General features: G+C 42.6%; 1 protein-coding gene across 1 annotated transcript; it reads left to right on the forward strand.

Annotated features, from left to right (window-relative positions):
* The first annotated feature begins 12,528 nt into the window (after positions 1 to 12,528).
* SHOX (SHOX homeobox) lies at positions 12,529 to 23,522 on the forward strand. The gene is made up of 5 exons (XM_058852698.1): positions 12,529 to 12,931; positions 16,127 to 16,335; positions 20,839 to 20,896; positions 20,987 to 21,075; positions 22,582 to 23,522. The coding sequence occupies exons 1-5, from the start codon at positions 12,658 to 12,660 to the stop codon at positions 22,825 to 22,827; spliced, it is 876 nt and encodes a 291-aa protein (XP_058708681.1). The 5' UTR covers positions 12,529 to 12,657; the 3' UTR covers positions 22,828 to 23,522.
* The last annotated feature ends 48,567 nt before the right edge of the window (positions 23,523 to 72,089 follow it).

Consider the following 72,089-nt stretch of genomic DNA (forward strand, 5'->3'; position numbering starts at 1 on the left):
TAGTAGGAATTCTTCACAATTGTATTTGGCATTTCATCCAAATCTATTTGGCATTTCATCATCATCTATTATAAAAGAATGATGCATCTGAACAAGAAGGATCTTGAAGCATAGAAAAAGGTTGCCTAGTAATGCACAAATAGACCACTAAGGGATTTTTTTTCTCTCCCATTCACATTATAATTCTCTAAAGGAAAGTATCATTTTTATATCTCCTCTCTCAAGAAGCATGAAATCTGTGTCCACAGAGCCTGAATATTTGCCTTTGGAAAACAAAACAACAAAGTTATAAAAAATACTTTATAATATTTTAGAAAGTAAGGAACAGAAAACACAACGAACAACAACCATTTGCTGTTATTACTATTAAGTTGTGTTTGAAATTAATTGCATCTGTGGACTTCTGGGAAAATAATCACATGAGCTATTATATCAAACTTTAAATAGGGAAAATTATTCAGAATAATCCAATGAATTTTATTCACATATCCATAAAAAGTAGGGATTAGTAGTCCCAAACATTCACACATGCATTTGATGGTCCAAATTATTCATATAGTAGTCCTCAACACTTTTTCCCTGCACGTCTTGCAATGCAGGCAGAAGAAAGGAAAGCAAGACTGTTTTAAGGTGCTCACTCCTGCATATCAGTGGCTGAGGTCTATGCTCACACTGTTCTTTCTGCATGTGGGGGATGGAGGTAACCTCTGGCAGAGGAACAGCAATAAGCAGCTGGTGATGGTAACTTTTAAAACGGTTCCAGCTAGGTCTGCCAGATTTAATCTGATCATATCCTGTAATGGGGGAAAAAAACCCAACTAATTACTTAAACCTACCCTCTTGCATGCACTCTCTAATTTGAGGTGACTCACCTTTTGGTGATTTATGAGATATGAGGGACATGACTTTTTGAAGAGCACAGTATTTAACTTATTAGGGTTGAAGACAACAAGAATTGACTACACACACCACAGTTTGAAATCTGAACACATCTCAAATTAGAGAGGGAATGGAGACATATAAATGTCTAAGCCACTTTTAAAGGGGCTTTACTCTTCACAGCCACCCCACTGAAGGATTTGTGCATCTTCATTGTGCAAGAATGGAGTTTACATCCCACAAGGGTCCACATTTTGTGATTCATCCCTTTTAAAAATTGTAGGAACCTCTCTGTTTTTCAGAGCAGTCTTAAGAAGAGCAGCTATTTTTGGGTCACTGGTGGTCTGGACTCATCTGGCAAACAGAACAGATGTGATGGATCAGTCTATTGGACAGCTGCAATTACTAAGCATCATTTCCTTGTAATCTGGCAAGACGTTGTTCAGTGAGGAGCAGAGATCCCACAGAGATGCTCTGAAGACACTTTCCTGCATTTGGCTTATGAGAACAAGGTATGATGAGCTCTGTGGCCAAAGGCATAAAAAAAAAAAAAAAAAGAGAGAGAAAGAGAGTGAACCTGTTAAACTTATTATCTGTGTTATGGAAAATGCCTAAGGATCTCAAGGAACATGAAACTGCTGAACAGTAGACACAACAAAAATAGAAGCAATGTCCTAAGCTTCTTAGATTGTGTAGATAATACAGACAAATGAAGAGAAGACAAAATGTTCTGTAAAATTCCCACCCTCCTGGTGGGAAACTGAGGCAGGCAAAGATGAAGTGACTTAACCTCACACAAGAAGTCCCTGGCATGGTCACAGATCACAAATCCTGGATATTCCAGAACATCAGCAGCAGCATCACCAAACCCTCTTTTGTTCCCAGGTTTTTATGTGCACCAAGACTTTCATGTTACTGCCTCCTAATTTCTTTTTTTTCTGTACATAAGCTTATAAATATTAACTATATATTGCACTTCATGCCACACCTTAGATCAAAGTGTGCCTTCCATCAAAGGCAAGTGGTTAAACTTCAGGCGGGTTGAGCTGACCCTCCTCCTTGCCCAGCATGACCCTCGTGAACGCTTGGTCGAGTCATGGGAAGGACAGTGATGGCTCGGAGAAAGGCCATGATGACCTCTGCTAATATTAACAAGTTTCACTCCCCGTGAACGCAGCAAGGATTCATTAGCACAGGGAGGATCCAAAAATACATAGGATGAAGAAAATTAGGCAAATTAAAGATGCACTCAATTTTGCCTCTTCTAAAAGGGATTCCCAGAGGAATGCAGTCAGTTTAACTAGTTTAAAAAGCTGCAGTGTCTAGAGGCAATGTATTTAACTGTTCCCTTCCTCCTTGCACTTTTAGGACCCAACTCCTTGTCTTTCCCTAGCTGCCAGAAGGGCTTATGCAGTTGCGTGTTCCCACCCACCCCCCCCTTCCCTCGCCCAAGCCCAACATGGGCTTGTTGCATGTTTACCCAAAATCTTTGGCCCCCACACCTGGGCTTGACTCCACCAGCAGCCAGCCAGCTCTCACCAGGGTGGTGCAGCTGCAGCAAGCTGCTTTCTGGGTTACCCAAGCCTGGAAAGGCACTCAGGGTCTCCAAAACCTTTCATATCCCTCCAGTTTCTCCTTAATGCGTAAAGCAGGAGTGTTCCACCACAGTAATCAGTAGATGCTTTCCTTCAGCATGGTCTGCACGAGGGTTTCCTTGGAACCTCCCTGCAGCAGGAAAGCGAACCACCAAGAGCTGATAATCTTCTAATTAGTAACACGGAGTTAGTGAATAACTCATGCTTTACAAATAAGTCAGCACATGGAGGTCTCAAGACCCGAGTGTATCCAAAGGAAGCCCGAGAGAAACTAATTGACATCTGTGGGGGCTACAAGGTCTGTTGGCTAGCCTTGCAGCTCTCCACAGCTGCTCATGCATACCCAGAGGAACTAAGGGGAGGCTGCAGGCAGCCAATTTTTAAACAAAACCAGAAACCTCCACAGCCTTGTCAATGGGTGAATATTTGTGTGTGTGGACATGTAGCAAGGGCTGTAAACGGGAGCGCAAGCTGCAATTTCGGTGTGCAGTAGCCTAAGTCCTGCTTATTTAGCAATGTTGAGGACAGAATTCCCCTCTTTAAGGAAAAAAAAAAGAATAAATAGCCTTGTCTCCAAGAGTGACTTTCACGCCTTGCCCCAAACAGAGCAGCACTACTCTGCCATCAAACCTTTTGCCCCCCACAGTTTTTCTTCACTCAGCATTAAATTAGGACCCAGGGCAGCAGAGGGATCTGCAGATGTCAGCCCTGGGCCTCCATTTCCTTGGGGCTGATATTAGGAGACCCAGCTAGCTCTGAAAACCACATCTTTACTGCTGAGCCACTGAGCCCTTGTGAGCAAACCCTGGGCAACCACTGGCAGGGCTCTTCTTGCTTCAGGGGTGAAAGGAAAATTCAACTGAGAAAAAAAGACTATCATCTGGGAAAATAAGACACAAGGCTCCCCCATTTTGAACAGAGGAAGGAAAATATTTCACTTTTGCTCCACTGGTGCCAGCAGGCCCAGCAGCATCACTCTTTCCACTGGTGCCGGAGGTAGACCCCCACCACTTCCCAGTTACCTCAGGACCATCATCTCTAGGGGCTCCTTGGAAGTGAGCACCATTCCAGGGCCCTTTCCATCATCCAAGTTCTTGTGGTGATGGCTCCTCCAGGCTAGGCAAAAGCCTGAGTGCCTGCCTGCACCTTTGCTCTCTTTACAGCACAAGCAGCACTGCAGCGCTTAAATCCTTCATTTCAAAACTTGTAGATTTCACATGGCAAGCGTGGGGAAGCTTTGAAGTGGCCGTAAACCACATGGCAGAGTTTCAGTTTTCCCTGTGTTTCTAAGTCTAGTCAAATCTAGTCTTCAAGCATTTCTAAATCCAATTCATCCACGGAAAGCCTGCGCGCTTGTGGGTAATTAGCTTGGAAGATCTTTGTTGCCATAGCCTGTCTTTGTGTAATACACTCTGGTGAGTGGGAGAATCTAGTTCACTTAGAATGAGGTCATGTTAAGAAACAAGCTTGCAATCCTCAAATTGCTTTTGTCCTCAGAAAAAAATAAACCCCACTCATCCAAAGCCTGTTTAAAGCGGTACCACGTGAACCCCCATCAGCATAAATGTCATGACCCACCATGCATGGTAGGTGAAGCCAAGGGCTGTCCTGTCCCATTCACAGGCAGTTCCTGGCATTCAGAGGAACCAAAGGTGAAGCTCAGGCATAGCAGAAGTGTAAACCACAATGATGGAATAATGAAACAATAGGGAAATTAGGAGTGGGACGCATGTATCGGAGAGAGGTTTCGATGTGTAATTCAAGGGATGAGCATATTAAGTGACATTTGTAATATCACCTATCACACCGTTTCTCCTCTGCCAGAGTATGGCTTTTGGCTACTTCCACTCTCTTTCCTTAGTGCTGGACACAGGATTGTGTTGCGGTGAATGACACCTGAACTCAGGCAAAGGTGAAAATGTCTCATCTGTGTAAACATTTCACCCACTGGCAGATTTTCTGACATCATTTTGCTCTTTAGAAAGTTGAGGATATTTGTGGGGCAATGTCAGTCTTGCTGTGGAGCTGGTAACTCCAGAGAGCTGCACCCTGCCTTGCTGCCCCTCAGAGGGTTCGTTCCCCCACTGAGAGGGCTGGAGACAACAGTAGGATATTGGAAGCCTTTTCCTGAGATACTCCTGAGATAGAAAGCAAGTAACCCATTCTTCCCCAAGGAGGGGAAGGAAAAGTGGACAGGGGAAGGAGGAAACATCAGGTAATTTTCCTCACCAACCCCTTCGTAACTCATTTGGAAAGGACCTCAAAAGCACATCAGATTGCTGTCATATAATTTGTTTGCACTGCTTGCTCCTACCTAGAGCTACTGTTCCCCGGCTTCCCACCTCCCCAAGTCTCACCTACAATAATCCCTATCATAAGCACCTCTGCAGAACCCCCCTCTGTACAATGTGGGGAGAAGCCCTGCCTGCTGCCAGCCATAGAATGTCTCCATTGTGGCCTCGTGCAGGCGCTGTATATAATCTTTCTCTGCCAATATATGTCTTTGTGACCTGCCCCCCTGTCCCCCTCCTCAAAAATAAAACGACTATTCTTTTCTGTTTTAAGTAGATTTTGTGCAATAAAAAACATTTTATTGCTTCCAGTAATTGGTATTTAATTTGTAGGCCTTTACAACTTGCAAAGAACAGACTGCTTTAGCTGTAGAGCTGGTATGTGTGCGCACTTTGTGGATTTTATTCCACTGGCACTTGCTTAGTTGACTGGTGTAAAACGATACAGTTATGGTTTTGCAATCAGAAAGGCTGCAGATAAAGACCTGGAGAGACGTTATAAGGTCCTGGGTCCAATTTGAAGCAGCAGGCAAGACAATATAATTTTAGGGGGCGCTGCCAGCCTCAGACATCAAAACTTGACTCCTGTTAAGTGTTTTCCATTTTACTGTCAAAATATCAAAGGCTGCTATTTAAACCCAGAGTCTCTTAAAGTTGATTTTCTTTCTCTCTCCTTCTCCCTCACTTCTTTTATTCCCTTTAACTACCCCGATAAACGCGAGGTGAGGTAACCTGTGAAATGTTAGCCCCCTCGCTCCCCGCCTCGCCGTGTAGGGGCATTGAAGGCCGACACAGCCCTTAATTCCTTTTTTGGGGTAAAACCTCGCTCTGGTCGGCCCCATTTCTTCCAACGCCGGCCGGGCAGGGGGGTTCTCTGCCCGTCGAGGGCCGGGGCTGCCGGGGCCGGAACCAGCTCAGCGGGGACCGGGGGGACCCAGCCTGACCCTTCCTCGAGGAAGGTGCCTCGGCAGCACCCACCCATTCTCTCCGGGGGGGTCGAGGCACAGCTCAGGGGAAGGGACACGCCGGCCACCCGCAGGCTGTAGAACTGGGGACAGGGCACGAGGGCAGCGTCTGCTCTGCGCCTCTCCTGGGCACATCTACAGAGCCTCTGCCTCCTGCTCCGCTCCCCCGTCGGGCCGAGCCGGGCCGGGCCGGGCAGAATCCCCCCTGGCCTGACACAGGGGTAGCGGGGACCGGCGGAGCCTCGGCCGGGGCGGCGGGCGAGGGAGCGGGGGGGACATCCCGCTGCTGTGGCCGAGCCTCGCCGGGACGGCGGGGTGGGGGCGGCAGGACTCGCGGGTGTCTGTCTGTCCGTGTCCGCGCCCAGGCGGCGGTGTGCGCCCTGCCGGCCCCGCGGGGACCCGGCCCCCGCCGGAGCAGGCGGACACGCGTGGAGCTCTCGGAAGCCCCTGGCGGGCCGCGGCCCTGCGGTCCCGGCGGAGCTCAGGCCGCTCGGCCGGGGAGCCGCGCCTCCCCCCGGAGCGGCCCCGAGACCCGCGGGGGCTCCGGCGCCCACCGAGAGACAGCGCAGGGCCTCCCCCGAAAATCGAGCAGGCTCTCTCGGATGTACCTTATTTTTATCTTAAAGCATAGCTGAATTCACGAGCTTCTGCTCGCAATAAAGCGGCAAATAAATTATCCCTTCCCCTGAGTATTAAACCGTTATCTGGTTGAAGTTTATTCCGATGTTTCGACAATTTAGTTCTGTAAGGGAGAGGTGGGAGGAAAATAGTTGTGCCTTTAACAGAATAAGTAAATAAATAAATAAATAAAGCCCTAAATAGTCTTCTGTAGGGAAGAAGTTAATATACTCAATTATTTTCTGAAAAAAGATCATAACATCTGGAAATTGATATCAAATGGTGTACAATCCCTGAGAGACGATAAACTTCCACTGTATAATATTTCCACTAGAAATCTTAATAATCCCATAAATCTTCCTTGTGAATTGGGAAAATGTAACAGTTCATTGAAATACTCATTGGGAAATAATTGAAAAAATGTAATAGTTCACTGAAATATTCGTGGGGTTTTTTTTCTTTCTTTGGTGCTGTTGCTAACTCTGTGCATGTGTGTAAATATTCCTACTTCGTTTTAAAGACATACACGGAATATTCCCTTGAGCGCTGCATACCATAAAAGAAAAATATGCCCTTTTGACTTATTAATCATTATTACAGAGTTCAAAATTGCAGCGTCCCTCGCACATTACTAGAGAAGGCAAACAATTCTCTCTGTGTGTATTTCGTGTTGCTAAATTCAGTACAAACTTTACAGCTCTCAACTTTTTTTTTTTTTTTTTTTTTTTTTTTTCCCCTCACAGACTCTTCCTATTCTGCTCGAGTTATCCAGGGCAACTGAAAGCAAGGGGACCACTCGCCCATTATGCTGGCCCACTGCATCGTAATTAATTACACACAAAGGCAATTGCTTATTGTAATTCACCTCGTGAATGTTTAATTTTGCAGAAGTAAAAGTAGATGAGGATTTGAACACATCTAGGCTCCCTGTAATGAATATATGAGTAATTAATGTTGCTGGAAAGATACAGCTCTCTATATATGTAAAAAAATAGTAATGTGGTACAGAAGAGATGTGCGCGTGTGTTTGCTTGTACCTTCGTGTAGGAGAGAGGAGAGCATTTATGTGTTTTTGCACTGAATTAATGTATCCCTTTGGTTACGTTACTACGAGTCGGAATAAAGACAATTAAGCCCTTAGCATTTCTGTCACACTCCATTAATTACTGTAGCCGCTGCTGTCCCGACCACTTCGTAACATATTCATCAGGTACGATACCAGTCCGGCAGCATCAGCCGGTGAAGTAGGCTATTGTTAGTTTAAACTATAGCCTTTCAAATGTTCTTTATTTTACTTTTCATGCGAGATTGTTTTCCTCTCCTTTAAAAATGTTTTTCTAAAAATAAAACTCAACATAAATGTTTTAAGATTAGATTTGCGGGGCAAACAGTTTAATTTTCACCATATGTTCCCACAGCAGCTTGTAAATTAAAAAAAAAAAAAAAAAAGTCTTTCCACTAAAACCACCAAAAAAATATATCTAGTATAAAAATGTAGTCTTCCCAAAGGGTCTCCCTCCTGTGGGCTATTTTACAGCTCCCAAATAAATCTTTAGGGTTGCAAGGAAGGGGAAAAAGCAAAAGTACCCTGATGACGGAAAAGCAAATCCTGCTATGATAATGTCCTTTATTAATATTATAGATGTGTAGTGTGCTGGATGGATCAATCATATCCATTCACAATCAGGATTAAGAGAGCCTATTTTAATGAAAATCTATTAGTCTCTCGCTTGAGACACGGATGCTGCTTAAATCAATAAACAGCATAAAAGAGAATACAACGCAGGTTTCTAAATTAAAAAAAAAAATCCCATCTATGAAATGTGTTAAGACATCTGTAAAATCCTGAAACCCTCGATCGATACTTATAAATATTTAATTTTTTTTTTTAACACAAATTGAAAACCATTAACACTGCATCCATTCTTATTATTAAAACAAATTGTCCTTGGAATTATGTGCTGTGGAAATGGAGCCAGATTGAAAGGGCATCCTCTGAAATATGTTTACTCGCTTTCATGTAAACCAATAAAGATCTGCAGGAGTCTGTAGCGTGAGCAGAAAGGTTTGATGTACAATGTCCATGATTACAGTCCCTGAATTAATCACGAGAGAGAGAGAGAGGGAAGGATGGAAGAGATGGAGAGAGAGAGAGAGGACTCAGTTATCTACTCAACAAAATCTTTCTCTTTGGGTCGGCTCTTATTAAAATGTGGATTAAACCGATGATTTTTCTGTTTGCTTATTTGCCCCATTTCGACCAAAATAAACTGAAGGGGGAAGGGTGGGAGGAAATCAGTTTCGCCCTACGTCACACCATGAGTAAATGTACAAATGTAAATTTCTCCTAGAAATATGAAATTCCATACTTTGCCTCGGATATGCTTAAAGCTAATGCAACGTTTAAACTCATTCATGATTATTCCTCTCGTTTAACTCGGAGAAAAACCACAACGGTCAAGAGCTTCCTTTGAAAGAGGAATTAAAAAATAACGCATGGCTTGATACCAGGCTAAATAAGGTCGGGAATATGGGCTGCCAGGCTGCCCTGCTCGCAGATGCCCCCTCTCGCTCTGGGGAGGGGGTAGCCAGGGGGCGGGCTCGGGTCTGTGGGGAGGAATCAGCCCCGTAGGGGCGGCGATGGGGAAAGGAAGAGGGGAAGAACAAACTGGCCATCGTTTTTGTCCAGTTAGGATCCCCAGACGGGCGGAGGGTTCCTGTTCGTTGCCCCAGGGCAGTAGAGGGGGAAGAGGAGGAGGATTTGGGGGCATGGTGCCCTCAGGTGAGCGGGCAGGCCGGGCAGTCGGGACAGCCCTCAGTGTGACGCTGCTGGCCGGTTCTGCAAGGGGGGATCTGGTACCCAGGGTGCCGCGGTGAGCCGGGGGCAGAAAGAAGCTCCGAGGAGCGCTGGTGACTTTTTAGGTTTGCGACAAGGTCCCAAGAGTTCCGTTCCTGCAAGGGAATGCTCTTTGGGCAGCAGTTCCTTCTCTCTCTCTTTTTCCCTTTATCCCTCTCTGCATCCCTCCTCCCCAGCCCATTTTCAGGAGCAGCAATAAAGGTAATTCCTGCCTGAACCCGCCGTCAAAGTTCGCAGTGGAGTCAAAATTGCCCCCCAGTTTTGTTCCCACCTGCACCACCTTGTCCTAGGTGCCCCCAAAGCCGCGGGCTGCTCAGAGAGGGGGTGCCCGGGGGCTCTCCCCGCCTCCCTCCGCTCCCTGCCGCGCCGCTGGAGCAGGACGGGCCGGGCCCGGCATCCCTCGCAGAGATCCGCGGTGCGCAGTGGGGCCGTGCGCGCCCGGGGGGCTGCCCGAGCTCCTGCGCCCTCCGCCGCCTGCCCCCGCCAGGTTCCGCGGCGCGGGGTGGAGGCCGGATCCCCGGGAGAGTTGAGCTTTGCACTGGTCCTTTTTTTGTTTGTTTGTTTGTTTTTATTATTTCCCCTGTTTTCTCCCCTTCCCTTTCCGGTGCTTTGTTTCGCTTTTCTCTTTCGGAGTGAGTCTGAGGCAAGTTCCCCCGGCTGCAAGGCTCCCCCCCCGTGGCCTCCCGGCTGCCGTCGAGGGTTCCCGGTGGCGGTGGCCCGTGGGCTGTCGCACTCCTTGCGCTCCCGGTGGCTGCCCCGCTCCGAACTGCGCCCCGCGCCTTGCGGGGAGCGGGGGACAACCAACCTTCCCACCGGGCGCTGCTGGGAAGCAGGGAGGGAGGGATGTGGAACAGACAAGAGAGCTTTTTTCCCCCTCTATCTGAGGAGGCTTAGATTTGCCCTTGTCCTCGGGGGCAGGAGCCCCGGCAGTGGCAGGAGGCGCCCGGGGGGCTCCGGGGGGAGCGTGGCCCCTCTGGCGGGGGCTGCAGGCGTGGGGCTGGGCGCAGGGGGGAGCTGCAGGGAGGAGAGCGGGACGGGGGCGAGAGGGAGGAAAGAGGGGATACGGCGGACTTGCTGCAAACTCCGGCAGCTCGGAAAAGCCGACGCGCACCGTGCCTCTCCGGCGCTGGGGACGCGGAGTCAGTAAATGTTTATCCTTGATTGCTGCTTGCTGCGAGGGAGGCAGAGAGAGACTGGGCACGGTGGGGATAGGTGCCGTTCGAGCCGGGGGATGGGGAAAGTTTCCGCGGGGAAACTGGGGCGGGGGCCCAGCCCCGGTAGGGAGCCTTTCCCGAGGGGGAATGAGTGCCGGTGTCCCCGCGTGTCCGTGACACCCTCGCACCACGCACCAGCCTGCACAGCCATCCTCTACGAGCTCTTACACGCGCGAACTGCATGAGAGAGGCACAAGCAGCGTGTCGTGCCGGGATCTTTCCTCAGCCATACGTTACTTCCCCGTCTATCGTTTGCCTTTATTATTTATGTGGTGCCGTGTGATATACATTAGAGCCTCGGATTTGATTGGCGTTTGCGATGACAAGACCTGTTTGTTAAGTTGTAAGGCTTCCTCCGCTCCCTCACTTGTTAAACGAACACTGGAGGAAGGATGCCACCGAGACACGACAATATAATAAATGTCAGGGATATCCGCAGTGCCGAGATCAAATGATCAATCCTTGTCCCCCAGATAATCATTTTAAATTCGCACAGGGGGAGATTGATTTTTTTTTTTTAAGCCCTTTATTAATTGCTTCCTCGATTATTATTTTTTCCCCTCCTCCTGTGGAAGTGTTAACTCTGGTGCTGGGGGCACCTTTGGATTAATTAAACGAATTTTTAGTGTTTTAATGTTCTGCTAATTTTCACAACAGTCCCACACTCCCCCGGAAAAGAAACAATGGCCCCTTGCTCCAACAAGGAGCTTGCTTTGGTTGCGATTCAGAGCAGAGGGTGGCGTGATGATGGGCTCTGATTATCTCAAACTCGAGGCGAGGGAGCGAGAAGGACGTAAAAAGCCAAACGACCAGAAGACAAAATTCCTCCAAATACCGAATAACCCTTCACGTTAAAGCCCGAGGAGAAGAGACAGAAATAAATAGATGGGAAGTCGACTCCGCGTGGGGATCAAACGGTGCGGAGAGGCGCTGGAAATGCCGGCGCTGTTATCTGGAGACGAATTTCAGGCAGCTATTCAAGCGCACAGAATAATAATTATTCCAGGAGTACAACAAAAATAACTGCAGCCTACCAAGAACAAGACGGAAATTATTGGCAGTTCTATGTTAAATCCAGCAGGATAAAAAAAAAAAAAAAAAAAAAAAAAAAGAAAAAAAAAAAGAAAAAAGGTTTAATGCTCTATTTGTCGTGTACACACTCCCGTGTTAACAAGCTACCCCTCTGCTGCATGCAGCAGGATAGCTCGATATCCACAGAAACACTTTAGATTTTAATTTCCCCCTGCAGTACCTTCAGACAACATAATAACAATAAACAAGGAGACAGAACCTGCAATGTTCACACGCATCTGGAGAGACTCCTTACCATGGATACCCCCCAGCCAAACAACCCACTCTAAATCCTCCGAACACACCGACACGGATCTCCGAGGCACCTCGCAACTTGTTTAGCTGCAGCACACGTCCCCCTCCGTGCACCCACCCACCCACCGCCAGCCAGAACAGGCAACACTTTTAAAACAGCATTTTTGTTTTGCCGATTATTTTGACCGTTTAATTAAGAGAAATTAGCTAAACAGGAAATCAGGTAGAATTTCCAATGATTACAACAAATGCACATCTCCGGCTTTTTATTCATTACCTTTTTTATTGAACACTCATTTTCCTTTCCTCTTGACAGCGATACATTTAATTGCAGGAGCTCAGTTATTTGGTTAGCTGTGGGTCCGTTTTTACTCACAGTGTTGCCACGCACAGGATGTCCTTAAAATCAATTAAGTCTTCCTCGACTCGCATTTCTGCAACCCATTTACAGAATGTAGATACCTATTTTCATGTTTTCCTCTTTCCCCCTCCCTCCCTTTTATTCCACTCTCTCTCTCTCTCCCTCTTCCTCTCTCTCTCTCTCTCCCTCTCCCTCTACCCCCCTCTTTTTCGCTGTTGCCTCTTTGCCTCCCTAAATCAAGGTGCAAAGATGCCAAAGAGTGATGAAATGAAAAGAAAGCCAATTGCTGGACTGAGGTGGGGGAGATAGCTGCTCGGAGTCCGCCTGCGACTATGGAGCAGTCAGTAATTGCTGGAGACAGGGAGAGCTGGGGGTTGGGCTGAGGTAGCCATGTATAAATAGTGTGATCTCAAATTGAAAGGCATAAATAACAGCAGGAGTGATCTAACCCTATACAGCCCATCTTCTACGTGCAAAAACAGCGTGTGGAGGACGGCCACATCTCCGACTGAAAACAAGTGGATCTCTGTGGATAAGATCACCGGGCAGCCATGGAAGAACTTACGGCTTTTGTATCCAAATCTTTTGACCAGAAAAGCAAAGAGAGCAGCAGCGGCAGTGGCAGCGGCAACAAGAAGGAGACGATCACGTACAGGGAAGTTTTGGAGAGTGGGTTGGCTCGCTCTAGGGAGCTTGGAAACTCTGATTCTAACCTGCAGGACATGACCGAGAGCAGCAACCATTGCCCGGTGCATCTTTTCAAAGACCACGTAGAGAGCGACAAGGACAAACTGAAGGAGTTCAACACGGGCAGGACAGCGGAAGGTAAGAGCAGGGCTGGGAGCCCTCCGCCCCGCGCCTCTCGCCGGCAGCCCCGGTCCCCTCCCCGGCCGCCCCTGGCTCTCCGCTGAGGGGCGACTTGGTCACCGCGGCCCCGGTTCGGGCCCCGGCGGGGCGAGCGGGATCGCCTCCCGCATCCTGCTTCCCTGCTGCGGTCACCTCCCTCCCTCGGCGGCGGGAACACAGCCTTAGGAACACGTACTCCTGCATGCAAAACGTGAGCGTAGCCGTGAAAAATAAGTCACAACTTCGGTCCTGCCCCCCCGCCAGCCCCCGTTCACATCCGAAATCGATCCGGTGCGTTAGGCGTTCTCTCGCCTGGGGGAAGGGGGCAGCGCAGCACGTCAGACGTTTTTGTCTATCTGTGTATTTTTGTACGAGGAAACCTTGTCCGGGGAGTTTCAATGCCTTAGGAGACCTGTTCTTCCTGCTTCCGGGCCGTCAGGATGCTGCTGCTGCTTATTCTGGGACACAGCGGGATGTGGAGAGGGCTCTTTCTAGACATTTTGTCTTGGGTCGGTCAGCCTGTCCTACTCAGAGGCTCCGACCGGCGGGGACGAGAAGCAGGAGAGGAGCCTGGCTGTGGGGCAGCTGCCCGGACCCTGTGAGACAGAGCATCGCTGCGGCCAGAGGCACCGGCCGGCCCGGCCGACTGCTCCCTCTGTCCCTGCCAGTCCTCTCACCTGGGCCAGGGCAGCACGGCACCCTGCCGACCCAGGGGCAAAACGCCATCCCTTCTTTAAGCAGCAACAACAGCAACAACAATTTAAAAATCCCGTATTTTTTAAAGCAAGACAACTAAAAATCCCGCACAGGCTCACAGAGGAAGGAGAGAATTAAAAGGACGGGGGGATTAGAAAGTTGAGAAAGTGTCTGTAGGCAAGTTAGACAGGTGGACCTGCCTGGGGAGCTACTGGCTAGCTTTGGGTAATAAAAACCGGTTAATAGGTTGGGGAACAACAACCAGCCTTTCAGCTGTTTCCTACTGTTTGATCTTGTTTAATATAACACTGGGAGATTTAATTTACAGCCCAAATTTATACTTAATATCCTCCTCTTTCTACCTGCTTCCCAAACAGAATAACGGGGTATAATCACGTATTAGGGTACCCATGTTTCTGCACAAGCCAGTACCACTCAGCTCTGCTTATTTTCCGTCTCTGGTCGAGAGATTGAAAAACAAGGTTCAGTTTTAGGGAATCATTTGCGCAGGAGATGATTAAAAAAAAAATAATAAAAAAAAGGAAGCAGGGCATGCTTCAGAAATTAAAAATAGAATGAGAAGGAACGAAAAACCCCCCTCGACTACTCTCCCCTTTCCTCGTGAATCGAAATTCAGGCTTGTATGTTTAGCTAATCTAATCTGCGGAGAGGGGCTGGGGGTGGGGATGGAAGGGAGGAGTTGGAAAGAGCTGAGATGCTTGTGACAGTTTAAATTCATGCCAGGTTTCAGTCTAATTTCAACTGATTCGGGCGTGTGATTTCAGTCCCACCGATATGCTAGTTAATATTTTATACCTATCACGGACATGCTGTAGCCTCGGAAAAGAGACAGCTTTTGAACGCGCCTGATTTTCCCTAGGCATTTGCTGGGTTAGCACCCTCGTCTTTTCATAGGGATTCCCTTTGCAGGAGAAATGAGAACAAAACGCCTTTAAAACCAACCAGCGAATATCTCCATCCGGAGGCCAGACCCTTCCCAAAGTTTTATGCAGCCAGTATCAGTCCGGAGCCCAGGGGAATGTTCAGGGCCAGGGACAGTTTTAATTTTGGGAGTGAAACGAATCCTTCGTCTTGAGTCCGGCCTTACTTAAGCCCAGATGCTGTTCAGGACGCTTTGTTTCGTTTAATTAACTTACGATTTGCAGTTTACAATTTGCATTTTGGGATGCCCCTAAGTATATAGGTTAATAAATGTTCATGTGCACATTTCTCTGCGTGTGTGTACATACGTATGTATGTATACAGTACCTGGTGAGGAAAAAGGGAATTAATTCGGGATCGTCCGCAGATGCGACTCTCCCCACATCCACACCACCCAGAAGGTGAGGCACGACAAAGGAGGCAGTGAGAGCAGGCTCGTCCCGGGACTCCGCCGGTGCCCGCGCTGGATGCGCACCCGGCGGGGCGCCCCAGGCAGGCAGGGGATCCCGGGGAACCGGTTCAGCCTAAAGTGGTGTCCCTCACTCCAGCATCTGTTCCTCTTTTCGTTAGCTGGATTTGAAAGAAGGACAGTGCCTTAGGCCTCCTAGCATTAAGGAAAAGGAGGGGGGGAGGGGGAAGGAATATAATAATAAAAACGTAGGAAATAATATGCCAAAGCAAAAGAAATTTCCCTGCCCAAAACAGAAAAGGGGAACTGTTTTACCCGCTGCCCCCACAGCCTCCCCTCTGACCGGGACAAGCATGCTCAGCGGCTGCCTCTGGTCGCAAGCTCTCCACGAGCCCTGCTGGAATCCCGGAAGGTTGGGAGGGTTCCTGCTGTTTCGGAGGGCTGGGAGTGACCCATGGCCCTGGAGCCCTCTGTCCCGCACAGGGCCGCGCGGGACCGCCGCCCCCGGGGTTCCGAGCCACTGGCAGGTATTTTGGGGGAAGGAGGGTTGTTAAGGAGGAGAGAGACGGGCAGACTCCGTCTCATGCCCAGGAAAAGTTTCTTTTACCAGACAAATAACTATCATCGTGGATTCACCATGATAGCGGTAGGGAGCTTCTTGCACAGCCCTCTTTGGGAGAAAACGTCGCCGGAGAAATCCCCTTCCCCCACCTCTTCCCACTGCCTGGAGGTATCGGGGGGCCGGCGGTTTTCCTGCTAAGCCCTTCCCTGAGCTGCCCGTAACAACGGGCGGCACAGCTTCCTCCTAACCCTGGAAGGAAAATAAAATGATATTTATCTATATAGTTTTTCTGATAGGGCATCAGATAGGCAAGGCAGCGCGGCTCCCTTCCTCCTCCGGCCCTCGGGCGAGCTGCCCCCTGCCCGACGCGGAGCTTGTAGCGGAGCTCAGCCGCTCTCGCCCCTCCGGGGCTTGCCCGGGGACCTCCTGTCCCCCCGACAGCTGCACCCGCAAGTTGTGCTGAGTTTGGGGACGAAGAGGGGAGGAGGGAGACCCCTGTGTGAGAGAATTTCGAAGAGGTGCGAGGGGAGGCTCAGCATCGTTTTCTTCTTCCCCCTCCCGGCAGGGATCTACGAATGCAAAGAGAAGAGGGAAGATGTGAAGTCAGAAGATGAAGACGGACAGACCAAGCTTAAACAAAGGAGAAGCAGAACCAATTTCACACTAGAGCAGCTGAACGAGCTGGAAAGACTTTTTGATGAGACTCACTATCCGGATGCCTTCATGAGGGAGGAACTAAGCCAGAGGCTGGGACTATCTGAAGCTAGGGTTCAGGTAAGAGAAAGGCTCTGTTCCTGGAAACGTGCTCACTTCACTTCCTAACTGCCAGCGGATCCTAGCACAGTGCCCCGTTTCATGCAGAGCGGGGAGGTGAAGGCAGAGGTGACAAGTGTGATGGGAAAGCTTTTTGCAAGTGTGTTGTACCTGTCCTGCCAAACAGTTATTCTGCTCTGGGAATATCTGCCCGTGTCTAGCATTTCCTAGGAAGGCGGTTTAGAAATTATTTTTTTGGTACGTGTGTCGGGTAGGGTGGCTGGGTGGTGATAGTGCTGACAAGTCTCTAATAACTGAACAACTGCTTTGGGTTTTTTTTTTTTTTTTTTTTTTTTTTTTTTAATATATTTTTCCCCTTGCAAACGTGCCATTTACTCCCTTAATCCTTACTTTCTTCCCGCTTTTTCTATTATGGGGAAAAAAAAAAGAAAAAGGCCAGAAAACAATCGCCTGAATAAGGCTAGACAGTTTGGGTGCAGAGGGACGGGATTAGCCAGAGCCGGGGGAAAGGTGCCGGCTCTGATTCGCACAGCAAGCGTATGAATGTATGCCACCCCATCTGGTGGAGGTTCCCCCCGTCCCTCCCATCCCGCTTCAGAGACAGCTAAATGCCAATTAGACTTCGAAATCTTGAAAATAGATCCGGGTTGCTGTAGTCCTGGGGCCACCAGAGCTGTCTGTTTGGGTGGCTCCACATCGATTATTTTAAAATTGGATTTTCAGTTTGATGTAGAGGAAAAATACTCCCTCTTCCCCCAAGTAAACTAGGGAATGCTTCCACAAAACAGACGTCATATTAAAAGAAACAAAAACCCTCAACCAAACAAAAAAACCCCAACATAGAAATAATTAACAAAAATCTACCTAGAAAAAATAAGATCAACCTGTGGCTCTATAAGCAGGCTCAGAGCAGGAGAAACCTGAAGGAAACGTCTTCTTGGATTAAAATACTATGCCTGGCCTAACAGATACAAACCTAACTAAAACTCAAGAAGAAAAAGTCACCAATGCAACCCCTGCACTGGACAGAACTCTTTCACACCCTGGAGATAGATGTACGTGTATATCTACCTATAGGAGTGTGCGGGTGGCTACTTTGGCGCGGGAATGGCTCTGTGGGCATAGATGGAGGCCTCCACACCTTGACCTGACCCCCGGGGCACAGTGGCAAGTGGAGAAATACTCCAGCCCCGAGCTGGAGTGGGGAGAGGGGTCTGTTTGAGCCCCTCCTTCAGCATGGAAAGCAAGGAGACAACACACTGCTCAGCCAGCATTTGCCTGAGCAAGCCACTACCTCGCTTTAAACAACTGTCTCCTGGAGGCAAATCCTGAAATAAATGGAGTACCTAAGTTGCTTTCGGGTTCTTTTCTTGTTTTGGTTTTTGGTTTGGTTTTTTTTTCCCCCCCTTTTTCTCTCAAGGTTTTATTCTCCCCTCAGCTCCTGTGACTCTCAGTACAAACCAAGCAGGGCAAGGAATGGTGCCGGGTATATGACTTAGGAATGGCAGCTTGCAGGGAATATAGCAGGGGTTCAGAGTGCTGCTGGCCTACTTTCTCCTGGAAGATTGATCTAACCAGACCATATAAATTAATGAAAAGATTAAACTTTTGCTGAAGGGGACATCAACTCTTATGTCATCTTCCCAGATCTTCTTACTTGGGCTCTGTAATATCTTTCCAAGGCCTTGATGTACTGTTTCTATAAAAATAAATTACTTGTAATTGAATTCTGCACTCTTTCTTTCAAGTACTTTATTACTGAGGAGCACCTTAACAGGATGTTCATAGTTACAGGAAAATTGGTGCTTCAAGTGCTAACAGATCTTAAAACAGCACACACACACAAAAAAAAAATTAAAATAAAATTTAAAAAAAAGCCAAACCAAAAGTATCAGGAGGAGATTATGACCGAGATAAAAAAAAATGTATTTAATAATTTTATAAAAGAGGTTTGTGGGGATTTAAAAAACCCCTATACATAAAATAAGTATAAAGAGAAAAAAAGAGGAAAAATGAACAATTAGTTAGGAAATAAGCAGGGAGTTAATATCCATCAATAAGTGGAAGCAGAAAAAAAAAGGCAGAAAAGGGAAAGGTTTGTTGTTGTTTTTTGTTGTTTTTTTTCCTAATACTTTCGGAATTGTTTTCTAATTCCTATCTGAACCTCTTGTCCCTTGCTGTTAAAGGATATAGTTTCAATTTAGCGTGGAAATTTGCTGTAAATAAATTGAAGCTCCTATGGTAGCTAGTCCTTATTAACCTTTTATTTTTAGTGTTGTACTGGAAACTCATATCACCCAGCTGTCAGGGTTATAATTGAAAGTTATGAGACCATAGTGAGGAGCAGGCAGTAATTCAATTACAACAAATATCTTTGGGTTTATGGTGCAGGGCTAAATTAAATGTCATTATTCACTGTCTCTAATGGAAATCAAAAGGAAATCAGATTAGAGCATTTGTGAAAGAAATCACTGAGTGATCCTTAATGAAGAAATAACTGTCTAAAACAGTGTACTGTGCTTTACTTAGCATATTCATGACTAATTGGAATTGATCGCGAATCACACCAAGCCTGATTTATTATCGCTTAACGCAGTGGCTAATTCATCACTTTTATTCCTCATAACCTTATTTTTTCGTAGCTAAAGGGAAAGGGCACTTCGTTTTCCAGATTTAAATATAATTTCGGTTTGAAAGATGTTCTGATTTGCAAGAGAAGTTGTTTAAACGCTGCTTAAATTTCTTCTGACAATTTACACTGCTTTGGCGAGGCGGGGGAGGGGGTGGGGGACATGGGGAACACACACAAGATTTCCTGCGAGGATTTACCACGGGAAAAAAAAAGTATTATTGTCGTTACAGCTCGATAGTATTTTGTATGCTGATATTTAAATACATATGTACATGTATATAAATCCCTAACGGTCCAGTTAAAAGGAGAAGCAATGCATGCTGTTAATATTTGCGTATCGCTGGTAGGGAAAAATAGGCTTGTGCCGCGCTGTGCTGTGCAGGGCAGCGGGGCGGCAGCGATGCCCGCTTAGAACGGGGAGGGTTGCGCTGGCGACAGCCGTCAGAGATAGGAACCAGGACTAGTGGGTGGGTGGGTGGGTGGATGGATGGATGGATGGATGGATGGATGGATGGATGGATGGATGGATGGATGGATGGGTGGGTGGGTCTGTCTGTCTGTCCGTCCGTCGGCTGGTCTATCTGTCCGCACCCGCGGCGCTCCGCAGCCGCCCGCTGCGCGCTTCCCCCACAGACACCCTAGGCAGGAAAAATGGTGCGCTAAATCAGAGAAGGCCAATTCCTACTTAAGAAAATCACTGAGGTACCCGAGGTAATTAATGCCTTCGGAAGCCTTTCTTTGCACTAATTACTCCGTTGTAAATGACCATCATTAAGGCAATTGAAGAAAGCTTGAAGGGAAAATTTGATGTAGGAAGTGCAGTTAGTATTAATTAACCGTATGATCTCTTGGCAAGTGCAAGAACATCAAAGGTTGTAGGTGTTTACTTAGCCACAAGATTTTATCAGCGCTGAAAGTCAATGTTTGTCCATATTCGGTAGGTTTTGGTGTAAAGATAAGGATTCCCAAAATATTTTGGCCCGCGTTTCTGATGATGTTTTGGGGAGAGCTGTTAATCGAGCACGGTGGAAGGGGAAAAGTAATGAAGGTCTGAAATGCCCCTGGAAAAAGAGGCACGGGCAGCGCAGTGGCAACTGCAAAGTTCTGCAATTGTTTGAGTGAGAAGGGCTGGAATTGGGATAGCATTATCGAATTACAGGCGTTCCTCGGGTAGGGGCATTAGCACTCCTTTACATCCCAGCCTGCAAAAGATGATGCTCTTGTCTGGTCAGAAGTCTGCAGAAACGGATTTTGTTTTCTTTAACATTTAGGGAACGGGGAATGTTTCAGACCCTTTCGGGAAACTTCAGTGTCTCGCATCTTGTCGGAGATGATCAATTTCAAGCTCCACTCGGGAGAGGGCAGGAGGTCCAGTCTCTTGGGGGCCAGACCCCGGAGTCTGACCTGGCCCACGCTGGCTCTTCCCGGGCTGCTTAAGATAACGAGGAAGGGTTCTAGGGTCCCATCCGTCCTGCGCGTGTTCTTGCTATAAGTGTCGCTCCAGACGGGTGGCAGAAAGACCGCCACTGCCTGCCCAGGGGACACGGGGCCCTTCGAGACTCGGTGCTAGGCGGCAGGCTCCGGGTCTCTCCGGCTGCGAGGGCGCTTCCCATCTCCTGGGTTCAACTAAGGGACCACGACAAGGAGCAGGACCTCCCCCACGAATACCCCACAGCAGCACAGAGAGGGGCTCACTCCCCCTGGGCTCGAGCTCGTCCCCTCTTCCCGAGGGGAGACCCCAGCAAAGCTATGCAATCACTCTCCTCACCCCTCCATTCCTAGCTCCTGATAGACTATTTTCTTGGCGGCTGCCTAGGCCACCTCCATTTTTTGGTTGTTGTTTTGTTTTTGTTTGTTTTTTCTTTTCACAGGTCTGGTTCCAGAACAGGAGAGCGAAGTGCCGAAAGCAGGAAAACCAGATGCACAAAGGTGGGTTAGGGGTGCGGACCGGCCGGGGGGTGGCGGCCTCGGAGCCCCGGGGCGCCTTCGCTACTCACCCGGCCCCGTCTCTCTCCGCAGGTGTGATCCTGGGAACCGCCAGCCATTTAGACGCCTGCAGAGTAGCCCCCTATGTGAATATGGGAGCCCTGAGGATGCCTTTCCAACAGGTAGTTAGCTCCGGTTTTATTTTACTTTCCCTCAGTAAGCTCCGACCCCCATTCATTTGCACTGGAGGAAGCCGGACACGTTTACAAGTGCCATTTATATAGAAGTTGGCACGTATTAAAAACAGGCTGTAAAACTTCATGAAGGAGCCCCCGCCCGGCTTTCGGGAGCTCAGCGCTCTTCGGGACGGAGCGGGGGGTCCCGCGGCCCCGGGAGGCTGCGGCGGGGCTAAGGGCCCCTCGGGCGCCGTGCGATGGGCCGGCACACAGGGGGGCTGGCACACAGGGGGGCTGGCACACAGGGGTCCCGCAGCCTGGACTGGCCTCCCGGGGGCGCATCGCCTTCCCCAGGCGGGCTGGGCCCGGCAGTGCCCGGGCAGGCCCGCCCGCCCTCTGCGGGGACGGACCGGCTCGGTCCCGAGCAGCCCAGGGGGGTTTGGTCCCCTCCTGGCGCCGGAGAGCGCTGCGGGAGGAGGCTCTTGCACCCGATGGGCGAAACCGTGAGGGGGAAAAACTATGCGGACCCTTGCGCTGTAGTTCCCCTCCTCATTCCCGGGCGGGCTGCTGGGACCTGTCCTTTTCCGATGGATGCGGCCGCTGCGGAGGTGGGGAGCCTGCTCCCAAATGCTCTGCCACCCTGATGGTCAGCCAGGACAGGGACAGTGGCGGAGCGCAGGCACCGACGCCACTGCGGGGCCCGGGTCCATGCCCCAGCGAGGCGCAGCCATCCGGGAAAGGCCGCTGGGGAAAACCGGGAGGAGGGTGATGAAATTCCGTCCCCGCTTCTAGCCGGTTGTAACTCACCCTCCCTCCCTCTCTTTTATTTATTTTTTTTTTAATTTTTTTTTTTTTTGTCAATTAATCGGGGAATTGATTTTTTTCCAGCCCAAAGGGACCCTCCACCACCTTCTCCGTCTCGGAGACACGTGGAGCTGACAGATTAATTGTATTGATTTTTAAAAGACATATTTGGACCAAAATAATTAAATACATAAATAAACTCTCCCCCACTCCTCCCCGAACCTACCCGAAGCTGAAATCTCTCAGTCAACCCAATGTGTTTGTGTAGATCTAGAAAGCTCCAAAGCAAACACTCGCTGGGTATAAAAGGGACCCATGGCCAAAGAGTTTTTAGCAAGGTATAAATAAACATCCCTGAAAAAAAAAAAAAAAAGAAAAAAAAAAGGAAAAAATATTAGCTATTTAGCACTTGTTGGCGCCCATGCTTTGGGCCGTATTTATTTATTTATTTATTTATTTATTTATTTACTTTATTTTATTTATTTATTTAAAACCACCAGGAGGAGGGTTAAGCCTGTCTCTGTGCCCTTGCTTGAGCTTTGCCTCCCTGACTGCGGGGGGGAACTCCGCTCCACAAGTTGTTCTTTCTATCCGCCGGGCTCCCGGGCAGGGTCGGGCTTGGGGACGCGTGGCCTGTGGTGGGCTGTGGGGCTGAGTGGCCGGGCTGCGGGCTCGGGGCTGACGCCGTGTCTCTGCCCCCGCGCCCAGGTCCAGGCGCAGCTGCAGCTGGAGGGCGTGGCCCACGCGCACCCGCACCTGCACCCGCACCTGGCGGCCCACGCGCCCTACCTGATGTTCCCGCCGCCGCCCTTCGGGCTGCCCATCGCCTCCCTGGCCGAGTCCGCCTCCGCCGCCGCCGTGGTGGCCGCGGCCGCCAAGAGCAACAGCAAGAACTCCAGCATCGCCGACCTGCGGCTGAAGGCCCGGAAGCACGCCGAGGCCCTGGGGCTCTGACACGCTTCCCCCGAGCCCCCAATCACACCCCGCCCCGGGTGCCCGCGGCGGGCGGGCGTGTGACCCGCACGGACCGCCGCTCTGCCCCCCCGCTCCTCCTCATCCTCCTCCTCCCTGGCTGCAGGGCGAGCAGCGAGCGCTCCGGCCGCCCTGCCGCCTTATCTCTTTTGGTTTTTTTTTATTTTATTATATATATTTTTTTCGGGGGTTTTGTTTTTATTTCTCTGCCCTTCCCCGAGGTCTGCGAGCGCCGCTTTGCTCGCCCGCTCGGCCCCAGGGACTCGGCGGCCGGGAAGTGCCGCGTGGCGCGGCGGGGACGCTCCGCCCGCCGCCGAACCGCGGACACGACACACGCGAGCGGCAAACACGCACCCGCCAGCCAGAGACTCCTCGGAGGACAAAGTAGGTGGGAGGAGAGAGAAAAGAGAGCTAAAAAAAAAAAAATCACAAAAAGAGAAAAAAAAAAAAAAAGAGAGAAATGAAACGATCTCTAAATTATGTTAATCTGTGAACATTGGGGACACTTTGGATTTTGACCCTGGCAAAAGTGATCGCTCCGGCATAACGTCATCTGCTGCTGTCAGTTTTGCTACCTTGTGCATGTGTCAAACTAAACACGTTTTGAAGATCAGAAATATATTAGAACAAAACTAAACAAAACAAATAGTAATAATAATAAATAATAAATCCTTGGGGCTGGTCTCCATTAAAGATGACATTTCTTTGTTGCCAACAGTATTATTTCACTGCCATGAATCTCTTCCATCACTGAGGAGCTGCTGCTGCAGAACTGGTTTGAATTTAAATGTGGAATTTCAGATCTGAGGCAAGGCAGGTTTTTATTTTCCTTCTTTTCTTTCCTAAGGAAAAAAAAAAAAATTAGCAGCAATAACAAAAAAGTGTGTGTCTCAAATGGCTATGTCCTTTGAAAGGAGAAAAAAAGAGAGACTAGGATTTACTAATTGTTAGTGATAACTTGAAAGATGGGAACTATAAGAAATGCACCTGTTTTGCCAGAATTACATGAACTCAAAGAGCTGTATTGTGCCATAGAAACAGGTCAGTTTTTCATTTTTTTTCCCCCAAATGCCTAGATCTTTGAATCAGAATCTCACTGCTTTACAGGATGTAGAAAGGATGAATTATACAACAAAGATGGACATATGGTTTTAAGGCATAATACTGATGCAGCATTAATTTTAGTGAAATGCAATTAAGTGCAGTAAAGTGCAATACTGTAAATATTATAGATTAAAAAAAAAATAGCCGTACTTATTCTGTTATTAACCAATTCTGCAAAATCCGTAACTTAAATTCTCTATGCTCAGACTGGTGCATTGCAGCTCCTTGGCAAAATGACAGTCCGAGTCTTCTAGGAACGGATAAAGTTATATGTATCATGTGTGGGAAAAGGCAGATACTATGATTTCTAGTCAACTTAATGTGCCATATTTCTGGGAAGCAAGCTGAAAAGTCTGTAAGACACTTTCACATGGTTTTAAGTAAAAAACAAAACAACAATAAACCCAAACAAATTAAAACAACCCATAGAAGAGTTCTGTAGAAAAGGAGAAGTTCAATATTTGGCCATTTTAATTTTTGCCAGTGATTTGGACACCAAGTATTAAGCTAATGCTTAAGCAAAGTAACTACTACAAATACAGCTAAGGAAGGAGAGCAGGGAAGTCCTTTAAATTATATTACCAAAGTGTCTGGGTTTACTGACACTCCTCCCCAGTTTTACTTTTTCCTGTTATTCAGTTCTAATTAGGTTTGGGGTTTTTTTCAAAGTTTTGCTGGGGATGAGAGAGGAAGGTACAAATAGTGGTCTTGTCTTCATCTAACAAGATAGTTATTTGTTGCCTTTGCTACCAAGGCCTGTGTTGATGGAAGGTTATCCTCTGAATAGCACCATTATTAGGCCTGCTTTTTATGTCTCGTTTAGCAATCCATTACTAGTTTTGGCTTTTGCTGATATTTATCAAATCCAAATATTACTGTAGGACAAAAATTCATGCTTAGGATAATTTTTAGAAACTTTTCTTATTTTTTTTTTTTAATTTTTTTTTCTTTTATCTTTTAAATTTTGATATTTTCTAGCAAGCAAAATTTCTGGAATGTCCAATATGTGCAGTTTCCCTTCTATTTATTATGTGAGAAGTAGTTAATATCTTGGATTTCCTGGGACTGATAAAAGTTGCCTGCCTTTTTTACCTCTCTGTGAATATCTAGTACATTTATAAAGCAAGGCCAAAATATTTAGGTAACATTACTAGCTGCTGAGAAGTACGGACCAAATCTCAGGCAGTTAACAATTTCTTATTGAAACAAAACATTGTCTGGAAAGTAAAATGTTATTCACGATGATGTATGAAATTCTGGCTAGAATGAGAAATATTTGGAGTGGTGCTAGCACTTCTAAAATGCAGATCTGAAAAATAATAAACATTAGTACAAAGACGGTTTAGGCTAAAGTAAGTAACCTGCTGTACTGGACACCCACAGCCATTGAAGGAGAATTAGATACACGGTGTTGAAGACCAAAGGCATAGAGCTATAGATTGAATGGGAACTGCTTGTTATCTGTACCTCTAATCTAATTGTTAGCCTTTCAAATCCTCTTTTGAGAATCTGAGAGATTACATGGTTATTTTGCAGTCCTGAACTGGACTTTCAGAAAGGAGTGATATTTTTACCCTCAGATAATTCCATAGAGAGAACTTGTTGAAGCTGTAGCATTGGGATATGAATTTTCTCAGACATCCAAGTGAGATGCTGAGAAGTGGTACTGATCTCAAAGTGTTACAGGATACACCTACAGTATGCATCCACCTTGTATGGGAAGGGATAACTTTTTGCCTTTGTTTTTCTACTAGATACAAACACAACAAAAAATTCCTGTAGACTTCTCTCAGAAATTTTACTTCTTTATGGTATTCAAAGCACCGTGGCAACATGAATGCAATTCCCTGCTAAGATGAAACAAGGCTGGTTGGGTAGCATACATCTTTCCAGAATGAAATATTCTTACTTTTTCTGAGTGCTTTCAATGGATGTCTCAAGGACAGTCTTGCTCTCTGTCACAGAAGGGAAGAAGGTGGCAAGATTTGTCAACTTAGCATGCTTTGAAGGAGGTACCACAGCTCAGCATGGGGAGAGGGGCAGGGTGTTGCTCGGCATCTACCAAGGTGATTTGTGCTGCTCTTGCTTTTCATTCAGTATGAAAGGAAATGAAAAGGTGCACTGTGTAGGGTTGTTGCTAAAACTGGTTTTGCTTTGCTGTTTTGAGTAGGCCAATTGCATTAGTGCAGGTGTAAGAGCTTTGTCTTGTTTTGGATGATGCACGCAGGTGACCTCCTCTTCTTGTCGTCTTTACATCATTGGAAAGAAATGAAGCATCCTACCTGGTCTACCATGTACTGGACTGTACTTTTCTCTAAGTGTAAGTCACTGTGGCTCCATTCACCATGTGGCGCTCCAGTGATCCATACAAGTTGAGTTTTGGACCAAAGCATCTACTCCATCTCTGTTAATGTGTGGTCTCTTTATGTTTGTTTCTTTGTTTTATTTTTGTTCTTTAATTGTTTTCTTAAGTAGGTTGGAGGGTGAAGATAACATAGTCATGGTCTTGAGATACTTTATTAAAGTTTAAAAGTTTCGTAATTCTTTGAGATTCTCAGGTGTGCCAAGCCTCATTTAATGTCCACCATCATCAGCCTGATCTTTGTGTAATCTTTGATTTGAGAAGTGTGAGATTTCCAAGATCATCAAAACAGCAGCCACTGAGCAGAATTTCCTTGGAGGAGGAAATTGGAGGAGGCCTTCATTTAGCATATGTGGATTGCTAAAGAATCTTTCTCAGAAGATTTGTCTGCTATTTGAAAAATAACTTGAATGAATGCCAAATGAATAATGATGTTTATAAGCAAGACTATAAAATGGCTTCATGCCTTAAATGGGCCCCTTTATAATGGAAAGATTAGATTCTGTGGGTTTGTTTTTTTTTCAAACTGTCAAACAAGTTAAAGTAATTCATTCATTTGTACCAAAATAGCCAGTTAACTCCATGGCTCATTTTTATTGACTTGGAAATATGTGAAAAAATTATACTGAAAGTTTTTTTTTGCTTTGTTAGGGTCATATAGATGTAGTGACATTTTGGTTAATATCATAATACTTAGCACTTATATAATGTTCATTTGCAAAGCACTGTATAAATGTCTGTTATTTAATCCTCCCCTGTTATGAACTAAGTAAGAATTACTGTCCCTCTTTTTGTAGAAATTAAGGCATATAAATGAAGGACCAGGTTCCATCACCCATTGTCAACTGAGTATGATTACTTTTGTTTTTGTAATGTAGCAACAACTCCCGGATCATAATCTGACATGAGCTTTATGGTGGTATACAAACTTTTATGTAGCCAGAGCTGCTTAAAATTTAAACTATATCTGACTTCAGAAAAAGTTTTAAAGGGCACATTGAATGTGTTTTGGAGTGTCAGAATGTGCCTGTGAGTTATTTCCACAGAACATGATGTTACTGTCCAATTCTCCGACCCTGTATGTCAGTGGGAATTTTGTTTATGACTCAATGGGGCCGAGTTGTGTCAGTGCTAAGACTAAAACCAAATTTCCAACTTCCCAACAGCATGCACAAATTGCTAGGAAACTCTGATTTCCCACTTCCCCTACTATAAATTTTTCACACTGACCAAGTGTACAGATGTCAATTCTTTGCATGCTTTATCTGCTAGGTCTTTTAGTCCTATGTTTGCCTATAAAATAATAATAAGATATGATTTTGAATTGACATAACATTGACACATTGGGACTGTTGACTCAAATCAAATAGACATGTAGTAGTACAGAAATCCAGATCCCTAAGGCAAACCCAGGTTATGGATTTTTTTTTTTGTGATGAAAAATACGCATGTTTTCTGCTTGTTTAAATGTGCTAAGCAAATTTTTTTTTTTTTTAAACAGATAATTTTAGTTTTTGGAGGCATTATTGTTTTGGAGATGGCAGGCTTTTTTTCCCCTTCAGTTTGAGGAAAACTCTCAAAGTATAAGAAAAATAGATTACACATCTTTCTTAGAAATGTGTTTATTTTTATAATATCTAATATCTAATGATCCAGGTGGTGTCCTTGTTACTGCTAATTTTACACAATTCTATATAGTGCACACAGCCAATATGGTTGGAATTTTTTTGTGTTCCTGTTTAAAAGGATAGTTGAAGTGCCCCACTTTTCATCTGCAAGCAACCTTCTCACCTCATTATGTTGTTTTCTTTCCCTGATGTAACAGCATTTTCATGGCAAAAAAGTTTTCAAACAGCTGTGGATAACATGGTAGCAGCTTCTCATTTGGTCCTTTGAAAATCTCTACTGATTGCAGTTAGATATGATAGGGCTGGAGAAGGCCTGGTATTGCTTGGAAACTAAAAGAAAAATAAAAAGTAGTGCAATGTGCTACGGAGTGTGATCTCCTCTCCTTCAGAGACAAATAGAGCCTTTAGCCTCGTGCTTGTAAAATGGCATCTCTAAGTCACTTCTTTAAAAGGTACAACATGGGCCCTGTCAATGTAATGCTGTGGCTGATTTTATATTGGTTATTTTTGCTGGCTGGCTTTTCTAGGCCAGTCAGTGGAAGGCCACAGGCTTTGGTGTTTGAGGCATTCTTCAAAAGGGGTGTGATGACAGATATCCCTCAAATTCTTACTCTTAGACAGATTTGATACTAAAAGTTGGTTCCTAATTTTAGTAAATTTGCTGATTTCCAATAAATAATTGAAACATAATGTAGTTCATACACCTTATATTGAAAATCGATATATAACTAAAATCAGTTGAAGAATGTAGAAAATATCAGATTTTGAAGCTGAAGATATTTATTGAAACACAATACTTTCATGAATCTAGGCTTATGGTATGTATTAATTACATCAAAGACAGGCAAATATCTCTGTTTTTTGTATTAATGTATGTGGATGTTTTATTTATTTTTTTGTTTAAAAATTCTAAATGTGTATTATTTTAATTATGTTGAGTGTAAATTTGACAATGCTTTGCATTTATTTTTATATTTTAAAACCCTGTTGCTTTTGCAAAAGTATGAGCAGTCAGTATGATTTGCAGTAACATAGCATTATTTTGGTTATGTACTCACAGTGTGTCTGATTTACAGACATTTCAGGGATTGCTAAACTGAAACAAACGAACAAAAAATCTTCAAACCTAACTCATCTTAAAAGGTCGTACCCCTTTGCTATTGTGGAAGAGAAAAAGAAATGAGCAAACAACCTTTTTTAGGTCTCGATTATGCCAGCATGCTCCTACATGAATTCACCAAACATGTTGAGTTCCATTTTTGGAGTGTATTATGTTGAAACACATGATATGAATGTACATCTTGTAAAAGTGAGATATGAATAAACTTATAAATATTTGTAGTCACGTGTTAACAGATACTCAGAATAACTACTACCAAAGGGAATATGAATAACAAAGTATTTCACCTTGTTAAAACAGAGCTTTTTCTTCTGAATTTAATACTTTTTCAAGCATCTTATTCACTTTTTCCTTGCAAGAAATCAAAGCTGTGCATCTTATCCTCTAGTCATCTTATTTCACTTACAAGTCTCTCACTGGCTTTTATGTAAACTCTACAGAGCAAGTTATGGCTTAGTGATGGTTAATTAGAAGTTACTTTTGTACCCATCTAATAATAATATGATTTTTTTTTTGTTTTGTTTTATTTTGTTTGGTATCTTATTTTTTTAAAGGGGTAATATTTTTCCCTGGTGTCAGAAGGAATAAAGGAGCCTTCATAGGGGAACATCCTAGGGATTGTATGTGATGGCTCTGATCTGTTGTCTGTTCAAGTCAATAGGAGAGGCACTACATCAGTCTTTTATTTTTCAGGTGATTAAGGAGTGTTTTCCATGTCTGCTTGTTGGTATGCTAGACGTAATTTTCTCCTGTAGTTTTATTCTTTCTAGTTGTAATCCAGCATTCTGATCTTGAAAAGTATATTTAGGGAATCCACTAGGTCTCCCGCGCCACTTGTTTCATCAACAGGAGCAGAGCAAACTGTGCTGGTTGGAAGTCTTTGTTAGGTCTGTGAATCAGATTCTAAACTTCCAAACTAGCCACAAGAGTCAGGTTAGACTTGTCTTATTTGAAAGTCAGTTTGTCTGACACATAAGTAGCTATTAAACTTTTTCAGCTTTATGATAAAGGGTGGTTTCATATCTCAGCCCTTCCCACAAGTCCTCCCAGAATCTCTTTATTATTTATTGTCTGCAGCTGTCTGTGTATGCTGAAGTCAGAACCTGTACATAACTTTTCCAACCTTGCATTTTCTGCAAGTATTTGCATTTATTTGAGTTCTGACATGGAACATAACTGGAAAGCAATTGGTGCAGTATTCCCACATCTTGATTACTGTTTTTCTCTAAGCCAATACCACAAACTGACATCCTGTTTTTCCTGTCAATAACTATGTAAGAGACAGGCTATTATAAGAAAATTAATCCTTCCTTTTTGTAGCTTGAAGATATATGGTTGCCAGCAGTACATACTGCAAGAGGTATCAGGAAAAAATACAAAGTGTAACAGCATGTATTGAAAGATTGGCTTCATCAGAAGACTGTCCAGTAGCCATTTATGAACAAATATGCTTTAAGTCTTTTATTTTTCTCTACTTGTATTCAGTTTACACATTGAAAAGAGCAATAAGTTCTTTTGGCAATTTGTTTGTTAGGAAGAAAATTTTTTTCCTGTTTTCATTAATTAGAATTTTTTTTTCAGTGGCTACTTGTTGTATTGCTTTAGGAAATCATTGACAGATCTGAGGGAAGTTTCCTCTCTCTTGTCTTTGGGTATATTTTTATTCTTCTTTGCAGAAAAAATTAGTTTTATTTCCAAAAAATTCTTACTTTGACCTTATAACCACCAGCGTTTTTGGCTACAGTCTCTAGATCTCTCTAAATTTAATTTAATAAAAATAAACACAGTAATGAATTCCTCACAAATTGTCAGTAAAATTTCCTTTCTTTCTTGAGTAGCTTCTCTCAAACTCTTATTTTTAGAGCTGAAACATCTGAAAAGAAAATTATGAGGAGCTACACAGGAAACAGGGCTGAGTATCTGCTGGCATAAACACTCTTGGACTCTGGAAATTTTACCAGTATGTGTGGTTCAGTCCTATATTGCCTGCATATCCAAAAGTCCAGTTAAAGTTAGAGAGAAATCTGTATACTCAAGTCAGCAGGAGCTACCACAGAAAGACAGAGCTACATTCAAGGACCACATGTAAATTACTAGAGATTGGATAACAGAACAAAAGGAAATGTATGTAATTTCATTTCCCTGAATCAAATACTCAGACTTCATTACCGATATGATTAAGGGTAATGATCCTACTCTTACATTTAATTGCTGGTTTATAATTGCTACCAAGAGGCTATAAAAATACAAGGTCAGAAAATTTGATCCAAAAAAGGGACTTAATGCCTCACTCTAATGTTAGACTTCAGAGGAATTTAGGCACTTAGTTCCAAAACCTTAACACAGGACTCTTGGCTACATCTCAAACTCTACCAAAGCCTGAGGGCTTCAGGTCCTTTGGTTCCACACTTAATTTCTGCATGCGCCTTGTGTTCTACTTGTGTGTGTGCCTGGCACCTGACAGATCTCTGTGGCTGGGAGGCTTGCTCCCTTCCTAGCCTGATTGAATTACAGAAATTAGGCATCTGTTTCATTTGCTTATCTTCAGAGGTTTTCAGCCAGCCACATCAGAACTTGTCAATGGAAGCGAGCAGATACTTTAGGCAAATAGACCTCTGGTGAGTATATTAAAGTGTTTCTTAGAAGACTAAATCAGGTGTAGGCACCCTCTCTGTAGATATCTCTCTTTGGGAAGATGTGTCCAATTCCATGACAAGTCTCTTCCACATGCTTCTTTTGTGTCTCCTCCTCTGCACAAAGGACAGCGGTTCCACTATGTTTTCTTCAGAGGGGAAGATTTCTTTTTACACAGTGTCTCAGTGACTAATATATTAGCACAGGACTCTACAGTCTGTGTTTTCCTGACTTTCTTTATCTGAACAGATGGAGCTGCTGAAAAATTAGAGCTCTTGATCCTGGAGAAATACTTTGCAGAACAGCATAGACATGGATTACTTGGGCATAAGTGTAGCCCAAGACTGTAGCTGATGCCACTTTGCTGGCATAGCAGGCAAATGACCTTTCTGCTATGATTTTCGATCTAGCTGGTTTCCCTACTGGGATTTCTGACATTATAGTACACTAAAGAGAAAATTGTTTTTCTACATTTTTTTTTAGGAAAAGAATGATCTTATTGTTTTCCCTGGGTGGGGCTCAATACTGTATTTGAATATTTCCTAAATATATCAGCTATGCACAGTAGACTTCCTAGATTTCATGAATTCCAATTTTCCTCTCTTTCTGGTTACAAAAAGACTTCTTCAGATAAGGAATTTAGATGTACTTATACAAAAAGAATTAAAACCTAATCCGTCAAAACTTGACAGAATTTTAATTGCCACAGACATAGCCTTAGAGTCTTTAATGAAGCAATCTTATGGTTCCACCTACCATGTACGTTCTTGCCACAGGACCCTTGCTTCAGCTGCTGCATGAGGTAAACTCTGCTCAAGGAATGAAATGGGATGTGTAGAGAGGGAAGACATCTTCTCGGAGTATTCTTCTCTTGTCTGAGATGCCAGTAGGTGTCTGTATGTAGATGATGAAGGAAAATGGCAATAGTGTAAGTTTAGCTTTACCATCTGCACAGTTAATGATCATGCAGGAGAAGTGGATCTAACCTGCTGCAGACTTCCAAGCTGATACACTGAAGGCAGGACATTTCCAGGATATCACTGAATGTGTGGCTTTGTGGATGTTAAAGTCACAAAACCAGGAGTATGATTTACAGAAATGCTTAGCGTTGATTGTTGTGACTCTAATTAACACAAGCCATGTAGGTTTGGGACTTCAGGGGAGGAGCCAGAATGATGTGGCAGTGTAGATTCATACCACTGACTTACTGTCTTGCATCACGCACATCATTGTGTCTTTCTGCTTCAGTCTATAAAAGAGGTTTAATGACCTCTCTTAATGTGTACATAGGAATGACACTCTCCTAGTGTGTACACAGGAGGTTTGTGACCATAAATTCATTAGTCCTTATAGTACACTGATATACTAGTTTTGGGAGCATCAGCACAAAACCCATGAGGCAACAAGTAACTCTATATTCAATGCAATGTTCAGAGGACGTGCAGTAAATAAAGAATGAGGATAAAGAGAAATATTGGGCAACTTCTGTATTCACTGAACACTGTGCACTTAATAAAGCTGGGGTCCTGTGGAAAAAAAAAGAATTATATAATTACAGAATGTATCAAAATGTGTATACACATGGGACTAGAATCTGATTGCACAGTAAATGCCAGTAGTGGCACTTCCTGACTTTTGGCTGTTTAATGAATTAATGAACACTTATTTTTTTCAGCTTTAAGAGCCTTTTCCTTCAACATTTACACACATGATGTCTGTAGTTATCCCTTTTCAAATCAAAAATAAAAAGCTGGAGTGCATACACTGCAGAACCATTAATTCTGGGACACTGGACTCTCTTCTGAATCCTAGAGGTTGATTCACAAAAGAGCCTATGCTCATAAGAAGAGAAAGATTGTTATTGTGTCTGAGGCTTACACAGGACTTGGGCAAATGGGACATCTGAAGGGGTGCTGAACTCACTGACACCAAGATTCTATTTTATTGGGATTCGAGCCCACTGGTAGGATGGAAGGTTGAGAGAAAGAGCTTTACAGCCTCTTCTGATCAGGCATCAGTTAAGAGGCAGGTTCCCAGCTCACATAGGCTTCCAGTGCAGCCTGAGTTTATGTGCAATATTAACGGACACAAAAGGCTCACAGATAATAATTGTGGCCAACAAACTGCATTCATCTTAAAAAAAATTGTATTTGTACTTGGGAGAATTAGTCTCAGTCCCCTTTTGTTTTCAGCACATCCAGATGTATCCCAGTGTGACCCATACATTGTGAAATGTTCTCCATCATCTCTTGTGATCTAATGCTGCTTATATAAATGTTCAGGATGCAGAAAAGTCAAGGCTGCAAGAAGAAGCTAAACTAGCTCAAAGGGAGGGAAACCTCTGGGAAATGCAGCAGCTGTACCAATCTGAAGTGGTTTCATTAGATGTGCAAGCTCTAACCTGGCATTGGAGGGTGAAATGAATGAATGTTTTATCACTGGTTGACAAGTAAGGGCTTTATTCAAGCGCTAATTTAATTTATTTTAGACCATGTTTGCCAAGGGCTATTAATGTGTATGGATATTTGTGGATAAATAGACTTTTCTGTATATCTGAGCCTTAGGACTATTGTTCATGACAAGAAGTTTACAGGAGACACCAGCCATTATTAATAGATTGCTACTGCTCCTCCTTTAGTTACTGTCTTCACTGTAAATGGAAGATTGTAACGTTCATAAAGTATTGTACCATTTCTCAGTGTGGTAGAATTAGGATAGAGTCTGATTTTTGGGGAATGTTTGTTTCTGGGACCCTGGTAGTTTTTTTATTTAGCATTTGAGACTTGCACTTTTACAGGGATGCAGAGCTTTCATTGGCTAGTGATGGGCAGACATGATTGCAGCTATGGATAGATGTCCACGCCTTTGGAAGTCCAGCTTAGGGAATACGTGGGAGCCAGGGCTTCAACTAGGATGATGTGCTCATGGGAGCCCTTTTGCTTATCAGAGAGGCATATGATTCATGTATCAGTGCCTTGCCATTGTTTGTCCCTTCACCCTTATTGCTAAAGGATTGGGTATGGAGCATTTGGAAATGTTGCATTTGAAAACAAGTCATGTCTGAGCCTTGAATGGCATCTAATATATTTTCTTTGAGAAGGATTCAGCATTTTATTCACAGAGAAGAAGAGGGAAGAGATTTTTTTACCATTTATATTCTCCTGAATAAATTATACTCTAGGAGATAAAGTGAAATCTGGAGAAATTTTGATGAAGAATAATAATGGAAAATAAGGGAGAAGATGCTGAGTTCAAATCACTTATCTCCTTTAAATGTGCAAATACTAGTTCTTTGTCAAAATTATATTCATCTCAAGAACTGAGTTTCTGGCCTGATATGCAAATGTCTTTTTCTGGGCCTTACACTCTTTACCTTGGAGCCTATGTGTTTTACTCTTGAGGGGGGACAGTTCCTCTCAGATTGTTTTAATAGCTTTGATTTATCTGCATTCCTAGTTCACAGAATCATAGAATTATAGAATGGTTTGGGTTGGAAGGGACTTTCCAGATATCTAGTTCCAACACCCCTGACATAAGCAGCAGCATCTTGTACTAGACAAGGTTGCTACAAGCCTCATCCAACTGGCTTTGAACATTTCCAGGGATGAGGCATCCACATCTTCTCCAGGCAACTCCAAGTCTCTTAGCCTGTCATCTTAGAAGAGATGCTCCAGCTCTCCAATTATTCTTGAAGCTCTCCTCTGGACTTGCTCCAACACGTCCACATCCATTTAACCCAGCCATGGAATAGAAGATTCCAAGTGTTCAGAGACCAGAGGATTAGAACACAAGAGGTACAAGAAGCACACTGACGGAAACTTGCTTTACATATAAATACATATAAATCTTTCTCTGTCCCCCCAAATCTTTTTAGCGAAACTCCTCCTTCTTCTATTTTACATAGTGACAAGAGTCCCAAAAAGGTCACTCCTTTAAAGATTCTATATGTGCATGCTGTATTTAATAAACTTTGAAAATTTTCATCTTTCACATCACTTAAATGTCTGCATGTTGAGGTAAAATAGGTCTTTATCATTAATAAGATCATTATTTAAATGAACTGTTGTGCCCACAATAAATACGATTGGAAAGGGTGTCATAGTTTAGCTTTTTGTATGTGGATGTAGGAATGAGGAAAAAAGTGATGTTTATTTCAGAAAATAATGGTATCTATGGCAACAGATGCATGCTGTGTTTCAATGGAGAAATGCAAGCAGCCATGTTAGAAAATAAGAGGTTATTTCAATAATGGCTTTTCAATAATTCATTGCACAAATTCTACAAGTCAAGTTAAGAAGTACTGCCACAGTCAAACTAATGAGTATTAAGTTAATTTTGATACTCAGCAGTGATTATTCCTGCAATTAAATATTCTTCTCAGGTTATGGTTAAAAAACTGCCTGAGAAATATTTTCTAGAGAGCCACTAACAAAAATAAAGTTTGACATTTCTCAAGTGGAAATAGAATACAAACTTTTTATAGCTGTCCTTGTTACCATTTTATATCCACGGTATCTCTAGCAGGACAACAAAGATTTCTAGCTACATGTCCACAGGCAGAATGGGTTATAGCTGAATATTTATTTAACTAGTACTTAAAAGCTTACCTAATTCATAAACATTTGTGTTAGGGGTATGTGATTCCTACAGGCACATTAGTGGAGTTTCTAATTTTGATTGTTTCTTGTTAATAATTCAGAATAGCGACATCTTTCCAAAGCCTTAGGTGTTGTCCCTGGCTGCTGTTTTGCTTGTACTGTATCTGTCTGAAGCTGTAAGTCCTTTTGCCCTTTTGCAATATACACTGCTTCCAAAACCGCAGCAAGAAACATGAGAAAGCACTTTATATCTTTGTTTATAGTAGTTGTGGAGAGCCAAGGCTGCATGCTAATGATCTCAATAGTGACAAATGAGTAGTGAATTTTTCAAGCAGGAAAATGTTGAAAGAAATGAAATAGCAGAACCAAGAGAGAAAGACTAAGTCAGACCACCAGCATTAAAACCTGACACCAGCAGCCTGGAATTTTCAGGTGAAATTCACACCAATTCAGGGAGTGACTATAGGATATATGCCCCTATTCACTCTTCTAAACATTATTTTAATAGCTGTTAGTTTTCCAGTTAGAAATCGGACAGAATTAGGAATTAAAAGGGGATATAGATTCTGTACCGTTTCACTGTGAAGGGATTAATTTTATCATTAAAGGAACATGCAAAGATAGGCACATGTAAAGTGAACATAGACCTGGCTCAGATACACACTTTGGCAACAATTCCAAAACTAAATCCTTGACAGGCTGCTTTCTTTGTACATGTATATCTTGGTATGTTTAACTTAAAATGTACGTACACAGTTGGCCTGTACAGAACTGGGAAGGTGGCACCAGAGCTCCTGAGTGGCTACTCTAGATTAGTGATCCTTCCTCCTCTTCAACTCCTCTGGACAAAGGAATTCCATTTTATATGCTGGGCATGCTTCTTGGTGGAATGAGGCTTTTCTTTTTTACATACGTGCCCAGACAGCCTGTAAAGGCCTGAAGGCACTAGGAATGTGATTTCTCACCTCATGAAGGATTACAGAGATCTTCAAGCACCTTGTCCCCAGTGAGTCTGTTATAATAAAGAGTGTTTTCATTCTGAAGAAATTCACCATTTAGAGGAAGAATTTGATATATTCAGTTTTTCTAAAGACATAATTTTACCTTGTCTTTCACTCCAAACCCCTTGAGCTAAATATTTGCTTGTTTGTGGATGTGGTATGTTTTTCTGCAGTGCTGGTAGGGCAGATATAGATTTTGTTCAAATGTTTTTCTATTACAGAAAATTGCATTTATATTTTAAATTTACTATTTCAAAAATAAACACTACAGAGAAATTTTTCTATCCTGACCTACACAGCAGCTCTCACCTCTCATAGTCTGTTCCTCCTGAATGAGGGGAACTCCCATTGATGTGTGGATCTGAGAGAAGAATTTTGCCCTAAGGGCTCAATTTTGCTCAGAGATTGACACACGCATATCATCAAAAATAGAATAATCCATGCATTTGAGGACCTATCAGCAGCTCCTGTACAATGCTGTTGCTCTTGGAGATTTCTGACATCCTACTAAAATGTGTGATAGGCTGAGAGTTAACCTAGGTCTAATGCTTGTCCTAGCAATACCTCCCCCAAAACAGATGAGGTAGAAATAAAGGGTGATCTTACTTTGTTATTATAATTAAACATATTATAACATATCAGGCAAATTTAACAAATTTTTTTCTTACAACACTTTCTTGATTAAGTCTCATTATATCTGTCTTATCGTCTTCAGACAGGTACTCACTCAGGAACTGTCTGGCTGCACAAGTATTGTCATCTCTTTTGACATTCTCTGAGACCCATCTACAAAATATGGTGTTTGTGACTTTTAGAGGAAAGGATGGGTTACACCGGACATAATAGCCAGGGTTTCATTGTGGGTAGAAGAGTTCTTCAGTGTCTTGCTCTGGGGTGTTTGTGTACCTAGAAAAAGTTATCTGAGGGGCAAAAAGTCATCACCTCTCCTTGCACAGCAAGTGTCTGTGATCTTTCCTACAGTTTTTCTCCAGGTTTTCCTGTTGGCCTGAATAATATGACCACTGAGCTCCAGTGAGCACAAGTTTGAGTAGAAATCAGTACTTTCCATTGATTTTTCTCATTCCTGATCCCACGCTTCCTTCTTCTCTGCTGGTGGGGAAGTTCTGCTCATCTCAGTTATGATTGCTTTCAAATATCACTAGACATCTAACAAGCACATTATTAGTCCAAAATAAGGTATATTGATGCAGTATAGCAGGAGATGGGTGTCATGATTCACTGCTGGGTGGGACTGGGTGAATAGCTGGGGCTCAAGGGGCAGGTTTCTTGTGCTTTCTTTCCAAAACTTTTCCCTGCTGTCCTTGGAGGCAGCGACACAGTGCTAGCATAGCAACACCTCTTAAAGAACTTGTTAGGTGTGTGCTGCTCAGAACTCTGAAGCTGACCTCCCCTTGCCTAAAACAGGTCTTTATTACAAGACAAATTTATAAAGATTTTCCAAAAGGATACAAAATTAACTCTCTCTGCCTTGTACTAACAATGTCTGTGACAGCAGTTAGGTGACATATCACAGAAAGCTTTCATTCTGGTTTTCAACTCCACCTACGCTATGATCTGCCTCCCTGTTGGAAGTTTCAAAGGAAGGAGGTTCCTTTTCTTGCTATACAGCTGGAAGAATGGCTGGAAGCCCTTTTTTCTCCTCTGCTGTGATTACAGAAAGGACCCTTTCTCATTGAAATTGGCAGGAATAGCAGAACATTTTTTCCTCTGGAGGAGAGCCATTTCTTCCAGAGGAAGACACTGAAGGGCAGCTCCCAGCACTGCCTACTGGGACCCCTGTACCCTTCCAGCCTCACACAGTTCCTCTAGCAATATCAAAAGTATCCTTTGGAGGAATTGATTGAAATACCCAATTTTTAAAATAAATGGGATGGTTTGTAGTTCCCAGCAACTGTGCTAATATGAATATTCCATTAATTCTTTAAGAAAGGCCAAATAATCCCATAGTTTGGGAAAGCTGGTTTATGTGAACAGTAATATAGTTAAACCCCAGAGATTGGTTACAGCTTGGAGTGGGATACAGCCTGGCCTCCGTGTAGGTGTTGACAGTGTACATGTCTGTGTTAGACCAAAGCTCACACTGAAGTCTAGAGCAGATACCTGGGGACAGACTCAGGTACACAGGGAGATGTTATAGGGTACCTGAGACCTCCAAGTGGGTTTTGATGTAAAACATACGAAGGAACTTCTGGCAGGATATCTGGCACCTTGCAGGATACACCAGAGTGTCAGAAATGGCAGCTATTTTGCCATGGATCTCTCCAGTGACTAGATTGGCACCTCATTCTTTTGTAGCCATCCACGTTGTTAACTATTATGTTTAGGCATTTGAAACTTCATCAAAATCTCCGCTCTAGAGTCACTGTGCCATGACTAATTCCTGGAATTTGATCATGTTGACTATAGCATATGACATAGGATTAGTCAAAGACATTCAGTGGTATTCTTTCTGATTTTATAATTGATGTTTATCAGAGGTGTAGAAACTTTAATAAACAGTGCAAAAAGCTTATCTTGTGAATATGGATAATAATTTGCTCTTTGGATGTTTATATTAGTCAGTGTTTTTGAAAAAAACCCAACCCTTATTTAAAGTATGAATATTTTAATTCATTGCACTACAGTGGTTCCAAATATAATGAAAATATAATTACAACTGTTACTTGAATCTGTGTTCAGGGACCTTTTTTTTCATTGTATGACCTGCCTCTCTTCACAATTGCTGTAATGATTCTTATTTGCTGCTTGGAGCTAAAGCACACCTTCTCAACACTGTCAATTTTGCTTAAGGTAAAATTGAGCAAAAACCTCTTATTTCAAACCTTTGAACTTCAAAATGCTTCCCAAACATTTAAAACTGGTAATCACAACCATATCCTTCAGTAAGAAATCTAACACATATTACAGGTGAGGAAACTGAGACACAGACAAAATTGCATCCTGAGAAAGCACATGAAATGCTCAATCTGCTTCAGGCCACTAAGCATGCTGCCAGCCAATATGGAAATATGTAAGAGCTAAAAGGCAATTGATAGGATTATCAAAATATATGTTTACCAGAGATAACAGTATGCCCACTGTGGGAATGGTTGGTGACACAGCTACAGAAACCTACTCTGTTGTGCTGGTGGATGGGTGTGATGGTAGGACACTGATAAAACATCATCATACTCTTCACATCAGCCTCCTCTGAGGAAAAGCATATGCCTTAAAGTCTTAAACAAACCATTTATTTTTGTAAATAAAGTCTCAAGACCAACAGATTAACAAACATGTGGCTGAAATATGATTTAACTCCTGGAAAAGACATGAATGACAGACTTATTTCTGTAGAACACAAGCCTTAAATCTTACATATTAGTAGATGTAAATCTCTGATGGGGAAAATCCCACCTCCTTAAGCTGATGAGGCTACTAATGAACTGTCTATCATACTCCTGATGAACACAACAAAATATTTGCTGTAGAAAGAAAGCTGTTAATTTTCTTTTTTTTTGCATTTGTAGGAGTACATATAATAAAGAAAAAAAATGAAGCACAATTTTAAATCTCCAAAACAACAGAAACCCGAACTGAGAAATCCAGCAGGCTGAGAAAACTCCTAAAATCAAATAAAGCACAAAAGTCTGGAGTCTTTCCTTACATTTTATGCAGTACAGCTGAGTGCATAGGGGCACTCTGCAAATCATGTTTTATTAAATCATATTTTTCCCGCCTTTAGCTTTTTCCATATGTCCTAAACCAATGTTGCTTTACTCCACTGGTCAGATGAGCCAAGTGGCTTCTCCTAGTGACAGAGGAGACCACAGGCTGCATCCTGTCTCCCATCATAGTGGGATCCACTCTACGGGAGCACTGGAGTTGTCATTGCTTGGAATATTGGCTTTACCACACAAGTGTTGGGCTCACTAAGACTCTCCTAAACTCATATATTACTCAAGAAAAGCCTTACATGCTTCAAAGAGGTCCAGGAAAGTAGATGAGCAGACTGCCATGATGAAAAAAAAAAAAAAAAAAAGGCCTATTGCTTTTAACCATCTTGTGGTCTGAAGACCATTCCCTGTTCTCTTATAAAGGATTGGGAGTGAGCAAACTTGAATGAATTGTCTAGCAAGATAGCTCTATTGAGTTGGGTATACTTTTAATGAACCAAGGCTCAACTGGAAATTTCTGAAGCACTTATGGGTTGAAGGAGAGTTTTTGACTACCAGCTACTGAAGTCTATTTTTCCAGGTCAGATTTCCAGCTGCAGACCATCCACATATTAACAAAACCTATTGCCTCGCACCCTGCATTAGGGCTGGATTTTAGCTATTTACTGACTGGTTTATGAATATGACATGACTTAAAAAGAGACAATTTAGTTAATGGAAACAAAAATCCACCTGTTTTCCTCAGGTTTGCCATATGATTCTCTCTCTCTGACACACATGACATGGCCTATGACCTCAGCCTCATTAGAATAACTTTACTTCCCTTCCTGGAGCTACCACTTATGATCAAGATGTTCAGAAAAATTACCTTAAGGGTAGAACAGAGATATAAGTAATTTTTCAGGCATAGTTTCAGTACTGGAAGGCCATTTAACTTCCCTTATTATGGCAAGTATTTTGGATTTTAACATATGATTATCTGAGAACAAGAGAGACAGTTCTTCCCTCCTGGTAGAAATTCTGCTTTTCAAACCTCAAAGATAATGAAACTTGCAATGTTGATGTCCATTTATCTTATTTGCCAACATAAGAAAGTGTAATTCTATTTCTTCTTTTAGATCCCTTTTCAGCAAGCTCTTTTCCCACCACCTCTTGTTTTTCTCTATCTCTTGGGGCTCAGCCTTGTCAGTGTTCTAGTTCATTCACATTTCACATTGCTGATCAAGATAATGTACTTAGGGTTATGAAATGTTGATGGATGGCCAAATAAAGCTTCAATGTCATAGACCTCTAAATCTATTGTATTTAATTAGAAATTTCTTAGGAACTCTCAATCTCTAAATCCCTTCTTGAGTAAAACCTATAAGGAGACATGGTGGGTTTTTTTTCTGTAAGAACACCAGCAAGGGTAGAGAAAAAGTTTGGTATTGATCAAAACCAGCCCCGTGAATCCAGGTTCATCTCAGAATGAGCCAAGGCCTGTGCTGCACAGGCAGTTATCTGTGTATATGAGGTTGGTCACAGGACTTTTAGTTAGTCACTGCTGCCTGTATATTACAATTACCAGCTTTGAAAGTCAGGAGTAATTTGCAACTTCTATGCATTTTGAGAAGATTGGACCCCCAAACTGTCTTAATAACGATATTGCATTATGGAAAAGAAAGGATCAGATCATACAGTGTTTTGGTTCTTTGTCTTAAATGATTTCTAAAGTGTCATTCTCTTTTGAAGCTAAGACTTAGAATGGTAAGAGTAGAGTTGGTAGGACTGTGCTTCGCTTTCCCCACCAGAATATATACAGGGCTTTCCATACCATGTAACATGATGTCTACATCTCCTAAAAACTTCTTCTAAAACCCTGAGAAACTGACAAAGCTCTAAACTTCCTTTTAGGTGTCTCTAATCTTTAGCTGAAGACTTTTCAGAATTTTTTTTTTTTGATAATTAAGAAGGAATACAAATTATCCTGGTATTTAAACTGCTTATAGTAGATGAGAAAATATCTGTAGTAATCCTGTTTTCACTCAGTCTCTAAAATGGTCCATTGGCAGTAAAAATGATCACATGCCATCTCAGTTTAATGAAAAATATGTTTTGGAAATAATACTGGCATTTGGAAGATTCTTTTAGTCATTTTGCAATTGTGCACGTGTGACCAGCCAGTAAACTTTTCAAGTTAAGTAAAAAAAAAATTGTGAGCAAGTTTTTATGACTTGAAATGGTACTAAATATATGGCTATATCTTCAGCCAGCATAATCACAGTGGACCTTGAATGATGTCAGTAAAACTACTCTCTTTTGGTTTTGTTAAGGACACAATAGTGTATGCAGTTCCAACTTGAAATAATCAGCTTTCTCACTCACTCAGGAGAGCCCTGCCAAATTCAAAACTTTAATACTTTTATGTTGCGAAGTTTTAAAGTGATGGATTTGCTCAGGATTGGGAGGAAAAATTTAATCTGACTTCTTGTTTTGGATTAAGAAAAGTGCTTCCAGAGCCCTGAATCTGAGTGAAGAATGGCCTCATATTGGTCCATAATAGCAGCACTTCTTTTGGAATCTGTAGCTCTGCAGGGATTATGAGAACATGGAATTTGGAGAAAGAAAATTTGGCTAAGTCAGATAGTTTATTCCCCTGAAAGACGTGAATGTTCCATAAACAGATGAGGCACTAACCCTTATGTGTAAATCCTACTGAATTTACAGTGGGGAGAAAAACCTGTAGTAGCAGCTATTAATAAAGCATAAGAGTTGTGAATGCGTAAGATGAAAATTATTGTATAAATTATTGCACTGTCCTGAACTATGTTTCTGATTGATTGTACAGATTTTAGTCATAATCAGGTGTTGTGAGAACCTGGAGAAAGTGACAGTGATGGTATGAATTTGTTGGGTCTTTTCATAAAGTTGTTATTTTTGTCTAAGTTCAAATTCAGCTTTGGCTTGTTAAGTGCCTTAACAAAATCTGAGTACAACCCTCCTCTTGGCAGGTGCTCATGGGCTGAAGATGCATTTTTCTCAGTAATTATATAGACACAGCCTTATTTATGGGGTTGGGAGACAAAAGACAAAAAATTTTCAGCACTGCTCACTGTGCCAGCTCTTGTAGCAGCCTCCGATCTTTAATACATTTGCAGATAAGCCTATGTTTGATGTTTATATGGATCTTTCATTTTTACCTGCATATCACTGAGGTGAGCAACACATTCAAACTCTTTCAGAAATAAAATGCAAGATAAGAGGTAACTTTGAGTAATTTTCCTGTTTTTCTTCTTCCCTGTCTCCTGGCTCAGCTTAAAAATACATTGTGTTAAGTTTTCCAGATGATGCCCTTCTGTCTTTTGGCAATTCTAACCACATGGAATTTGAAGACTGCTTTTATATATAATGGATTTTCAGATGTTTGACAACCTGCTTGGACCTAGATGCAGTTTCAGCCTTGCTCATCATGTTCAGAGATCTGTCATCCTGAACAAGGGTGAGACAGTCTTTGAAGCAGAAAGCCTGGGATTTCCATGGAGTGTATGATAAAGATGTAGTCAAAGACAAGCAGAGGGAAGTTATATTTTCCCACTTTGAGGTATCTGTTGTGGTGTTTGCCTGCTTCTCTTTTACACCAAAGGTGTGAGTTTATTTGTCTTTCTTATTTATTACTGCACCACTGATCTTGGACCAGATGTTCTAAGTCCTGTGCATGAGAGCAGCAGGTTTACTGGATGTGTGCAGACCACCTGCACCCTGCACATGTAACAGATCCACTCCTTCCAAGAACTGTTAGATTTACGAAACTTGTGCAATGTGGCTTGCACACCTAGGAAATGGTGAGAGGAATTGCCTAGATCTAGTTCTTATGAGGGTTTAGAAAGAAGAAGAGAAATGTCTTTCACTGTAGGAGAACTGACCTTCAAGAAGGAGGAATGTTTCTCTGGGAAGCTTATTCTGTGAGGTTTGGACAGAAGACAAATCCAGTGACTGTGAGAAACCTTAGTATCTGAGGGAAAAATCTGTTCAACAGTTAATATGGCTTCAGGCTCTATAATCCCCTGAGGCAGGAAAGCAACCTCGGTGCCTTAGAAACTCCTTCAAGGTGTCAGCCTTGTCAATGTGGCACTTGTGAACCACTGCACTGGAAAGCCACAGGGCGTGAAAAGGCTTCGGGTCCCAGATGATCAATCTGGTAGAGAACCTTGGAAGTGATGCAGCTGTCAACAGCAATGGGAAACAGGCAAGATACCAGGTCAGTTTCTTGTACACAAATTAATCATCAGGAGGTAACTGATGATGCTGAAAATAAAAACGAAGGAAGAAAGCATCTCAAGTGGAATAATGAAGCAATGAAGAATTTCAATGCAGAGCAAACTTTGGATGAGTGGGGGATAGCAGAAGATGTGAATGACCCCATACTCTTTATCTGCTTACAGAAGGGAAGACAGTTAAAGGATAATAGCTGTGATACAATAGGTCGTACTGAAGTCCTGAGAGGTTCCTTTGGTTTCCAGTTACCTAGGCAGCCAGGATTAACTGTGAAAGTGTTCAGGACTATTTCACTCTGAAATACTTTTTTTTTTTTTTTTTTTTTTAAGAAGGCTGTATTAAAAAAAGAAGGTGAAATTCATAACAGTGAAAGTCTGTGGCTGAAGAGAAAATTTCACAATTTAATGAAGCAAGAGCCTGATTACAAAGGGGATTGTAGCCTGGGTCTGGAACAAATCATCGTAACATCATGAAATAACTCTTGACAAAGTACTTAGAGTTTGTCAAACTAACCAGGTTCCCAGTTCAGAATAAAGGAGAGGACATAATTGAGAATCCGAAGCAGAGCAAAGAAAGATGCTTGATGAAGATATAATTGGAGTCCTACAAGAGCAGCATCTGGGCCTGCAGATTGCGTGGAAAAGAGCGCAAGCCATAAACTGGGAGAAGGTATGCACTAGATTACATCACTGTGAAATAGCGTGTAAGAGGCAGCATACAGGAGATCAATGACAGCACCGTTTGCTCTGGGGGATTCTTCATAAGAGCAATTCATCAGAAGATGAATGGACTATCACCCTGAAAGCAAGTAAGACATTTATTCATTTTAAATTGGATACTGGTGCACATGATGGTGTGTTGATTGAAATAATGTTATCCTCCTGACAAGAGGCAGATAATGGAGAGTCAGGGGACGTTTACAGGGGTAAGAGAATAGCAACTACAGTTAACATGAGGGTAAGTAAAGTGGACAGATACAGTCTGTATTAGCTTTATGGAGAAAAGCATTCATTACAGAAAAAATAATGTGTCGAATCTTTGTTCTCATCAGGACAATGTGCTCATGAGAGAGGACAGGAGGACAGTATACCTGAGGAACCATCAGAGGACACCAGCTAGGGAAAAAGCTGTCTTTGAGCAGAACACACATCAGAGGAGAGAGAGAGTCAGCCTTCCTCCAGTCTCTCTTCCTATTCAAATTCCATTCCTCTGAAGGAAGAGGCAAAAAAGAAATAAATTATATGGGTGAGTTTATTGCCCCAACAATCCTGAAATGCATAGGAGTGAGCTCTGGGTGCACTCTTTATTCTCTAATAAGGATTTTCTCTAGAGAGAAGAATTGGGACAGAATGTTTTCTGTCTGGATAGACCAGAAAAATTGAATAAACACGAATAAAAGAAAAATTAGTCACAGTAGTTGTTAGAGGATAATTTTCTGGTTGTCTAATACCAGATTTTTTTTATATGCAGGATGTATCAGCAGGATTCCAGAGAAAGTCTTTGGAAAAACACAGCACATGCTTTATGAGTTTTCCATGTCTTGTTGAGTAAACCCTGTTTCTTCAGACTTCCACTTATGTTGTGCTCAGCATCCCATTTGTATAACAAAAGTAAAAAGTTTTGATTGCACAGAAGAAATTGGGGCACCATAGAAGATATTTTAAAATGGGAAAAACTCTAAAAGAAACTGAAATGTTGGAAGAGAGTATCTGGAAGCTCTGAGCATCCTGGAACAGAACCAAAGCTGCTGGGTTAGTGTGATGCCAGCAAAATGTAAATTTTCTGTAACATAAATAACACACCTGAGAAAGAAGGTTATTTGGCAAGACATATAGGTAACAGTGAAACCACTGCAGTTGACAAAGAAATAGTAGATTTCTGGGAATGATGGATTACATTAGGACAATTGTGTCTTATACTGCTGCCTGAATAAATAAATAGAGAATTCTCCTACACAAGGACATTGCCTGACCTTAATAAAAAGTCTAAGAAGTAAAAGGAATTAATTTGGGAGGATGGTATGCCCAAAACTATATTGTCCACAGGTGTTTCAAAGAAGTATTTTGGGATTTCAGTGCAATCTTCTTGCAAGAGAGTGGTCACAGCTAGAGACCAGTGGTTTATGAATAGTAGATGCTAACAGGAAATGAGAGTTAATAAGCTCAGATAGAAAAGGAGGCTTTGGCATGGTTGTAAAAGACTTCATGTCTTAGTTGTGGGAGGCCTTAGCTATTACTATTTTATTAGCTGAAATCGACTGCAAACCACTTATTGCTGTTACTGAAAATGACCTTGTGAACACTCCAGAGAATTCACAGCTTACTTTTATTTTTTTTCAACTACAAATGGATGATTTGTAAATTGAACCCGAACCTGGAAGAGATTTGGACATGCAGACTTGCTCTTCCAATTATGTGAAGTTCAACATTAGTATATTTTGTAAATAAAAATAAAATTTGTGTTTTGAGGTGACCTAAGGACCTGGAGTTTCACACTACTTAGGATGAGATTCTACACAATGTAATAAAGATTAAAATTATAGTGGCAAACCCAGCATGTGTCTCATCACTCTTATTAGTGGAAGAGGCGCTACTACCCCTGCATGAAATCCTGTTTCAGGAACTATACTATTAAGTTATTAAAAAACATGTGAAAAGTAGTCACAGAGGTTGATAGGTGTTCTTTGAGGAAAAAAAAATGTAGCAGAAAGAGGAGAGTTAAGTTGAATTTAAATGAAGAAGCTCTTAAATTCTGTTGCATATGCCAGAAGTTAAAATCAAGATGCAGTAAAGTGTTGTACTGACACTACAGAGAAAAAACTGGCTGGAGCAAAGTACACATAGGTTATTTGCAGAGATTAGGGGGAAAAAAAGCCCAAAAAAGAATGTACTTAGATTTATTCTGACTCCCATGAGATGATTTTGTTGGGAGATGCAGATAGGGAATTGATGATGGACATCAAAGATCTGATTCTTTCCTGATACACCATATTTGACAGCAACAGGCCAGAATTAGTTATAGGTGAGTGTGAGCAGTGCAATATTGGCTTAATTGTCTGCATCGGGTTTGCATGGCAAGGTGCTGGTAGCAGAGGTACTATCGGGGTGGCTTCTGTTAGAAACCGGTAGAAGCTTCTCCCATGTCCAGTGGAGCCAATGCCAGCTGGCTCCACTGATCCTGCCACTGGCCAAGGCCAGCCCCATCAGTGATGGTGGTGGCACCTCTGGGATAAGAGATTTAACAGGGAGGGAAAACTCATCAGGAGAGAGGAATGAAATCATGGGAAAGAGACGGCTCTGCAGACACCAGGGGCAGTGATGAGGAGGGGAAAGAGGTGCTCTAGGCAGCAGGGCAGAGATTCCCCTATGGCCCTGTCGTGGTTTTGAATCAGTAATTAACAAAAAGGGGAAAAAAGAATTATTTATTTCTTGCTGTGAGATATGGATTAAAATAAGAGCAAACCAGGCATAAAACTTAAAAGGAATAAAGAAAAGTTTATTGACAAACTACAAGAATAAGAACACCAGAATAAACTTTTAGAAAAACTTTTTCATTTCTCACTGCTCACTATTCTTTCGTTCACATGACAACAGAGACAAAAACTTTATAATTTTGATGGTTTAAACAGTTCTAATTTTCTTATAGTCTTTTCTTCAGTTTCTGTAGAGAAACAGAAGTTCCTTTCTGTTAATTTATGGAGTTTCTCACAAGAAAGCTATTTTGTTATAGTTTTCTGTCTCCTTGATATCAGCTGCTCAGAGCTGCTGCTATCAAAGTTCACTCCTCCCATTTCACATAACTCTGAAATGTGTTATGGGTCATAAGTTTAGGGATAGCATTTTTAAGGATAAGTTAGTCAAAGGCAAACAGTATTTTTTATCTGTTTCTATGCGCTTCACTAGAAAACAGTTTTCTCATTGCCTCTCAAGGCTTCAAATCTCCCAGCACTTCACTATACCACAATTACTCTGCTTTTTACTCAAATTCACACTTTGAACACTCTATTCCTCCCCATACTCTATTATGAATTAAAGGAGTTTTTTTCAATACTTCATTGTCCATCTCCATAGTTTTAACAGAAAGATATTTCAGCTTAATTAAAGCATCTTCTTAATTCTCTACCTTTCTTGAAGTCTCTTTTCTTTCTTGCCACTAGTAGTTTATAAAGTCTCTTCTCATGTTAATCACTCTCCTTTTTTCTCTCTGGATAAAAAGATTAATCTGCAAGTCTCATCTGGATAAGAAAGAGTTAAAATCCTGCCCAAGCTTTTGTAGATGGTTCGGTGATTTCTGCTGAACAGGAGCTGGAGCTGTCTGCGATGAAAAGTTCCTCATAGCTGCGTAGTCGGTGTCTCTGCTTGCTGCAGGCCTAGAGCTCCTTTCCTTCTTTACTCGGCAGTTTTCTAGTGAATGTAGTTACAGCAAAACCTCCAGCTGAACCAGAGATCGGGCCAGGCCCGGCCCAGCCCGACCTGGCCCAGGGCAAGCCTCATCTCCCGGCCGGGAGACGAGAGACGCGGCGGGCCCGGCCCGGCCCCCGCCCGGCCGCATGGCCTGGGCAGAGAACCGGGGGCCAGCCGGAGCTCTGCCACCCTTCACAGTCAGGAAACAAAGAACACCACAGACTTCTGGTTGTACACTTTAAGGTGGGGTTCACAAGTTGATTTTACTTTTCAATGGCTAAAACTGCTGTCAATTCTCAGCAATGACCGATAATTGGTCAGGAGAAAAGACTCCCAGGAGTCCCTAGCAACTTTAACTTTCTTAAAGGTAAACTAACCCCATGACAGGCCCATGGTGAAGATCATGGTGAGGTATGGTGAGGCACCTGTACCCCTGTTGCCTGGAGGGTCCCACACCACAGCAGGCTGATGTCTGAAGGAGGCTCTGACCCCATGGGAAGCCTGTGATGGAGCAGGGTCCTGGCAGGACCACTGGACCCACAAAGAGAGGAGCCTGCAGTGGAGCAGGTTTACTGTTGTGATGCCATAGGGGACACATGCTGGTGCAGGCTGTTCCTGAATGACTGCACCCTGTGGGAGGAATCCATGCTGGAGAAGTGCATGAAGAACTGCAGTTCATGGGAAAGAGTCATGCTGAAAAGTCTATGGAGGACTGTCTCCTGTGGGAGGAACCCTATTCTAGAGCAGGTCAAGAGTGTTGTGAGTCCTCCCGCTGAGAAGGAAGGAGAAAATTGCAAGTCAAGCTGAGCCCAGGAAGACAGGAAGGTTATAGGGAGGGTGTTTTCAAACTTAGTTTTTATTTTCTCATTATCCTTCTCTGATTTGATTAACGATACAGGAAAAAAATTTCCCCAAGTCAAGCCCATTTCACTTGTAATAGTACCTGGTGAGTGATCTCTCCCTGCCTTTCCTTACCTGTCTTTCTCCACAAGACTTTCATTGTATTTTCTCTCCCCTGTGCATCCAAGGAGGGCATAGAATGGTTTTGGTGAACACTTGGTGTCCAGCCAGGGTAAAGTAACTGCACCAGCTATCTGCTAGTCCCAGTGAACTTCTGTCCAGAGGATGGGTGAAAAGTGGTGTGTAAGACAGGAAACAAATGCAGCATGTTTAAACAATGGCTCTCCAGGTTATGAACTAGCCAGGTGAAGCCAATGTCCTGCCTTCTGACTAGAACTGATCTTCCAGAGGAAGTGAGACACCACCTCAGACACTGTTGGACAGTTTAGTTATTATTATGACTTCATGTGTTTGCATTAATAACGATTTTAATTATAGCTGTCGTTACATTCTGCCTTGGAGTGGAACGTGTGGTATTTGGGGCTGTGCCTTCAAAGGCTCAGCAGCTTGGCAGGGCACTGTGAGGCTGTTGTTGCAGCACACAGACAGCTGGATGCAGACAGAGGATTATTCCCAGTACCTCCGGTGCTGAGTAGCACTGAAGACCACAGAGAGAAGAGCTACTGAGGGCCAGAAGACAGCCTAGAGGCAGCTTGCCCTCTACCTATGATTGATCTGCTAAGACCCTGTGGGAGATAGGCCATTTGCTCTTGCTGGCAGAGGTGATGCCAACCCACCCAGAGAGAGGGATTCTGAGAAGTATCTGAAAGCAGAACCTCAAGGAATGTCCCTCCTCCCACTGGCACTCATTCCTGCGGGAAACACTGCCTGCCTCCTAAGGAGGTGGCGAGTCCCAGTGACTGTGGTACCTCAGTCCTTCTGCCCAGATCCTCCCGCCCATTTTCAGGGCTGCAAAAGGCCTTTAGGATTTGGTATTTGGAAATGGTAAGACTTGCGTTAATATGAATAGACTGACAGGTATTGCAGGTGAGACATTTTTCTGGTATGTACAACTTAACTCTGGCAGGTTGAGATGGTGCCACTTGGTTCCAAGCCTAATAAACCAATAGAACGTGTGTTTACTATGAATGGGCTCATTCATTCCAATGTCAGTGTGTGTACACACGTGTTTGTGTGTGTGCGTGCATGCAGAGAGAAGAGAATCCCTCTTCTCCCTTCTCCTCATGGCTTATATCATGCACCATGCCGACATATCCAGACTAACAACTCCCTCATAAGGAATCTGAAATACAGAGTCCAAGGGAAGTTTAACAGCTTCATAGCGCGTAATTCTCTTTTGGCCACATTTTGTTTGTCAGGGGGAGCACAAGAATGAGGCCACACATAATTTAACACCTTTCCCTATTTAGAGCTTGTTAGTTTAACTTTCTCTGAGATTGTTTTTTTAAAAAATGTTTGTCTGAATTTAGTGGTTGTGAAGGAAAGTGACAGCCCTAGAGACCATAGTTTTCCTTGCAGAATGGGCATGGGATGAGCTCCAGCAGAGTGTATTTCCTCATATGACCACCCTGATTTGACCTTGAATGACCTATTGCAGGGCCCAGCAGAATTGGTTTTCATATCTTTCCAGTCCTTGGCCTTTTTGTGAAGACTGACAGCAGGGCTGTGGCAAACATGGCAGGGCTCCTGTGCCCAGATCAGAGCCTGACTTCTTTCACATAGGCACAGCCCTATAGTAACCTTTCAAACACTAAGGAGGCTGGTGAGCAGAGCTAATGAGACAGATTTCAGGGTGAGTATTTCAACACTGGCAGCCATGGAACTACCACCTTTCCCAAAGGCTCTACTATTACTGCTATGCTTAGGCTTTAATACTTGTTGGGCCTCGGACAAACTCAGAGCAAGACACAACAAAATGTGGGAGAGTAAATGCTTAAAGCTACAACGCCTTCCACTAGATCTCTTTAATAAAGGAGCAGAGCCATGGGGACATAAAATAGCTTTCCCTACCATGGTTAAATGTACAAAAGGACTTGGCTGTTCGAGTGTCCTGGCTAGCACAGAACATTTACCCTGTGGTGTTTTAAAGGTGAATAATGAGAATCTGAACTTAGGCAGCAAATTTATATGTTGCTGCACTACCACATTTCAATATATTTTGTGGGGTTTTGAAAACAAGGTCCCACACCTGAATTACTTTAGCGAAGACATTGAAGACCAACCAATCATTTTTCTCAGCAAGGACTCTTCAGACTAGGCACAGTGTCTTCAGCCCTTGTGCTGACATCACTGGAGTGGTGTGGTGGCCACTACAAAGAGTTTTGTGTTCACTCCACCTGCACTTCAAGGTGAATATGCTCTAATCCAGAAGCCAGGTGGTCTCATAGGTCGGATGGCATACTCCAGTTTATACAAGAATCCCTACTAAATGCATAGTGCCACAGCAAGAAAGCTTTTATAACACTTCTGAAGTCAACTCATGGTACATTGGTGAAATGTCATGTGCTATTTTCTTACTGTGAAGAGAAGGAAGTGTGGAGCTGTACAGGAAGATTAGACAGGTCCATGGTAAGGCCCTCATTCCAATTGCATTGGAACAGAATCCTTCAGGAAAGCATGGCCTCTACTCCTGCACATCTCTGAATTACGAATGTTAGCACTTAGAGGAACCCTTAGTTTAGTGCAACATTCAGTTCTTCCCAGTAATATGTGATGAAAATTTGAGTATGGGTTTTGATTTAATTGCCTGGAAGCATGGCTCTCAGCACTTTTTCTTCTGGGTATCTGTTTGTGGCTGTAATTAAGAGAGAGACATTTAGGATCTGTTTTGCAACAGCTTGCCAAATTCTGGCTTTTTAGACCCAGAAGGTGTTTTGGGTCCATATTTGTAGAAAACTACTCTCTTATATTTAGTCTTTTTCACATAATATCAGTGTTAGCAATGGCTGGTGAAGAAACCACTATTATTATTCATTAACTGCTCTCTCAGAGGAACCATATGTGCAGAGCAGAGGGAAAAGAGTACTGTTGTTTTTTAATACTGAGTCACTGCTACTGATTAAGTGTTTCTTTATATTTTTTTCTTTTTTTTTAAGAAAAAGATATGGAAAAAAGGTGTTTTTCTGAAGCCTAAATGTCAGGAGAATTGATTTTCTCTAGGTGCCACAATGTCTTCAGAAAGTTTTAGTCCAGTGGGCCACAGTGATATCAGCCAGCACTTGTTTTAAAGGATATCTGTAAAAAATTCATGGTTAGATTCCTGCATCTCAGGTCACAGGAGAGTGTGACTATTAACAAGTTCCAGCTGCTTGATGGAGTTTCACCAGCCATTTGTGGATCTTTAAATTTTTTTTTTAGGAAATCTTTAACTGCCTTTTTTTTTTTTTTTTTTCCAGGAGGTATATTAAACCTTTAAATCTCTTTTTTTTTTTTTAAGTTCACATTAAATACTCCCTTTGTGTCCATGCTGAGGAAGTCTTTAATTACATTAGCTAAAAAAACCCAAAAAAACCCAGAAAAACCAGAAAAAGAAAGGATAGTTCTGATTTTGCTCTTAGTCGTCTATGATCGTGCCATCTCCTCTAGTCATGTTTTTTGTATTTATTTTCTCAGCAAGGGGCCTGTTTTACTACGGCAGCTGATGATCTAAAAATGCGTGAGCTATGTTTTATTATACACAAGGCACATGATATGGATGAAGGGCTCTCCTGGGCTGGCTGAGCTGTGCTCTGCTCGGGGCTGTGGAGAGCAGCTCCAGGCAAGCCTCGTGCTCTTCCCCTTCCAGGTCCCTGCTGGAGCCTCAGCAGCCACGGTGACTGTGGTGGCAAGGCAGCACCATTCAGGCAGTACCTGAGTTCAAGGAGGTCCTGCTGTGGCTCCTTGCAGTCTCATCCTGCTCCTCTTGCTGGAGCCAGTCCCAGCATCACCTAGGAATGGCCTTACACCCTCCTCCGAGTGTCTCTGCTCGGCGTCGTGCAGCTGCCAGAGCTGGGGCTCAGAACTGGCCCATCTGCTCTGTCTCCATCACTGTTATTTCAGAGCAGGGAAATGCTGAATGAGAAAAGCAAATAAAAACGATGCTGTTTTTCTCTCTAAATTTAGGGGTCTAAAATTTTGGCTTGAAAATCTTTGCTTGGAAATTTGGGCCCAGATCATGAAGTCAGCAAACACAGTGACTTACTGTAATAGTGTGTTTGAATTTAAATGAGGGTAGGCAAAGGGATATCTTCATTTAAAGTTGCAGTATTCAGAAAATGAGAGTCCCCTCAAAGATGCATACCATGAAGAAACCACAAGAATGACCATTTGCCAAGTGATTATTAGCAGCAACAAAAATATGTAAATTCTTTCCTGTAGATTTGGTATTTACCATACTTTTGTTTATCCTACTGCGCACAAAGCCCAAATTCCCTGAAAATATATATGTATATAAAAATACAGCTACATCAGATTCATGCAGATATGTACTTAATGTATATATATATATATCCATGCACACACAAACATATATATGTATACATTTTATACAGAATCATATTGTATAGTTCATCATTCTAGGCAAAGAAGACAAACACAGAAGAAAATAACATTTTAGTCAATACCTATTCAGAATTTTATAGGAAATCTGGGGCATTGCCATGACAATTCCAGAAATGGTTAGTTAATATATTTTGCATTCTTGTAAACACCTACTCATTTACTGCAGCCGCCCTGAAAACTTAAGAGCACTCATTCAGTCCAAATATACTTGGAAAACTCAGAGCAACCTTCCTTCTTCTGTATAACTTTTGCTTTTCTCAACATAAATGTAAATTGATACCAATAAAAAAGTTCTGGATACCATTAAGCTCTGCATGTCTGCAAAATTCGGTGTGAAATAGGAAATGCACCTGGAACTTTTTAGCTCTTACGTAAAATTAATAATAAATGTTTTCTTGCCGACATCAATATGTTTGTATTATGGTCATGGGACTCTCTCTGATGCCTAAATTATTTAAGACATTAATTTTTTATCTCTGCTCAAGCCTACTACATAAAGTTGCTGAGTTCTCTATCAAAAGTGGTGGTTCAAATCAATTTGATATTGCATTTTAATTAAAGTAGTTTTAGGACACATCTCACAGTCTTTACTCAGGCAGAATGTACTGGAGTAGTGAAAGCTTTCTTTCCCTTTGCTTTCTGTGTTTCCAGATAATTTTAGGTTGTGCCACTTAAGGCTAAGACACAGGAGAAAAGGTGAGGGCTCGCTTTCATTCCCTGCTGTCTCCAGTTGTATGTGCTCCTCCTCAGTGCTCTTGTGTTGGGTGTATTTCATGTGTGGAAAAACCCAAAAGACAAAAGAGATGACTGTAAATTACTGATGGGTCTTCTGCTTCTCCCTGTTCTAGAGAACACACAGACCTTATCTCCTTTATAGCTGAGAGGATTTGTTAAGAAAATGAAAGTAGGGATTTATCACTATCAGAGAAAATGATTCAAAAGCCCAACTTTCCTCATGGAGAGGCTAGCTGGGAAGTTCCCAGTGAGGCAGTTGTTCTGAAAAATATTGAGACAAAACAACATTTTTTTCCCCAAGAAAGCCCCAGCAAACAAACCATCACAAGTAAGTGGCCTGGGAGCTCTGAAAAACTCTCTTTGAGCCACACTGACTTTTGTGATACCTGAATTTGAGTGATGCTGGCTCTTAGAGTGTATTGCATACATGCTTTTCTTATTCTGCTGGTGACTGTGGTGCAGGAGAAGAGCTGAGGAGCCTCAAGAGAACCAGTTAATCTGATCAGCATCTCCCCACCGTGGCTCTGAGGGAGAAAAGGTCTGGGCCATGTAAGTGCCTGAGCTGTCACAGTTTAAGAATTTTGATTAATCATCAGTAATTGACTACTGATAAATTAATAGCTCAAGTATCTCCCATGTTCCTTCTGGTATCATATCAAGCCTGCATTCTTCTACACTGCATCATTATCTTAAGTTTGTAGATATTCAATTCTATGAAGAAGAGCTACTTGTTACTATATCTAAATAAAAATACATGGTTAACTATGGTCAAGTGGGTTAAACCTAGCTGAACACAGGTGCCCACCAACACACTCTATCAATCCCTCACAACTGGATGGGGGAAAATATAGGAAAAGGTTTTTAGGTCAAGATGAAGACAGGGAGAGATGATAATACTTGTTACCTTCATGGACAAAACAGACATGTCTCAGAGATGTTAATTTATTATTTATCAAATCAGAGCAGGATAATGAGAAATAAAAGAAAATCTTAGAACACCTTCTTCCCAACTTTCCCTTCATTTTGGGTTCAACTTTGCTTCTTGATTTCTCAACCTCCTCCTGTCAAGCACCTCAGGTGGATGGAGAATGGGAACTGTGGTGAGTTCACCACACATTGCTTCTCCTTCTTCCTCAGGGGAAGGATTTCTCACACTTCCCCTGCTCCAGTATGGGTCCCCTCCTATGGGAGACAGTCCTCCACAAAATTCTCCAGTGTGGAACCTTCTCACAGACTTCAGTTCTTCACAAACTGCTCCAGTGTGTGTCTTCTCCTTGGGCTGCAGGTGGATCTCTGCTCCACCATGAACCTCCATCAGCTGCAGGGGGACATCTGGCCCACCATGGTCTTCACCATGGGATGAGAGGGAATCTCTGCCTTGCTGCCTGGAGCATCTCTTGCTTCTCTGACTCTAATGCCTGACCCTCGTGTGTTGCTCTCACATAATTTCACTCCTTTTTGCAGCTGCAGTTTCCCTTGTACACTTTTCCTTCTTTGTTAAATCTGTTATCCCAGAGATGCCACCACCATCACTGATGGGCTCAGCCTTGGCCAGCTGTGGCAGGTCCATTTGGAGCCAGCTGGCATTGGCTCCACTGGACATGGGGGAAGCTTCTACCGGTTTCTCACAGAAGTCATGCCTATGGTACCCCTGCTACAAAAATCTGGCCACACAACCTCAATACATCAAACAATTATCTAGCAGACATTAAACAGAGGTTTAGCAAAGAAAAAGGACAAAATGAACAATAGCCACCTGGTCATCAGATCCAACTAAACAAGCTAAAACAAAGGTTCAGGCAGGTGAGGACAAATTCAGATGATGTCAGAGTTGCCCAGAGAAGTCATGGAGTTGTCATCACTGGAGATGTTTAAGAAATGACAGGATGTGGCACTTAGTGCTGTGACTTAGTTAACAAGCACTGCCAGGTCAAAGGTTACACTCAATGATGAAGTTATTTTCCTACCTAATTTTCTCTATGATTCTGTGATCATCATGTCTTTTTTCTTTGCTACCTTGTGCATTTACCTGCAACTTATCTCACTAAGCGATACATTTTTCATATCTGACATTCTCTGACGTCTTCAGTAGCCTGCTTTCCTTCATCTGCAACATCTTTCATGAATTCTTTTTTGTAGACATGTTTCCAGACAGATGCAGTTGCTTGCTAAAGGTTCTCAGATTAAACTGGAAATCCTTTAAATTCTCTGGATTTAATACACATTAAGCTTTGTCTGCCATACATCTGATGGTCAGTAGTCAATGTGTTTATTAGTTCTTGATGAATATGAATTAATTCAGATGACTGTTACTCCATGAAAAACAAAAGGAACCTCAGATACAGCCCAGATCTGCCTTCTGAGGACATTCTTCACAGATTTATGTTATGTAACTCATTTTACAGACTTTCATCTATGAAGTTTTTACAATACTTCTGCATTTTTACCATAAGAACAGATTTTAATATCTAGATTAAATCTCTTGCTGTAATTAATTCCTGCTGCATTCAGCCTATTCATCATGGATGTGGAGAACAGCACAACCCCTTCCACCTTGTTTTACTGTTTTCTGTGGAAGACTGTTCCAGCACAGCTATCTATAGACAGCGTTCAGGAATCTGGGGACAGGACTGAAACTCCTGTAACAACTTAGGTAGTTGCTACCCATGGGAGCATGCTACCCATCTTCTGTAGCTGAATGGTCTCTGTGATTCTGTATACCCAAGTCTTCAGCCTGATGGCAAGAGTCAAAGTGCACTGGAATCAGTAGCAGGCTTAAGCCTTTACTGACTTAAGGGGCCTAAAAAAAATAAAGAACCCGTACTAGTGTTGACCTCTAACAGATGGTAGCAAAATGACTGCTACAGAAAACATTGTGACATTAGAATCACATCCGGCTTGACAGTGCTGGAAGGGACTATACAAAATCCTGTATAAAACCCCGAATGTCTGTGAATGTTTATAACTTAAAAGTTAGTGCAGGCTCTGAGACTGCTGAGACTGATGGATAGCTGTCTTAACACACTGGAGGAGAAGTGTTCCTCTGCCAGTCTCATCCTCTTTCTGGTTACCAGCACAGACACCTGCCCTCCTCAGATCAGTTATTCTGGATCTCTGCTGCTGTGTGAAAAAGATGTTAGGAAAGGTTTATTTAAATTGCAGGCTGTTTTCCAGCCCTGCCCCCATGGCTGAAGCAACATGTTGTTTTTTTTTTTTACAGAATACCCGACCCTTAATTTATTACTTGTGTCAGATTCCTTCTCATATGAATAGCAAGGTATGAGTTTATCCTTTTTCTTATAATAGCGTAGGTGTAAAATATTTGTTAATCCTTTGCAATTAGGGTATAGAGCAGGGCTTGAGTTGCTTCTCAGTGAAATCATAATCACAAATATTTCTTGTATTACATTATGCAATATGAAGGCTCTTGCTAATTCTGTGTCTCTGTGGAATGGGCATGTGTTTTGGCTCTGTAATCTCAAAGTTCAAGACTAGCATTTTTCTGATTCTTGTTGTCCTGCATCTCATAAGCTGCGTATTTAAGAGTAGCATGTTTATTTATATATATTGCTGCTAATCCAAACTGTCTGCTAAACTAATCCCTTGTTAAAATGAAATCAAGTCAGCTATTTTAGATTACAAAGTTAAAACAATAGCTCAGCCAGACACTTCACACATCTGTTTTACTTTTGCTGGATAGGTATGCAGCTTTTCTTACATTCCTTCTCAATAAAAGTGCCACCAATTAGCTATATTTTTCTTTCATTTTTCTCTTGTGACCTAAGTCTTGTTTTCTTGGTTCTTTTGCTGATTACTTTTGAAATACTGGCTTTTTTACATGTTTGTTTTCTTTCTCAGTAATACATTTTAAAATGGATAAAAATTTCATGCTTATTACTTGTTAATATGTTATCATACTCCATTACCCAAATTTGGACCAGAGGTAATTCCAATGTGGGAAATGCCAAAATAATACATTCTTGGAGATGAGATCTTAGACAGATATGGAAACCCAAAGTAGGCTTTGATTTACTTACAGTCTGCAGGAAATGAAGCATTACCATCAATGTGGTACATAGAGATTTTAACTGAAGATAACTTATTTCCAGCTTTACCTGCTGCTTTGATTTAAAGTATTTTTCACATCATCTAATTTTTCATAAGCTTTCACATGTTTAAGGTTTGGCTTTTCTTAAGGGACTGTATAAGTTTTCATTTTGTGCAGAAACCCCCGTCTTATTTAGTGAATTTGCCAGGCACTTTGAAATTACACCAGGTGAGGGTTGCTCCAGCTTCCTGGAGCCAAACAGTTGGAACAATGGGGTTTACCTCTCCCCTTTTTAATAAACTGCTTTTTTGACTAGTATTCTGAGAGGATGCCAATGCTTCAGCCAAGGTTTTGCTGCAGGCCCAGCTTGATTTGATATAATTTTATGTATCCACTTGTTTCGTCATCCCTCTTTAAAAAGTGAAGAGGCAGGCTGACCCCATCTCAGTCTTGTATTTAAATTTACATCAACTGCTTGGAGATTATCAGCTGAGAAACGTTCAGGGCTTACCTCCCCCAGAAATGTGAGTGATTGTGCATCATGGAGAGCTGGGAACAGTTATTAGTTCCTTCATACTACAGAGAAACCAGGGCATAGAGAAATGGTATAAGGTGATTTTAGACTGCTCTTTAGCACAGGGGTGTAACACTGTATCACTCTATGATGTGGTCAGAAAGCTGGTCCAGCTTGTGTCTCTGAGCTTGTGGGAGCCACATCTATGTTCTGAGCACAACTTTCCTCTCAGCATCACTCCCGAGGGTAAATGTCTCTTGCCACTGAGCACTGTTCTCCTGTGGGTGCTCACATGTACACATTTCCCTCACATTCCTTGCAGGTCTTTTAGCCCCCATGCCCAAATCCCCATGCTGCCTTGAATGGTGGCACATGGTCTTCCATTTTATTAGTAACACATGCTAACAGGCTTTAAATTCTGCAGGGTCTTCAGAAGAACACGTGGTTGCAGCCTTGGACCCAGAAATAAGTGTACTACTCACACAAACTACTACATGAGGTGTGAAAAGACTACTTGCCTTCTCAAAGGTGGGCCAGGAGAGCACGGCCAGCACAGGCAGGGACTGCACAGCCTCTCTGTCAAAGGTCTCCATCTCCTGTGGTAGCTTCTTAGCTGCTACCCTGCAACTGCCTCTGATATGAGGTCACAGTTGTTGGCTCCAATCTGGCCAATACACTGGGGGTGGATAAGACAGGAGATAGCATCAGGCTCATTATTCTTCTCTCTAACGAAACCCAAACCCTACTGAAATCATTAGTGACTTTGTTAAGTCAGTGGTCTTTACATTGGGACATCAAGACATCTTCATGTCTTCTATCATTTTGTGGGAGTAGGAGGCTCTGAGTAAAGTCAATGAGAGGGAAAAACAACTCCACAATGAAGCTCAGCTAGTTCCTAATGATAAGTTTCTTCATGCCTCATGTACAAGAAGCCAGCAATCCTTTCTGGCTGCTATCTCTTGGGGTCTGGTGGGAGTGGCTGCCCACCATGGCAGACAAAACTTCCAAGATATATGATTAGATTTTTCTGCTTCCTCTATTTCAGATGTTCTTGGTTGGAGGAATGACTTCAGCAATTCAGTGGTGTCAAAATGATATACAAATGATACACCTTCCTTCCAGACCTGCACACACACCCTGAGTTCCAGTCCCTGCAGGCAGAAGGGCAAATTAGTGCTGCACAGGACTGCCGCAAAGGTCATGAACTGAGCCAGTGCCACAGTAGAGACTGATGGCACACCCTCTCAATGTGTTAAAGCTGAGTTTGACACTGAGGACACGTGGGAATCAGCAGGAGTTTCCCTGTGTAATTTTTATAAATTTGCTAGAGAACGAGGAGGCTGTACAGCCTGGATCAAACTCAGCTGTCACAGCTCCAATGACACTTTATACTCTTTCAGACCATGTGTCTCCCAGCACCTTGCGTCCTTCCTGCACTGATCCTCTAAAACCTGCTTAGATCTGTTCTCCAGGAATGGGAATCACTGCCTCAGCTGTCTCTTCTGACAGCTATATCTGAGCTACTCAATGCTCTGTAGGTGATGGAAACAAATAAGCGCTTATAGCATGTGGTTCGTATGACTTCTGTTTTTGGAGGAAATGAATTTGGTCTTGTAAGTGCCCATTTCTTTTCATCAGCTTTAACAGGAATTTCGAGTAGCTTGCTCTGACACAGAGATCTTATTTTGGAAGAAAATTAAAACTATTTCAGCACTCTGAATGTGAAAAACACCACACAGAACCTGTATAATGATGGGTTTTTTTGGTGAAGGATTGTTAAAGCACATGGCAAGTAAAAGTGTGCAGCATTTTGTACACCTAGAAAACTTTCTGGATGGGCTGTTATCTACTTTTCTATTCTCACTGTACTGTACAGGCATGTTCAGTCTAATGAAAAATGTGCAACTGGAGCAGGGTATTAATAATTTGTTAAGCTGCATAAAAGGGGTAGAGGAAAATTTCAGTAAGTCTGCCATGCCCTGTTCTATTGACCTCCTCTTTTCATCAGTAAAAGCAGCAAATAAGAATTAGCAGGGGGTTATCTTCTTCGCTTATGCTAACTCTCTTGCTGGAGAGGAAGATATTTCTTAGCCTACTAAGCAAGTATGTAGTGTTAATTCTATGAAGAAACAGGTTTTGAGAAAGACCATGGCATTCAGAGGAAGTTACCCTCTGTCTTCTGATCACAATAGTTTTTTCTGTGCTTATTACAGTTAATGTCCAGGTGTCTCTGGGAACTGCAGCAAAGAGTTGCTGTCAGCATGCTGTGACCAACAAATATATAGTATATGAGTATAATATACTATGTAATTTAAATATATGAGTATATAAATATACTCATAGCGTGTTTCCTGACTGTGATAAGTGCATATGCAGTGACTGACCAGGTGAAGTCCCAGCCATGCTTTTGCTGTGACATCCATTAAAACTTGCAAGAGAGTCTGCCCTAGATAATACGCTCAAGGAAATGTCATATTGGTGGTTTGTGTTAAAATAATGTGATGGAGTTTTGACATTGATGAAAACAGGTTCTAGTATGCCATTTTGGACAACTGTGCTGGAATATTCACCCTGATTTTTGGCAGAAGTCACATTTAAAACACTTTGTATTCCCTTCTTAGACGTATTTGCTGCTCTTGTAATATGATTTTATGTTGTCAGAGCATATAAATTGAAGGATAGTGGACATGAAAAATTCAGTGATTCCTGCATTCCATTTTTAAAACCTGAAATATTCTGTATTATCTCTTTTTCAAATCTCATGATACTTTGGTGATCCCCAGTGCTGCAAGGTCTGCTTTTTCATCCATGTTTTCTCTCTAGGCAACGCTTATGAAAGGAAAGTGTGAATATGGCTTTCTAAGCTGCTGTGCTACCAACAAAATCACAAAGGTATTTTAGAGCTCAGTTTCTGTTAAACAGTTGAACTTACCCAAGTGTCAGAAAAAGTTCTGTGACAAAGTATGTAATTTTGAATAGATGAAGCAGGCGAACCTCCAAATCCTAAACTAGAGGCCTTCCTACTGACTTCTTGTCTCTCTGGCAAGCACTGAAGCTATAATAAGAAAAATAGAGAAGGGAAAACCAACATTACTCCAGACTTCTTACAGTTGCACAAACCAAACTGAGCTTCACGAGAGATACCAGCAAAGAATGAGCTGCAGTAAATAGCTACAACCATATCTGTGACTGCAATCTGGCAGTGCTTTGCATCACCAACATGCCATTTAGGAGCTGTGGTCATTGTGCCTGGCAATTTCTTCTTGATGTTTTTACATGATGTTAGTGCAAGTAGGTCTCTGAGGCACTCATGACATGCTCCAGTGTCTTCTACTGTTCATGCTGTTGGTTCTCAGGGGCTTCAGGAGAGGCAGTGGTTATCTTGATTGAAGGCAACATCATGTCCAAAACGACAAGTTGAATCCTTAGTTTATTCCTTATGTTTACTGATTTGTCTTTCTTTCCACAAAGGATTTTTTTTTCCTGTAAGTTTTGTTAATTGAGAAGCTGATATTAAACTGGGGTTTTTTTTGCTCAATCCCATCCTTAAAATAAAAAAGAGCAAAAAACATGCTTTACAAGAAGAGGAGGACACTGCATGGGATGGGGGTAGGGAATAAGGAGGGAGAAAGAAGAGGAGGAGGAGGAGGAGGAGAAGGAGAGACGGTTGTGCAGATTTCCTGCCCACACTTCAAAAGGGGCTTTCTCCTCCTGTATTATTTCCTTTCCCATTAGCTTCACTTTGTTGGCTTATGGTTCCAAAATGCACCAGGAGTCAACTCCAGTGCAAACCTGATATTAAAAACTAACAGGCTAATGCCAGGGAAAACACACTCTGCTCCTGGTTTCAAAGACAGATTTTCCTTTTTCATAAGTGCAGCCATGCTTTTCTAATAAAAATTCATTAAACAATGGTTATGAAAGATGAAGGGTGGGGGAGGGGGAAGGGATACAATCAAGTGAGTCCCTTTGAACTCACTTGAAAAAATACAAAAGCAAACAACCAAGCTGTTAGTGTCACACATTTCCCTTATGAACAGAGAGGCCTATCCAGGTTTGCTCACAGTCCAGGGAATAAAGATGAGTTAGGCACCTTATCTAAACCTCTCCCTCCAAAAACTGTAGGATTTCTATTCTGTAAACATGGATGTGGAGGCTCTTTTGTGTTGCTTCAGTTTACATTATTGTGGGTCTAAACGAGCCTCGTAGAGGCTGCTTAATTCGTTTATGTAAAGTAAAAACAAATGTAGAAGCCCTCGCTATTTTTTATTGTTAACATCCCATTGGGAGGCAGGAGAGTAAATATTTTAGAAGTTTAAAGCAATCTACTTAAGCTTAATAATAATGCTGGGTTTCAAGTAACAGAGAAGACTACAAGTCACTGGAAGATCAAAGATTATGCTGAGTTTTATAGCAAATCTGGGCAAAGATCTCCTGGGAGGGGTAAATCTTCAGAACTCTCCTTTCCCAGTCTTTCATGGTGATCATTTGACATCTATGGAACAAGAAAGTGAGGAAGAGAAAATTCAGGCAGTTCTCCTGTGTCCAGAGAAACAGAAGACTACAAAACTGAAGGAATGCTGACTTTTTGGCGAGTTTATATCTTAAAAATTATAAATAAAAAAAAAAAAAAAAAGGAGAAAAAGCAAAAGAAAAAGAAACGTGTCAGAAATCCTCTTTTTTTTCTTGGGTCAGTTTGTAATCACATGTTAACTGACTTTTGAGTGAGTCATTTCTAAATAAGATTTCTGGCAATTTTCCTGGGTTTATGTTAAGCGCTTGTGCTTGTCAGCAAATATTCAGAATAATTTTCAGAATCATCTGTTGAGAGACATTAGACAATCTTTACCCTCTTCCCAGCAATACTCTCCCTTTCATCTGAAATGAGAAGAGTGCTACATTTTGAGCCATGGGCATGACAGTAAATTTAAAAAAAAAATAAAAAAGGAAGGAGAAAAGGAACAATGAGCAGAACTGATAATGAGTGATGGCACATAACAATAGTACTATCAGGTATGTGTGTCTGTGGATGTGTTCAGGGGGTTGATATTTAGAGAGCATAATCAAGAATCTCTAACATAGGAACAAAAACTGGGCCACATTATTTTCCCATGGCTGACAAACTTTCCACTGGACTGGCTTCCAATTATAAAAACACTGGAGTCCTCAGCCATTACACCAAAGCTTGTAAATTTCCTAATGAATATTTAAAATAACCCTATGGAGTTTTTTAATGTTAATGTATTTCAGCCTTTGACTAACACGAATATCCTACAGGGTTACCATCGTGTTTAGCTACATGGTTAATTCCATTCTTTTATTTAAATGCTAAAATGTAGTGCCAGAGAAAAAAAGAATAAATCTTTGTTTCATGTTCTCCTGGTGTACATTTTATGTTATTGTTTTATATTTTTTTTATGCCACAGTGAAGTTCCAGACAAAGAGCAGATGCACACAGCCAGTTCCTTTCTAGGCACAAAAGTGACATGTGCACTCCCCCCACACCCAAAAAAGCAATTATTGAAAATCAATACCATAATAATGGCGAACAGTGCTGTGTTTTTTCCTCAATAGCCAATTATGAGCAATTTACTAAAGTTGTCAACTCGTGGCGAAACAAATAGTGTTAATAGTATAGATTTCATAAAGAGCTATCTGTCTTGTTATTGCTGCAGTCTGAGCAGTGTTCCAAGTTCAGGCTGGTAATGGAGCAATAACTCACGCAGCGATGGAGAGAGTACCATCACCAGCACTGGATGCCTTTGGAGCAGGGGGAACTGAACACTACTGCCATGCAATATGTCCAAATGTGATTCCCTCCCTGTAAATAACCACCGCCTTTTTATAGGAAAGGTGGGCGACCATAATACCTAGAAATTTCTTGAGTGCTTTTGGGGTGTTTTCAGACATTGTGATAAACTGTTGTGGTATTTTGAGAAGAATTTTGGGACCATGAAGTTAATGCTGTGTTTTTGATCACTAGCTTCAGGCCTGAATGCAGACAATCCAAGTCAGGTGTTTGCATAGTATCTATCACAATGGGAACATCTCAGGGCTACTGGCATGCCATTATGAGCCAAAGCAGTATGAAAGTGATGTTAATGTAGCAGATAAAAATTTGGTATCAAATCAAACAGATTTCTTTCTCTTGATGACAATCCTCCTAAGCCAAGTTCTGTCAAGGTACTTTAACTCTGGGAAGTTGCCTTTCATACATTGCAGCAAACATGATAGACTCCACCTTCTTGAGAGACACAGAGCCGATCCTGGCATTTCACACTCACAAAAGAGTTCTTGCAAAACAGGGCCATGTCCTGCTTTTCTGTGACAGAAAATGGTAGCAGAGAGAAGGGAAATAAAAATCTCTGTGACTCTGAGGTGTTACCACCAGGGGGAAAGGTGTGAAAAGGGCAAGTTCCTTTCTCTAGTCCATTGAAAATTCACAGAAATTAAGGATGCTCATGTTGGGTCAGACATGCTGTGTATGTTTGCACAGTTGAGGTTCACGATGAGTGGAGTTTTTGTTTATATCCTTAAAAGTATGCTAAAATGTACTCTGGTGCTAGCCAGAATGCTGATTATGCTGGTGCCAGTATGCTGAGGGGAGGCCCACCTCATGGCTAACCTGTCCAAGTGGCCCATGCTCCTGCTGAAAGCTCCCAGAGGATGGGCAGGACTGCAGTGAGCACATGCCCACCCAGGCTGAGCTCAGCCCTTTACCTCAGTCCAGCTTTGAGACTTTGATTTTGAACCTGAACTATAAAGCTAAGGTCCAGCCCAGATGATGAATTAAAAAGCCCTTTGGGGCATGAGAATTCAGACTGCACTCAGGTTTCTTTGTGTTCCAGCTCAGCTGTCCACGACTCTAGGAAGCCACCATTCCTAGTCCCAGGCTTTGCCTCTGCCTAGGTGCAAAAACAGAGTGTGGGAGCACAAACCAGTATCAGCAACTGTTCACTGCTGTGAATATATGAAGGACAGTTGTCCACAGAGTTTTCAAGCTGTGTCCCCCTTCTGATCTCTAAGAAGCACATAATCCCACAACAGTAAGGTGTTGCTCCAGGAACAGAGGGAGAGGGAAAACAAGCCTTCTTGTAAGCTCCTACTCTTCCTTCTCTCTCAAAGATGTGTGCATGTGTGTGTATACTTAGTATTCAAATTAACTTTCTTCCATTTTTATCCCTTCCCTACTAAGCACTGGAGGAGTGACACTGGCCCTCCCCTTGCAAGGAGCTAGCAACAGCTGTGTCTGGTGCAATGTCTGCCACACACATGTGATGCTCCCTATGACTGTCTGGTGAGGGTCTGAAGACAGCAGCAGCACTTGCTGGCAGTTTTTAGACACTGATCTGCTTTCTTTTAATGCATCCTGAGCTTTGGAGCAAGTGCACGCTCCAGTCTCCCTCCCTAGGAGAGTCTGTAAGTGAAAAAGGGGTGTCTACACTGGGAACTCACTCCAAATTCTCCCTTAAACTGCCTTGTCTGTTTTAATCTGCAATCCCCTTTCCCACATACTGGAACAGCTGCTCTGCTGCAAATTCCAGCTGGTGCTCATGGGGTGCCTTTAAACGCCTTAAAGTGTTTCTCTGCTGGAGACTGTGAACATCTCCTCTGCCATAATCTCATCTGTGTGGCAGGGGTGGAGAGTTGGTGTCCCAACTTTTCTGGACAGTTTTATCAAGAAATCCTCTGGAAAATAAAGGGTTGATTTTTTTTCTTTGTGCCTAATCTGTTTCTAGCTAAGCTAAACCTGGCAGGCAAATTTTAGGTGCCTCTTGAAGTGTTTGCAGACCTTTCTAGCATAGAGGAGGAAACTGGTTTTGGGAAAATAAAAAACAGCCTGCACGTGGAGGAGAAATTGGAATCAATTTTTCATGTTAGGTTTAAAGTCTGTTTAAAGTTGAGGTTTGAAACTGAGATGCAGAATCAAGTGTGGTAGTGCTGAAACTCTGTTCCATGAGATTTCTTCACTAGCCCACATAAATTCTAGAAGCCAGATAGCCTTAAGGGATTTCTATCATCCTGGGCTGTAGAGAAAAAAGTTGGAGTTCTTGGAGTCTTGTTGTGTTGCATTTGTTGTGACACTGAAACAGAATGGGAAGTACCCCATTACTTAAAAGTGAATGGATGGATGTGAGGATTTATTTAGCAGACCAGAACAATCTTCAAAGCCATTTAAAGAGATGAAGTGAGGAAGAACTCTTTAAGTGATTTCATAGACGAAGCTTAGTGAGACAGTGTTAATGAAATTTGGCCAAGATGCTGTCACTAGTACAGCTCTTCTTGAGCAAAGAATCCTGTGATCTTTAACTGATCATAAGTTGTCAAAGGCAAAAATTACTTTTGCCAACAGCAATAAATGGATAAACTGGAGGTGTGTCACCAATGAACTTTGCATTATTATCAACACCATTTTTCCAGTCATGACCTGAGTCATAAGGAACACAGCATAGCACACAAGTAGATCACTGGGTCTTCTTTTCCACACACACACATACCAGGATAGAGAGTCTAGAGAAAACTTCAGATGGATAATGGAAGAGCAGAAAATATAGGAAGGAAATACCTCATATGAGAATCCATCAGTTTGGAAAATGTTGCTGTTACTAGTCACTGCATCTCTATATATTAGTAGATGATGGATTTTGTTACTGTTTTTGTGTAACTTTTTCTCAAGATTGCTTGCCTGAAAATCAGGTGGCATATTGCTGATCCTTGTAGACTGGTTCTCTCTGCTTCCATGTCTACAGAACAGTTGTCCCTCTTGGCTTTTCTTCAACATCTGCTCCTATAAGGAATCTTCACAACATTTCACTCTAGGCCCTTAATATGTGTCTTAAATTAGTAGCACAGACTCATGTTTCCTCCTCTAGATGGCCAAACAGAGTATGAGCCCCAACTAGATGCTGTGAATGGTCCTCTGGGGCAGCATGTCTCTCCTTGTCTGTTGGTTACAAAGAAGTCCTAGAACTTCTATTTTGGTGCCTCAAGTTTGCAGGCCAGTGTGAGTAAACTTTCTCTGTAAGTTGTTGTTGAGGGTTAGGTGGGAATTTTTACCCATTATGTGCTGGGACAACCTAACTACCGGTACTTAGGGGTGCTCACAAAGGACAAAGAGTGGCCGGGCCCAGGGTGGGGGGGAAAGGGGGCAGAAAAAGGAGGGTGGGGACAGTTTTTAGCTGGCTTTTTCCTTGGCTTCGGGGAAGGACGTTCGTGCGCTGGGTCGCGGAGCTGCTTCTTCTCCTTCTCCCCTCTTTGTTGGTGGCCTCGCACCCCCTGTCCTGCCAGGCATCGCCGTGGAGCTGCTGATCCACCTCATCCACCAGCCCAGGATCTCAGCTCATCCCTGCTGATCCACCTCATCCACCAGCCCAGGATCTCAGCTCGTCCCTGCTGTCCCAGCTGACTGTTTCCTCGGAGCCCTGCAGGAGCACCGGGACTGACTGCCCGAGGGGTTTGTGAAAACAAAGCCTCTCCTCCATCCCGTCTCAGCCGAGAAAGCTGTCCCGGGGTCCCTGGTTCTGTTTTTCTTGTTATTGCTGTAGTTATTGTTTGTTTGTTTACCTGGTTATACTAGTAAAGAACTGTTATTCCTATCCCCAGATCTCTGCCTGAAAGCCCCCTTGATTTCAAAATTATAATAATTCGGAGGGAGGGGGTCTACATTCTTTCATCCCAAGATAGGCTCCTGCTCTCCCTAGCAGACACCTGTCTTCTAGAACCAAGACAGTTGTGCACTACTAAACCCATCTCATCAGTGATGTAGTCTGTGAAAGGGTGCTGCTGGTAATGCACCATTTGGAAAAAAAACAGCAGTAAAACTCTGTCTTGAGTAATTTATTTCATACACTGCCTCTTTTCTGGTGTGTGAATTGTGTGTTAATAGCTTGCAGTTTTCTCACATTTACTGGTTATTTGAAACTATTGTCTGAATAATTTCTATGAATAATTCTTCATCTGTAGGTATTTCACACTCATTTCACTGGGATTATTTGAAAACTGAAATTCATCTTTCAAGCTGAGTTAGTTTTTATTGGTCTCATGGATCATAAAATGTATTTATTTTCATGGAACTGACTGTTGAAAAATAGCATGTATTGTCCCATGAAGAAAGACATTTGGGTGCGTGATGAGCAAATCTCATCTGCTTGTAGGTTCTGTTTGGTTTGCTTGAATGAACTATCATTCACAGAAACAACCTTAGTATTAAACAAACTCATCAGCTCACCTAGCACAGCCCCCTGCAGTTTTGGGTAATCATGCAGTAATTCAAACATTTGAGTAATGATACAAATACTTACAGATTTTTCGGGTATAAATTAGCTGGGAAAAATTTTCGTTATGCTTTTGATCAAGTTGTGGGTCCTGAAAACTTTTGTCTACTTCTTGTGGACATTCTATTTCTCCTAAGTCTGGTGGATGTTGCATGTAGAAAATTTGGAGAGAAGAAGATAAAAGGAGTATAAGAAAGGTAAGATGTAAAACTGGAAGGAGTCTCAGGTCCCTGCCATCACCAAGTCTAGGCAATATTTTAAAGAGGAAAAGTTAAATATTTATAAGCCTTAGAGAACAGTTTATTTTGGATCAGTTTTGCATATGAAAGTTTGGGTTAGTTTCTTTTTATCTCAGGAGGCTCTGCTATGCCTGCTAGTCACTTCTCTGCAGGAGTACCTCAAGGAACTTCCTATTTCTTTTGTGAGTAAACTGCAAACATTCATATCAACTGGCTGCTTCTTGTCCAGAAGTGAGACCATGTGTGGAAGTCCATTTTAATATTCAAGGATTTTTTTTTATAACAGCAGTATCATGCTGTATGGCATATTCTCTTCATTTACACTGGAGAAGCATTTTTTTTTTTAATATATGGTAGTGCTAGTGAATACGAGAAGGACAGAAAATGTTTTATTCCAGCCTTCAAAATGCTTACCATTTAGTAACAAGTGATAAACAATCCAGTATCATCTACACCTCATCCAATTTAAATCTTGGGAATCAATTTTTAAGCATCACTGTTTAATTAACCAATTCAGGCTCTTGTTTCTGCATTAAAAGTAGCCAGGTCTTAAAGGTTCAGTGCCTGTCTTTCAAATGTTTTGAAATCTCCACCATATTAATATGAATGTTCCCGCTGTGTACCATGGATATAACATTTCTGTGCTCACTGTCTATGCTGTCTGGATCCTTTGAAGACTATTTCCCTAAATGCAATGTTACTGTAAAACAAAGAGATTTTTGGATGTGAGTTCAAGTTCTCTTTTTATTCACAGATCCCCAGCAGACAGCTGGCTGCCCAGCACAGTCTGAGACAGTCGCTTATGGCAGTGCTACTGCAGAAATGTGTTCGGAGTACGTCATGTCCAAAACCACTGGTTTGCTGAATGGAGTAATACTGGGGGCACACATTACCTGCTGTGGGATGCCAGGAAATCATGGAACTGAAGGGACCATGGTGTCTGTCTCAGGCACCATGTGTGTTTATCTAAGTTGCTGGGATGCTAACATTGTGGCCTTGTCAAACAGTCTGTTCTGGTGCTCCAGAGTCCCTGCCGTTAGAAAGAGATATATATTAGAAGATCCTAGATATATCTTGGATCCTTCCGTCCATTACTTCTGCCCACAATTTGCAAGTTCTCAAACACAAGTACGAGGAAGAGATTATCCTCCTTTCAGAGGAGACCTTTGGCACATCTTAAGGCCCTTTCTGAGTTTATTCTCATGTTTATTCCCTAAGTACTTCAAGTCCCTTCAGTACTTCCTTCATTTCAGGTT

The sequence above is a fragment of the Poecile atricapillus genome, chromosome 1 (assembly GCF_030490865.1).
Source record: "Poecile atricapillus isolate bPoeAtr1 chromosome 1, bPoeAtr1.hap1, whole genome shotgun sequence".
Classification (NCBI taxonomy): domain Eukaryota; kingdom Metazoa; phylum Chordata; class Aves; order Passeriformes; family Paridae; genus Poecile; species Poecile atricapillus.

What these genes read in the sequence shown, in the direction of transcription:
- SHOX (XM_058852698.1), top strand. Translation starts at nt 12,658, where the DNA reads ATGGAAGAACTTACGGCTTTTGTATCCAAATCTTTTGACCAGAAAAGC. An exon ending in TATCTGAAGCTAGGGTTCAG is followed by an intron (nt 16,336 to 20,838) that starts GTAAGAGAAAGG and finishes TTCTTTTCACAG; the next exon opens with GTCTGGTTCCAGAACAGGAG. An exon ending in GGAAAACCAGATGCACAAAG is followed by an intron (nt 20,897 to 20,986) that starts GTGGGTTAGGGG and finishes CTCTCTCCGCAG; the next exon opens with GTGTGATCCTGGGAACCGCC.